This window comes from Crocodylus siamensis, chromosome 1 (assembly GCF_052110815.1).
Source record: "Crocodylus siamensis isolate JL-2025a chromosome 1, ASM5211081v1, whole genome shotgun sequence".
NCBI classification, from domain to species: domain Eukaryota; kingdom Metazoa; phylum Chordata; order Crocodylia; family Crocodylidae; genus Crocodylus; species Crocodylus siamensis.
Genome location: NC_143395.1, coordinates 91,941,431 through 92,013,519, shown reverse-complemented (window position 1 = coordinate 92,013,519; position 72,089 = coordinate 91,941,431). Strand labels below are relative to the sequence as shown.

The 72,089-nt window shown below is 44.1% G+C and overlaps 1 long non-coding RNA gene across 1 annotated transcript; it reads right to left on the bottom strand.

Annotated features, from left to right (window-relative positions):
* Positions 1-35,974: 35,974 nt before the first annotated feature.
* LOC149873043 (uncharacterized) lies at positions 35,975-50,673 on the bottom strand. The gene is made up of 3 exons (XR_016439832.1): positions 50,567-50,673; positions 45,344-45,476; positions 35,975-37,628 (listed from the first exon to the last, which is right to left on the bottom strand). It is a non-coding gene; the product is annotated as an uncharacterized LOC149873043 (long non-coding RNA).
* Positions 50,674-72,089: the final 21,416 nt, after the last annotated feature.

The window sequence follows — 72,089 nt, the reverse complement described above, 5'->3', positions numbered from 1 at the left end:
CTTCTCTTGGAAGTTGGTTCCAGATCCTAGCTGCCCTAACCTTGAAGTAGCGCCTCCCGATGTCTAATCTGAATTTACCCTCTGCCAGCTTCTGACTTATTTCTAGTCACTCCTGGTAGTGCCTGGGGAAACAGGGACTCCCCCAATGCCTGCTGGTCCCCTCTGACTAGTTTGTAACAGGCCACTGGATCCCCCCCTCAGCCTTCTCTTGTGGAGGCTGAACAGGTTCAGGTCCCATAGCCTCTATTCGTAGGGCCTGCCCTGCTGCCCCCTGATCATGAGAGTAGCCCTTCTCTGGACTACTTATCCTTGGCAGCTTCCCCCTGCTTCCACCGCCTATAACTTCTTTTTTGCCTGTAGGCTCCCCTGGATTTCCCTGTTTAGCCCAGGAAGGTTTTTGGCGCCTTTCCCCCTTTTCTCTCATACTGGGATAGTCTCCGTCTGTGCCCAAAGGATCACTTCCTTTAGGAACGACAACCCTTCCTGGACTCCCATCTCACCAATACATCACACTGCCGGCTCATAGTCATACTATGGTTTATTATTACCCTCAGGTCCCTTTTATTTGTGGTGCTAGTCAGTTTGGTGTCACCAAGCCTGTAGTGCAGTCATTCTTCTGCAGTGTGTCATTGACTAGACTCCTAAGCACACTGAAGTTAGCCTTCCTAAAGTCAAGCACTTCCACCCTACTAGTTATCTTACTCACCCTATGGTGTATGGTGAATTTGATTGATTGGTGGTCACTGTCCCCAGGGTGACCATGAATCTGCAGCTCCCCTACCCGGTCTTCCCCCATAGCCAACACCAAGTCCAGTAAGGCATTCCCCCTAGTGGGACCATATACCTCCTGCATTAGGTGAAGGTCCTGCAAACAGGTTAAGAACCTACATGAATGGTTGCATTTGGCTGACTACTCCTCCCAGCAGATGTCAGGGTAGTTTAGGTCCCCCATGACAACCACGTCCCTAGACTGTACAGCCTCTGAGGGCTGCCTCAAGAATTCTAAATCTAGATTTTCCTCTGGTTCCTAAGGTTATGTTTATTCTGGGCATGTGAGTCTCTAGCTGTGAACTGAGGCCCAAGAGTTTTGCATTGTTTGAACGGAATCAAACTAAAAAGATTGATAGCCTCTGCTATCATCCACTCTGCTTTTGGAATGCCAGAATTTTGCAGCCAAAAAAAACTCATGCTTTTATTGTTCCTATAGATCTTACAGATTTTAGATCTCGCAAGACTAGAGCCAGAATTATTTGTAATAAGACATTTCTGATCACCATGAATTATCTATTTTCTTGGAAGGAGTTTGTCACTAAATTTGGTTACCTTAAATATCTTTGTGAAGCCACTTGCTTTTTAGCAAACATCTATCAGAGTGTTTCTATTTCTAAAATAGGATATATATTTGCAAATAAATAACTGTGGTTTAAATTCTGCAATACATTAGTCATTTATCTATTCAGCCTGATCTGTTAAATGAACTTATTCAAAAGTTGTTGTGATGAGATAAAAACAAAACAAAAGAATATAAATATCCCCACACCAATCTCCTACCCGAGAAGTCACACTACCATAACCAGTTAATTAAAAAGTGTATACCACTCTATGAAGATATACCCTTTTAAGTCTCCTCTTTGGCCAAGCATGATGAAAGAGAAGCAGGATTACCAAATCCAAGCACTCAAAAATAATGAATCCAGGGTTCCAAATCCTGAGAGTATCTTGAAAATCATGAGATTTATAAATTCACCCTGTATTTTTGAGCCTATGTGTTTCATATTTTCAGACTGTGAGGGCTAGAAAATTATGCCTAAAAATGAAAGTTAATATTCTTACAAAATCCCAAGACTTTATGAAATGTGGGTTTAAGAAAAATACTGAATTTCATGAGACCAAAATAAAATAAAAATGTTAATATCATAAACTAGAGCATGAGATGTGCTCTGGTAGAATTAAGAAGACTCTGGTTCTTTCACTCTAAAGAAGAAGTGAACTCCAGAACCAAGAGCCAAAGGCTAAGAACACCTTGTCAGAAGCTCCTTCACAGTTCAACCAGGGGACTGTCAATTTGAGCACAGCCACTGGTCTTCATCACTGCAGTGAGCAGAGGTGTAGGAAAACCAATTCCTGAGCTTTTAAAATTAAGATATTTTCCCTACCATAAAAGCACAGTTCTTCCCCATATCATTTCAGAAACAGAATTTTTTGGATCTCTCAGAATAGATGTTTTATAATATTAGTATTAATTTCAGTTCATTTGTATTCATTTTTTCCAGTTCTATCATAGTACCACTGAGAAGCTTCAGAATCAAGGCCCCAAACACTGGCCCTCAGGCCATACCTGGCCAGCAGAACCATGTCTCCATCAACAGGACGGAAAGACGAGGGCCTCAGTAGGAGGACTTAGGTGCCTATATACTAACACCAGGAGCATGGGGAACAAGTAGGAGGAGCAAGCCCTCCTACTCTCCAGTGTGCATTATGTTCTAGTAGGGATTATGGAGACCTGGTAGGACTCCTCACATGACTGGAGTGTAGCTATAGAGGGATACACCCTGCATAGAAGGAACCAGGTGGGGAAGAAAGGTAGAGGTACTGCTCTGTATGGGAAAGAGCAGTACACCTCCTTGGGGTCTGACATCAGGTCCAAAAATGGACAGCTTGAAACCCTCTGGATCAAGTTGGGGGGGGGGGGGGGGGGGCGGGGGGGCATGGAGAGAGAGACCTAACTGTAGGTGTATACTACAGACCACCAAACCAGGGGGAGGAACTCAGTCTGGAGTTCACCTGAGAGTTGACTGAGGCTGCATGTTCATGTGATGTGGTCATCATGGGCAATTTTAATTATCCACACATCTCCTGGGAGGAACACTCAGTCAAGCTGCAACAGTTGTGATCCTTCCTGACCTGTGTCGAGGAGCTTTTCCTGACTCAGGAGGTGCATGGGCCAACCAGAGGTGACACTTTGCTAGACTTTGTCCTGGCCAAAGGAGACAACCTGGTGACCAACTTAAATATAGAAGGAAGTCTGGGCAACAGCAACCATGAAATCATCATGTTCACTGTCCGACATAAGGCAGAGTAATCGGATTGAAGGATTGAAGTCTTGGATTTCAAAAATGCAATTTCAACAAGCTTAGATCACTAATAGGGCAAGTCCTGCAGGACCAGGGACTGAAGGCAAAAGGTGTCCATGAAGAGTGGTTGTTCCTTAAGGACACGATCCTTGAAGCACAAAGGAAGTCCATTCCCATGCAGAGAAAAGGTAACAGAAGGGCTGGGAAGCCCTCTTGGCTAAACAGCAAAATCATGGTCCTCTTAAGAGAGAAGAAAGAGGCTTATAAACAATGGAAGCTTGTGGCAGACCCCAAGGAAGACTATTTCACAATGGCCCACATTTGCAAGGAACATATAAGACAGGATAAAGCAGTGACCTAACTTACATTAGCAATGGGAATCAAGGACAACAAGAAGTGCTTCTTTAGGTACATAAGGAACAGGAGGAAAACAAATGGGAATATGGGGCCATTGCTCAACAACTCAGAAGAGCTATTACCAGTACCCAGGAGAAAGCTGAACTTCTGAATGGCTACTTTGCCTTGGTCTTTCACCAAACCAAGGGGAAAACCATGCCAGGTAAAGTAGAGGATGAACACGGTAGGAATAAGCACCTTCCTACTGTTGATGTAGAATTGGTGTACGACCAATTAATAAAATTAGACATATACTAGTCAGCAGAGCTGGATAATCTTCATCTGAGAGTACTGAAGGAGCTGGCCGAAGTCATTGCAGAACCCCTAGCAAAACTCTTCCACAACTTGTGGTGCTCTAGAGAAGTCCCTGAGGAATAGAAGAGGAGGGCCAATGTTGTGCCCATCCCCAAAAAGGGCAGGACGGAGGACCCAGGTAACTATAGGCCAGTCAGCCTAACTTCCATCCTAGAGAAAATCATAGAAAAGTTAATCAAGTAATCTATCTGCAATAAACTTGCAGGAGCTAAGATTCTGAACAATAGCCAGCATGGCTTCATTGCAGGCAGCTCCTGTCTTACCAACCTCATCTCCTTCTATGACCAGGTAACTCACCACCTGGACATGAGAGAGCAGGTTAACATTTTATACCTAGACTTCCAAAAGGCCTTTGATCTAGTATCCCATGATGTCCTCACAAGAAGTTGGAGGATTGTGGGCTTAACTCTGAAACAGTCATGTGGGTGAGAAACTGGCTGCAGGATAGGACCCAGAGAGTCGTAGTAAATGAAACTGTGTCATCCTGGCGAGAAGTGGGCAGCACAGGGGTTGGTGCTCAGTCCAGTACTTTTCAACACCTTTATTAAAGATTGGGATGTGTGGGTGAAGAGCTCACTGGCCAAGTTCACGGATGAGACCAAGTTATGGGGAAGCATGGTCACACTTGAAGATAGGCTACAGTTACAGGCAGACCTAGACTGGCTAGCATATTGGACGGATCGGAACCTGATGAAGTTCAACGTTGAGAAATGTAAAGTGCTCCACCTCGGGATGAGCAACCCCCAACACACCTACAGGCTTGGCAACACCAAACTGACTAGCACCACAGATAAAAGTGATCTGAGGGTAATAATAGACCACAATATGAATATGAGTTGGCAGTGTGATGCTATAGTCAGTAGGACAGATAATACTCTGGCATGCATCAATCGATGCATCTCCAGCAAAGCCAAGGAGGTGATTCTTCCGCTCTACTCAGTACTGGTGAGACTGCAGCTGGAGTACTGTTAACCAGGGCACCCACGGCGAAAACCAGGAATAATGGCCACAAACTCCTGGAAGATCAATTCAGGCTCATCATTAGGAAAAACTTCTTCAGTCAGGGTGTCCAAACTGTGGAATAAGCTCCCTCCAGAGGTGGTGCAATCACCTACCCTGGAAATCTTCAAGAGGAGACTAAACAATCACCTTGCTGAAGTCACCAGACTCCCAGCTAACTTTCCTGCTTGGTGCAGGGTGTAGACCCGATGGTCTTCCAAGGTCCCTTCCAGCCTTACAATCTATGAATCTATGAATGTCATCTGGCCTGTCAGACTCCCCCTGCTTGGTGAGGAGGAATGGGGACATTGTTAATTGCTGCTCCCCTGGTGCCATATTTTTGGATCCATGGGGAGCTCAAAAGGCTGGAGAGCATGGCCCTGCATGCGGGGTTAGGGCAGCTCATGGCCAAATCCTGACATGCAGGGCCAGGACAAGACAGCAAAGCCTGATCTGGGTGCATATGGTTAGGCTAAGGCAGCACAGGGCCTGATCCAGGCATGCTGGGGCAGGGTGCCACAGAGCCTGATCTAGTTATACCAGGCCTGATTGGGGCAGCATGGGGACTGATCTGTGCATGTGCACAGCCTGATCCAGACACACAGGTCCCAACCCCACTCACTGAATACCTGTAAGGAATTTGTCAGACCTGGATCTCAGGACTCAATTGAGCATTACTGAATAATATTAGGAGACAGTTTGGACCACAGTTTACAATCCTATATCATATGTATGTGCCTAAGTTGTCTCCTTTTTTTTTGTTTTATTGTAAGATCTTTCATGGGCTTCTGACATGTCACGTACCATGGTGGATGTTTCCTTATCAAAATATATTTTGGGTCATGAATGGAAGAAAACTTCCCAACCTATGCTCATGCCTTAGCAAACAAACAACTAAAAATCTACTTATATTTTATTTTGAACATACAGTGCAATTAACAGTGCATCCCAGTAGTCCTCTCTCCCTTTCTCCAGCTCAGATTTATAAAGATAATCATATATGAGACATTTTAGTGGCTTCTTCCCTCATAAAAACCCATAAACTTCAGATGAATCTAAAGTCTCAAGGAGCCAGAAATTATGCAGGAAACATCACTTAGCCGGTTTATGCACCAGAATGTAAATGAGGCCTCTTTTTTTAGTCCCTATTACTAGTAAAGCTTAGGCATTCAGCTCTTTCATTTTACTTCACTCCCTTTTTCTGTTGCCATAGTAACCTGAGTGGCATTCAGTCTGCAGAAGAAGCTGCCATTGCAGGTGGTTTGCAGATATTTTATTTTAAAAAATCATAGGACCTGCATTTTCATCAAAGAAATGGCAATAAAATCACATGGTTTTACATTTATGGCATTGATTTTTGTACTTTGATTACTCAGATTTTACAAAAAATTCTTTAGTGCTTTAGAAAACAAGCATGCCTATATTTTCATTCCTGGCAAGCCCTTTGTATATATTTACAGCCTTCTCTATAGCAGTCAACTAAAATATTGAATCAACATGAGTCAACTCAGTTGAAACAAATGCATCCTGTGGAGTGTGTGTGTGTGTGTGTGTGCGCGCGCGCGCGCGCACGTGCACGCACGTGTGCATGCATATGTGCACCTATCAATTGTCCATTTTTACGCTGATATAACAAAATGTGATTAATACCCAGTTTGGATCATATTTATGCAAGGATGTCATTCTGAAGGTATTTTGGCTAAAAGAATTTTGGAATTAAATTAGGAATTAAATTAGTAATGAATCATGTATTGTTTCTGGTATATCCATCCAAGAAAATAAAACTCAAACATGCACGCACATATATATGTAAATGTTTACAGACACACACATACACACACACACACTGCAATTCCCTTCCCAAGGAATTACATTCTTACTGGTTACAATAAGTGTGAGGGAAGGGACTCCTTGGCTTACAGCTTAACTCACCCTTAAAAGTGGTTCTTAGCAGAAAAAGAATTTTACACAATTAAAGAACCCTAAAACATAGAGAAAATCTTAATTAAAGTGTTTGCTCTTTTTGGATAGAGACCATAGATAGACAGTCCCCCTACATAAAGGAAGGAGTAGACATGTATGGGAAGGAATCCCTTCCAATAGAAATATCAGGAGCATGATATGCTTCCTGGTATCCCTCTGGTGTCCAAGAATTTCTCCGAAGCAGAGTTTACAAGAATAGGTTGTTCATTCTATATAGCTGCTTATTAATATTGAACTAATTTGCATAGTATCCACAAACATTATGAGGTAGAGAACAGAAGCATAAATTGGATTAAAAGATGATGATTTAGCCAGAAATTGAACTCAGATTTAATGAGTTCCATTAGGGTACCCTTCTAACTCATAACATAAAAGAAAACCCCTGCTCTAGAGAATTTACAGCCTAAAAACACAACACAAGGGAAGAGAGAACAAGCTAAGGTACACAACCATATGAAACAAAAAGATCACCAGCAAAACCAAGAATACAATCCAAATTTCCTGACTGTCAATCTAATACTTTTGCTGTTAGGCAATGCGGGGGTCTGGGACCAGAAGAGGGGTGTTAACAACCACCCCTTCCCCCTGCTCAAATTTACTGCTGGCTGCAACTCTGGACTACAAATCCCAGAGGCACCTGGAAGCAGGAAGAGGAAGTGATGACCCTACAGAGGCCTGTTGCTGTAATTCTGGACTGCGAATTCCAGAGACCTTGGGGGCAATTGGAAGAGGAAGTGAACACACAGCCAGAGAGCTGTGCTCTAGTGGACTCAGCTTCTGGCCTGAGCCACTGCAGGCATGTGGCTGCATTTCCTGAATCAAAGGTAAATGTTTCTTCACTTCTGTTTCAATTTAATCTGTGCATCTTAAAGTAGCCTGCAAAGACTGACTCGATTCAGTGTCAGGCTTTTTGACTGTCTGTACCTAGCCTAAGGGCTAAGTTCTACTTTGCTGCTAGGATATGTATTTTTAGACATCTCAGTTTCATAACAACATTCTTCACCCCATGCAAAGACCCAAATCATGTTCAAATATCTAACTTTCTTAGAAGGATACACTGACACTACACACAAGTAAGTGTGGCCTACTGGTCATTCTCAGAAGCAATTTGATACTACCTCAGTGATGTCTAACTCCATGTACACTCCGTTCCCATTCAGCTTTGCCAGGGAAGCACAGAAGTGGTGAGAAAAACACACACATACCCTGCAAACTATAAATGGCCAAAAAACCTAAATTAGCAACTGTTTGTTACTAAACTGAGAGCACAGTAGCAAGGGCCCCCACTTTTCCTTCCAGTAATTAAGGCAACTACCAAGGACCCAAGAGACTCTGCTTCGAGACCCACCTCTCTCTGAAAGTATGTAACCCTACCTTTCCCCACAACAGCACCCAGATTACCACCAGGCCACAGGCAAAGGAAGACTGAGAGCATCCTTCTATTGAGCATTATAAGGAGAGAAGGAGAGAGAGAGAACCATGGAGACACACAGAAAGCAATCAAGAGGTAGCCTCCCACTGTGACTCAGTGAGGTAGACCCTGCCTGGACATGGGGGAATGAGTGCTCCTTTCACTATTGTCTATGCATTTTACAATGCACAGACACTAGAAAAAATACAGAAATAGTAGTGAGAGCAGTGAGCAAGTTTCTTCACATGTTATTACACCTACTTGAAATTCCTTCTAAGGTCATGGTGTTTGGATGGCCTTCAAGTGGCAGTCACTACTGCAGTCCTTCATGCAGGAAAGGTTTCTTTGAAAATGGGCCTCAGAATCTCTCCTAGGCAGGAGTGCATGCCTGTGTTAGAATGGAGGAAAACCCTGATGGATTAATGAGACCATACTTCAAAGGCTCTGACTTTCCTTACAGAAAAATAAAGTTTACGTATGTATCATAATCAGCATTCTCCACTCCTATGTCACCAACCAGCTCTACCCTATGGAAGATCCATGGACTCTCTCCACTGTTACATCTCTTGTAAAATTACACTTCTCTTGTAACACCTTGCATCACACGCTCAGCTAGCTCAGAAGGATGGAGTAGGCATACTAAAAATGAGTGATCAGTTTTTGTTTTCAAATCACTCTTTACACTTGGCCAGGCACCTTCCATTTGCACTGATGCAATTTCCATTGCCCTCTGCTACTGAAATGCAGTCATAAATAGTACTGTGTTGTATAGTGCCAGGACTCCTGGCCTGTATATCAGTCAATGTGATATATTTGGCATTAAGGAATCACTGGGTAAAACGTGTAAACAGTCTTGGGAGCAGCGTCCAGAACGCAAGCCCCCCCGCCCTATCAGGGCAGTGGTCACCTTCCTGGCCTACTAAGTAAGATTCTTCCTCACTCGTGTGCCTTCTTAACTATCCTGCCGGGGAGCGGGGGAAGGGCTCACAGCCCTGTAAATTGGTGTTTAGACCACTCGGCCGGGATATAGGAGATGAGTTTAAAAAAAACAAAAACCATTAAGGGTAAGAGGGAACCTAAAACCAAGTCTCCCCTCACTGGAACAAGTGTGGTAACCAGTCCTCTCGTTATAATAGACAACGTGATATTGTTGTTTTATGTGATTTGGTACAGTTGTGATGTGGCATGATGCTACATAGCTGCTTAGGTAGGAGCCCTGCTTATATAATCAGGGGGAAGTGGAATTGCAACCAGCTTCATTTTAGCAGTTGTTAAAAATCCTTACTGAAATGAATGTAGGGCCATGTGCATCCTAGGTAACCAAAGATTTGTCTCTGAAAGCGTGTAAGTACTTTTCATTGAAATTAATGGAGAACTAAGGGGGCTCTACAGAGCAAAATAGAATTCACTTCAGAGGGCACACATGATGCCCATTGAAAATGCATGAAAACTTGGGCAGATTTCTATTTCACTTTACATGCCTAAATGACAATTTTCCATGGTGCATTTTTGACACTTACACAGTTTTCAATCCTAGCACCCTTGCACTGTGGACATACAATCACTCAGGTACCAAGTACTTCATTATCTATTCTCTGGCCTGGCAGGTACAAGGATTTGCATGCACAAACCTGAGTGTAAGTCCTGAAAAGACGATGAAGACCCTTTTGTGCTTTCCTCCCAATAGGTGAAAGGTTAGGGAATGTACTCAAGTGTTAGAGTTTCCTAACCCTGTATCCCTACAACATATTAGCACAGTGCTCAGACCACAGAACCTGAGTCCTAGCCTGGACACCAACAGCTTCAAAAGGAAGCTGTTTTGTAATCCTCCTTTTGAAGCTGCAAGTGTCCAGGCTAGGACCCAGGCTCTGGTATTTTCTAAGGGCAGCATCCATCTTGATGAGTCCCATACCCTCTGGCTAGTGTTTGTCTTCCTGGTCCCACATATCTCCTCTCATGCCTGCCCAGGAAGCCAGCTTCAAAGGGTGGGCAGGAAAAGGAAAGGAAATTGTATCAGTTATATGTATGACTTCAATCAAAACTATGTCCTTCAGCAAGTCTTAGGAAGAGTATAAAATGAGCATACCATTATTTTTTACTTTTGAAAATGTTTTTAAAAAGGCACAAGAGATCCATCATATAAATCACAGTTGGAAGAACTGTGATGGCCTCAGCTGTTTGATTATTTTTTATTATTATTATCAACAGTGTGGCATCAATGAGAGGCTTCAGTCACACTGTGTTTGGCCAGGCACAAACTTGTAGCAAAGCCACACCACAGCTCCTGCCCTGAAGAGCTTTTGACCAAAGGGCCAAATCCTACAAAGATTTGTGCATGTGTTGTCCACCTGAGGAATAGTCAGGTTAACCACACACAGAAAGTTTTGAAGGTGATAGCTAAAGTATAGGGTGAGAGACAAAAGGCAGAGCACAAGGTGACAGTGAGATAATGTGCTAAAAAGTAAATAGAATTAGCAGTGTGCAGTGCCTGTAAAGATCTAGCCAATTAAACATGTGAAGCACTTATCTAAAACAAATCACTTACCATTGTCATCATTATCATTTGATACCTTTTTCTCATCTATTTTCCTGCAGTGTATCATAGAAGAATTTATGAAATTGTGGCATACAACTTTCATGACTGAGAAATGAACAAAATCTCCATCATCTGCTCAGTCATGTCTTACAAACATTTTGTGCTGACTATTGTTATAGAAGTGCCCTTGAATTCAATCCCACCAATCTGAAGGGGAAAAAAAGCTTCTTTCCTGCTGAGTTATACACATGACAATTGTTTGAAAAACCCACATACCAACCAGTGTAAACAATCTAAATCATGATAGGCAGTAACATTATCGGCTGTTTCTAATGTTCGCTGTCATTTTCATTAGAGGTGGCTGGAATTTTTAAAACATTACATTTAAAAAATGGAAGGGGCTCCCCCCTGCACACTTCATTTTCCAATTGCTCTATCCCTTACACTGAGCTTTCCTAATGGACTTTTTAAGCTGGACATAAAGTAAAGACAAACCTGATGGGAGATACAATGAAAAAGCAACACTGTTTTGTTTCTTAGGGAAAGCATTTCAGCAACAGAAAATTGATCTGCTGAATTTTAATCTCATCCACTAAACAAAGAAACAAACAAGCAACAAGAAAAACCCCTAAAACTATGGACATCACACACACTAGCGAGTTTTACAAAACAGCACACCCATTTTCACTGGTTGCTAGAAACCCAGTGTTGATCCAAAGCCTTCCTGTGGTCAAAGGAAGTCTTTCAGGTGACTTTAACAAGCCTTGCTATGGGCCATTCAAGACCACCATAGATGGTCTACAATAGATGAGTCTACAGTACAGATACTCACATGCCTAGCAAACAAATCAAAAAACTATTCCAATTCATATAGCATTAACTCTCCTCACTAAAAGAAGAAATTCTGGTTTCCACATCTTAAAATAGGATGTAGTAGAAATAGAAAAGGTTCAGAGAGGGATATCCAACATAATCGGGGTTATAGAGCACCTGCTATACCAGGGCAAACTAAAGAGGCTAGGACACTTCTGTTCAGAAGAGAAAAGTCTGAATGGGACATGATAATCAGCATCCTGGAAGATGGGATAGAGTGCACCCTCACCAAGTTTGCAGATGACGCAAAGCTGGAGGGAGTACTAGATACACTGAAAGGGAAGGCTAGAATTCAGAAAGAGCACAACAAATTGGAGGATTGGACCAAAAGAAATCTCATGGGCCACATACCCACAAGTAGGGGCATCTGATTGCTTGGGGGTAAAAAACAGCGGCACAAATTCATCTTGCAGCTTTTTGCCCCAGCACAAGCCCCTGCATTTGGGAGCCTAGCATGGAGCTGGAGCATAACTTTGGTTATGCCAGCCAGGCTCGTTTTGGGCAGCACATACTGCCACCATATGTGTTGCCCCACTTTCTTCTGGCATTGGGGGTTTTTTGACAGTGTGAGATCTGGCAAATGCCTGCATGTGGGGCATATATAGTTTGCAGCACTGCAGCTGAGTCTGTGGTGCCACAAACCACACATGTGGTGCCACAAACCACTCATTTGGATGCACCCACATCAGTGGACAATAAACAGAATATAAGCCAGCAATGTGCCTTTGTTGTGAAGAAGTCTGATAGTATACTTGGCAGCATTAGTAGGAGTGTTGCCAGCCAACAAGAGAAGTGCTTCTTCCCTCTATTCAGCACTGGTGAAAAAGAACTTTCAGGGATGTATCCTCTGAACCAATGATGGTGGATGCCAGTAAGAGTATTAGAGTTATTTTCAACCACCCTGACATGCTTTATGAGCCTTTCAAGGGTGCTGTGGGGTGCCATGTAATGTTAGCATCATTGGGTGTGTGTACCCGCCGGGCTTTGCTCGCTACTGAGGGCAAAACGGATGTTCTTTCACTGCGTCACCGCCCCGCTCTCTCCTGCCACGTCTTGATGTAATGTCAATGGGTGGGGAGTCGTCTGATGGGTTCTCTTTGCCCGGATCCACCCAACGGACGTACACGGGGCTCCAACCACCCCTGCACCCCAGCCTTACGCCACCTTCTGGAGCTGGCCCTGAGGAAGTGGCACGTGACTCCTCTTGCCCCGCTGCTGCCTTCCTTTACCCCTATTCCCTATACTCAGAGGGTTGAGCCTCTATAGTTATGGATCTGGCTCCAGACCCTCAGTCCTTAGGATCTATGTTTCCAAATGGGCTCGGGCATCCGCAGTACCAGCGGCGGCCCCGCCCCAATCTGGCTTCTCCTTATGGACTCTTGCTGCCCTACCATGCCCTAAGTGCACCTGGCTCCGACGGGTCTTCTGCGGTGGCTTCCTTTTGCCGCACTCCAGTCCTGCCGCCTCCTGCCTGCTGCCGACTCCCGGACACTGCCGCCGGCTCCTTCCCTCCGGTTCCTCCAGCTCTGGCTCCTCCAGCTCTGGCTCCTCATCCTTCCTCAGATGCCATGGGGCCTCCCCTTCTTCTTCCTCCGTTGGCGGATTTCCCTCTTCAGGGCCATCCACCCGTTCCTTTGCAGCTGCCGCCATTTTTATCTTCACCGGCTGGTGTTCTATGCTGACGTCACCGGCCGGCCACAGCTGTATAAAGAGCCGGCTCACAAGCCGCACGGCTCTCCCCGGAGCGTCAACTCCTGCTGCTGGTGAGTTTTCAGGGTCACCCAGGCCCCCAAGACAGTGTGCAAACAATTTACATGCAAAACTCAGAGATTTCAGATAGAAATCCATAGTGTTGACAACATTGTGCCCTATTGTGGTCTTTCTGAGCACTTTGCAACCAAAGAACTGCTCTATTATTTTTCTGTAGTCAGAAACCAAGTGAAAACTAAGAGCTGGCATTTTCTGAAGAGGACCTTCAGCCTATCCTGGGGTGCTCTGAGTCTATCCAGGTGTGTCTCAAGTCTATAAAATGTTGAGAACCATTGTTCTAGATATACCGTGTTTATATGCTCTCCCTCGAAAGCATTTATCTTTGCCACTATCAGAGACAGGACACTGGGCTAGATTGTACACCCAGTATTGTAGATTGAGCACCCAGTATCACATCACTTATCTTCTTACTTTTATTCTTATGTTTAAACTTTCAGAACACAACAATCCCACTCTCCAGTCCATGACTGTCCACCTAAAACATGCAGAAGTTGGATAATCTTTCAACAACTCTTTACTGCTATAGGTAAATTATAGATGTAGCAGCAAAAATAATATTTTGGATCACTCTACCAACACATGCCTACCAGAGCCATTTTCAGCTGCAAAATACAACAGCTTATTTATTTTACAAAATTTGAGAGGTTTATTTCAGACTTTTCTCTTCTGAACTGAAGTGTTCTAGCCTCCTTAGTCTGCCCTGGTATAGCAGATGCTCCATAACCCTGATTATCTTGGATATTCCTCTCTGTACCTTTTCTATTTCTACTACATCCTATTTTAAGATGTGGAAACCAGGCTGCACACCAGAAAACACTAAAATATATTTTTCTCTGTTCATTTTATCAAATCTTTAAATGTAAAACACATGTTATTGAAAGACAGATACAATATAATTATATAAAACAACTGAATAGAAGCAAAGCAGGCAACAAAAATGAAAAATGTTGACCTTGCATCTTTTGCTCACATAAAACTTGTCCATTGTAAAGTTCTAGCTTTGTATTTCTAGTGAAGGATGCTTGTATTGCTCCCATCTGTAAAAGTTAGACAATAAAACTCTATTTCAAACTGCTGTTTTCTTTTCATTCTTGTGCGTGCCTGTTATATATTGTTTAAGCACTGAGATTATACAAAACAGATTCTGAAATAAACCTCTCAAATTTTGTAAAATCAATAAACTGTTGTATTCTGCAGCTGAAAATGGCTCTGGTAGGAAAGCAGTAGACTGTAGTGACAGAAGAAGACAGCATGTGTTGGTAGAGTGATCCAAAATGTTATTTTTGCTGATACATCTATAATTTACCTATAGCAGTAAAGAGTTGTTGAAAGATTATCCAACTTCTGCATGTTTCAGAGTTTTACAATGTGTTGTTTCTCTTCATAGAATCTCTGCACAGAAGTATAAGCTAACTTGACTATCTTTGATAATACCTCCCAGTTGAGGATGATTGTCTTCCATGATTGTCTTATCTGTGGGTCAGAAGATGGCTGACAAGTCTCATACAGGATCAACAGATTCTGCTGCAACTTGGGCCTGTGTTTCTGTGCAGGGTGGGTGGCTCCAGATTCTTGATTCAGTCTACAACACACTGTTTCTGCCAGTCCCATTTTTTCATCTTCTGTTGTCATTGTAAGGTTTCAAAGTACTGAGATCTTTGCAGTAGACTCTTTCTCCATTGGGGTGGTCCTGGGTGATAGTCTCCCATGAGTTGATGTTAGTGTTGCCTTTTTTCAAGATGACCTTGAAGACATCTTTGAAGTGCTTTCACTGCCCTCCTCTTAAGCGTACACCTTGACTGAGTTTCATAGTTTCATAATTGGTAGGGTTGAAAGGGACCTGAGCAGATCAAGAAGTCCGACCCCCTGCCATGGCAAGAAAAAATACTGGGGTCAAATGACCCCGGCAAGGTGTTTATCTAGCTTCCTCTTAAAGACCCCCGGGGTAGGAGCCAGCACCACTTCGCTTGGAAGTTGGTTCCAGATCCTAGCTGCCCTGACAGTGAAGTAGCGCCTCCTGATGTCTAGTCTGAATTTACCATCTGCCAGCTTGTGACCGTTATGTCTAGTCACTCCTGGTAGTCCTCGGGGGAACAAGGACTCCATCAATGCCTGCTGGTCCCCTCTGACTAGTTTGTAAATGGCCACTAGATCTCCCCTCAGCTTTCTCTTGTGGAGGCTGAACAGTTTCAGGTTCTGTAGCCTCTCCTTGTAGGGGCTGTCCTGTTGCCCCCTGATCATGCGTGTGGCCCTTCCCTGGACCTTCTCCATGTTGTCCACATCCCTCCTGAAGTGCAGCACCCAGAACTGGATGCAGTACTCCAACTGTGGCCTGACCAGTGTGGTGTAGAGGGGGAGGATCACCTCCTTGGACCTGCCTGAGATGCATCTGCGGATGCATGACAAAGTATGGTTGGCCTTCCTGACCACATCCCCACACTGTTGACCCATGTTCATTTTGGCATCAATGATGACTCCAAGTTCCTTTTCTGCCTCTGCACTGGCAAGAAGGAAGTTCCCCAGCCTGTGGGTATGGTGCTGGTTCTTCCTCCCCAGGAGCAGTACCTTGCACTTGTCAGTGTTATAACCAATCCTGTTCTCATCCACCCACCCCTGTAACCTGTCTAGGTCCGATTGCAGCCTATTCCTCCCTTCTAGCATGCACACTTCCCATCACATCTTAGTGTCATCTGAGAATTTGAACAGGGTGCTTTTAACCCCCTCGTCCAAGTCATTGATGAAGATGTTGAACAGTACAGGCCTGAGGACTGAGCAGAACCCCACTGCCCACATCCCTCCAGGTCGAATAGAACCCGTCCACCACCACTTTCTGGGTGCAGCCCTCCAGCCAACTAGTGACCCAATTGACTGTGTACGTGTCGACACCACAGTCCCCTAGTTTTTTAATGAGAATGGGGTGAGAGTCAGTGTCAAAGGCCTTTCTAAAGTCCAGAAATACTACATCCACTGCTACACATGCATCTATGGATTGGGAGAACAAAACTTGCTTTGGGAGTCTGGAGTTAACTATCCGGATGACATGGCTGGCCCAGTGAAGTTGATGTTGGATGGTCATCACTTCGATGCTTAGGCTGTTTGCTTGCAAGAGTGTGCTAATGTTGGTGCATCTATCTTCCCACTGGATTCAAAGGACCTTCCACAGGTAGTGTTGATGATACTTCTTCAATGACTTGAATTGTCTCCTGTACATTGTCCATGTCTCAGCTCCATACAGTAGGGTAGGGATTATAACTGCTTGATAAACCATGATCTTGGTTTCAGATATGATGTCATGATCTTTTAACACCTATTGCGTCAGGTTTCATAGTTTCATAGTAGCTAGAGTCGGAAGGGACCTAGGTAGATCATCTAGTCCGACCCCCTGCCTTGGCAGGAAAGAGCACCAGGGTCAGATGACCCCGGCAAGGTGCTCATCTAACTTCCTTTTAAAAATCCCCAGGCTAGGAGCCTGCACCACTTCCCCTGGAAGCTGGTTCCAGGCCCTAGCCGCCCTGACTGTGAAGTAGCGCCTCCTAATATCTACAAATCTAGATATAGATTGTAGATTTCTTCACTGATGTCAACCTTCTCCAAGAGGTGACTTCCAAGGTACAGAAAATACTTAATGTTCTCCAGAATCTCATCATGAATCTGAATTACGAGCTGGGGAGTCCTCATTAAGAGTTTGTTGATGGAGGACCTTAGTCTTCTGAATGTTAAGTGTCAGTTCCATTTTCTTGTATGCCTCAGTAAAGGTATCAACAATTGCCTGAAGGGCTGCTTCCAAGTGAGCACAGACAACAGCATCATCAGTGTACTGGATCTTGAATACTGAGGTCAGGGTGCTCTTAGTTTTGGCTCAGAGTCAGCTGAGATTAAACAGCTTATCATCCATTTTGGTAGTTTAGCTCCACTCCAGCTGGAAACTTGTTGGTAGTCATATGTAGCGTGACAGTAAGCAACATCAAGAAAAGTGTTGAAGCAATGACACAGCTTTGCTTAACTTCCATCTTAACCTCAAAGGGATCTGTAATAGTTCTGTCACTGAGAACCACCATGCACATACTATCATGGAGGATGGTAACAAATTTTGGTGGACAACCATACTTCAGGAGGAACCTCCACAGTGCTTCTCAGTTTACAGAGTTGAAGACTTTTATGAGGTCAAAGAAGGCCATATAGAGAGGATTATGTTGTTCCTGGCATTTTTTCTGCAGCTAATATACTGTGAAGATCACATTAGTTGTGCCTCTTGAAGGCCTAAACCCACAGTGAGATTTTGGAGGAGCTCCTCCACAAATGGAAAGAGGCGTTCAGGAGGGTTCTCACAATGATCTTTCCTGTGGTGGATAGCAAGGAGATCCCTCTGTAATTTCCACAGTCAGACTTTCTACTTTCTTGAATATTTTCACAGTCATAGTAACCTGTGGTCATCTGGGATTTCTTCACCATTCCAAATCCCTTAAGATGAGGGTACAGAGCTGTGATGTGAGCTCCTCTTCTCCCCCGATTAAAGATTTCAGCAGGGGTTCCATCAGCTCCAGGTTCCTTGCCATTCTTCATCTGCTTGATGGCTTTCCACACCTCATCAAGGGTTGGAGGGATTCTGAGACTGTCTTTGACTGGGTGTTGCAGTACCAGTCTAACTGCTGACTGGATTTCTGTCTTAAATTGGGAGGGAGCCAATCCCTGGAAAAGAGCAACTGTCTTCAGCATGTATGACCCAATTCTTGATGCCACCAATGAAACCAAGGAGAAATTCTATGTCAGCCTTGACCAAATCCTTTCTGATATTCCAGAGGGAGACCAATTTATTTTGCTGAGTGATTTCAATGCCAGAGTTGGAAGAAACTCGAACTTCTGGAATGGAACCATTGGCAAAGAAGAAGTAGAAAAGATCAACTCCAACAGCCTCCTTCTCTTGACCAAATGCACAGAATATGGACTCCCTACCACCAACACCTTGTTCCACCAAAAAAATAGGCAGAAGGCATCATGACAACACCCGTGATCTAAGCACTGGCACCTGATTGACTATTTTTCATGCCTGGGATCGCAGAAATGTCCACAACACCTGAGCTGTGCTAGGAGCTGATGATAGCTGGATGAATCATTGACTCATCCACTCATTTATGTCACTTAAACTGTCTCCCAAACAACGGCTACAGCAGAAGTAATGCCAATGGAAGATCAGCATCGAAGGACTCAAAAACCTAATCAAAGAATGACCTCTTCCATCAGTACCTCAAATGAAAAGTTGGAAAATTCCAATCAACAACAATGAGAGAATGTCATCAGTGCTTAGAATGCCTTCAAGTCTACCATCATCAACACCTGCAATGAGACACTTGGATTCTTTCCCAGAAAACATCAAGACTGGTTTGATGAGAAAGACCAGGAGATCCAAGAGTTGATGGAGGCCTTTTGTACTTGGCAGAATGACATCAACTCCAAGCAAAAGAAATTGCATTTCCAGCAAGCCAAGGCTCTCAGCCAAGAAACTGAATCTCCAACCAAGGACCTCTGAGAGGTCCAAAGGAGGACCTGCAACATGAAGAAAAGATGATGGGAAGAGAAGGTGAACGAAGTTCCCTAATATCCATGATATGCACAGTTTTTTCAATGCCACCAAAGCCATCTACAGCCTGAACACTCAGGGACCAATCTCACTGAGACTTAAGGATGAAGGAGATATGATCGAGGATAGGGAGGGAAGTCATCAGTGCCTGTTGGAAGGAGCACTTGAAGACCGTCTCATTCAAGACTCTATTGTTAATGAGAGTACTCTCAACTCCATCCTGTTTCTAACCCACACTGCTGTTAACTTTGCTTTGTCAAAGCTACTTTCTTGTGTTTTCTCATCTAAAAAAAGTGAAGAAATACATGGGCTTACATTTTTTAAAATACAGACCTAACTTAAAAGAATATGAACTAGACTTTCAAAAGTACTTAGCAGCCACAACTTGAACTGAAGTTGTCTTGTGTACTGAGCATCTCTGAAATATACCCTCCCTCCACAGCATAATTTTCTTCACTCCAAGGATTAGCCTGAGCAAAGCCTTGTTTGCAAATAATTTAAATTTGGTTCAGTTTGGATTTAAATTCAAATTGTATGGCTCAGGCCTATCTCTGCTTCCCAAATTGCTAAACACACCACATATAAATAACAGCAACAAAAATATGGGTCTGATCCAGCAATCTTCATTTGGGCAAAACTCTTGGTGAAATTAGTATGTGTTTTGCCTGAGTGAAGTCTTCAAGCCTGGAGCATGATGCAATAGAATTAGGATTCCTTAAATATTAGGTACATCATGTGTGACATACAGGACCCCAGGAAAAAATTCACAATACGTAGAGTATGTCTAAGTATAAATAAAGACTATTCTGATTTGCATTTATACTGTATTACCAAAATGATACATCATTGCAAATTATGGAAGAATACAGATGTAGGTAGATTAATACAAGACTGGCTCATGTTACATACTGCTTAGATAAAGCAAGAAGATTCCAGGGCACATAGTGGTGAAAAATAATGCCATCATGTTTTCCATGGCTGTCTTTTTAAATTCATGAAAACCTGAAGAACTGGACCTACCACTTCCTGTAAGGATTACCTCATTTTACAATTGCTTTCTACCCTGTGAACCTATGCCCTTGAAATTCCTTAAGGTTCAAAGCAATCCTTGGGAAGCTTAGGGAAAGCAGGGACAGAACAAGCAATCGAGGGAAGTTAATATGAGATAGAGAGGACACTACTTAAAACTGAGATAACCTAGTGATGCCTGTTTTACAACTGAACTGTTTTTCTGCTGACTTTTGCTTTCCCACAGATATTTCAAGAAAGTCTAACACCATGTCTGAAACCTAACAAGATAAACAGTAGTTTCCTCGAATACACTTGAGTCACCTCTTGAACCAGGATCATGCTGAAGGGTGCTGCAAGTAGGCAAATTAATTTGGGAGTGGGTTAACTGACATTGTCGCTAGCTAGTAATAATTAGCCAGCCTGCAGTGTCATGCCCACTTGGCTATACTGCATGGTCATGACTGAGGTTCCCTCCCTTCTGTTTGAGGGAATTAGGGCCAGGCACGATGAGTCTGTGGTCTAGACATTTTAAGATGCCTTTGATACAGCATGCTGGGAAAAGTAGAATGAATCAGGAACAGCCACAATGAACACTGCTCTTCCCATTTAGTTCCAGGTGTTGCATTTCACTCAGCATGCATGCAGTCTATTTCAGTTGATCTTCAATGCTTATGTGTTAAAATTTCTGCTTTTGTGGTTTGATTATTCTTTCATTAGTTCATTGTGTACAGATCATATGTTTCTATTCCCCTCCCCTGTTTTTGCAAAGTATACAAACACCATGGGCTAAATTCATCTCGAATCAAAAATCTGTTGATGTTGAGAGTTTTAGCAATGAATATGACCCCATCACCCTTTCATATTCTACCTCTGGATTATTTTGATTATTGCAGTACTATTTTATTATACATATTCCACTACATTTCACAAGGGACTAAGTGCTTTCCAAAAAAACACAGAAGGATACAGGGTGTGGCTTTTCAAAAGCACCCATGTGACTTAGGAGTATAAATCCCGTTGAAAATCAATTAATGGCTTTTGAAACTGAAAATTATGATCCCTTGTCCCTTAGCTGAATGCTGAAATCAAGCACTGAAATTCTCACCATTTAACTGGCAGCACAGACTGATATTGGTCATCATATCAATCAAGCTACCCATTGACAAATAGCATGTTCATCAGCCACAGGTCATATTCAGTTATTAGATTCAAACATTTTCTGTGAACAGGCACAAGAAGGTAGTAACATAGCAAAACTGAATGCAATACTCCTCTTTTCTGTGCCTGGCAACCTGCTTTTATAACCAATCATATAATGTTTCTGGCAACCTAGCTAGACCATTTCACAAATGTTTGTTGCTTTTTCATTTAAAAAAGTGTTTACTGACTCCTGTAATTCCTGGACATAATATGATGTTCCTCACTGAGCTATATTGCTAGTCCATGATCCAAATTCTATTAACATCAGTGGGAGGATTTTCTTCTTGTTTTGGATCAGGCATATAAAGAAAGTGTTTATGGGAAAACCTTTATACAACAGAACAATATGACATACCCAGTTTGTTGTCTGTATCATGTGCACCCTCTGTGTAAGATGCGGCAAACTAGAAATGAGAATTTGTTGTTTTCTTTTATCTTTTAACTCACAAGGAGTAGATGCCCTATATTTAAAATAATGGGGACCATGGGATCCCATTTGCTTTTTCATGGCTTCAGGAAATCTCTTCCTGCCTTTTCAATAAGAAGTCAGGTGAGGAGGAACAGCATTTAAAGCTGGAATATTGGTTATCTGGAGTAAAGAGAATAAGGAGTGTGGTTACTGTTGTTATATTTTATGATGAAGCAACACATGAGGCAGCATGCTCCCCCCAGGATCTCAAAGACATTGTCAAATTTTACAACTTACTACATATAGATAGACAGGCAGGAGAGAACACTAAGATCCATCAAGTATGTCAAGAAATAATTCATTTGGGCAAATGTAGCAGCTGCAGTTAGACAAACCCCTCAGACTGGTTCCCAGCAAGGTTCCTTTCTTACTGTAGGAACTGTGTAGCCAAATCCTTACTAAATCTGACTTATATCCATGCAGTCACATACTGTCCTGAGCACCGGGAACAAGCAGATGCCAGTAGGGCAGCAGCTGGAATACTCCAGACAACCATGCATTTGTGGTGACAATTTTCTTTCACTCATTTGTGAATACAAAATTGCAATAATAATCTTTTTCTCTTTAACAAATAAGTGTGTGTGTGTGTGTGTGTGTGTAATTTAGGGTGAGTTTATTCATGCCATTTCACTGTAGCAAAGCTCGTTTATGGTGTTTTTATATGCAATGCTGGGACCATGTGTGTGTACACATACACACACATGACCCCAGCATTGCATATAAGAACGCACCATAAATCAGATTTGCTATAGTGAAATGGCATTAATAAACTCATCCTGAATCAGCATCACAGAAACAAAAGGGAGTAGAAATATCGTAACAGTTGTATATGAAAGACTTCATATCCAACAGGATTGTGGTTCAATTGTATCAATTATTTGTGTCTCTTCAGGCTTGACAAGGCTTCTCAGGTCCTGGATGATCTTCTAAGGCTGAGTTTCGGAAATTCTCCCACACATAGCTCAGTAAGCAGCATAGATATATTCCCTTCTATCTCAATTGTCTCCCAAGGTATAGTGTTGACAAACCTTATGTGGGTAGGCAATGGAAAGTTGCAGGGCACAGGCCCAGGTTTGTTTATTGTTGTATGACCATCTCAGAAAAGCATGCACTGTGCAGCCATTCCTACATAAGATATGAAATATGACAGCTGCTTACTCTCCCTCCCACTGCAATTCCAGTGATACTCATGAGTTAAGTTCAGCTACCTGAGCAACCATAAGAAAGAGCATGCATCTTATGTGACCAATGACACCTGAACCAATATCTGAAATATGAACATCAGTGGTTTCCATAAAATGTGCTCTGCAATTAGTTCATGCAATATGAATTGGTAGACAGGTTCAGAACCACATGGAAGACAATGAAAATTTGGAACTGTAATTGCCATTTATAATGTATTATTTGACTGAGTGAATCTCAAATGGTTCCAATATTTGGTTCTCTGATAATTAACTTCAAAAAGTTTCAATGGTCATTTAAGCCCTTAAATTTAGGCCTTAAATTTAGGTAATGCTTTCTTGTGACATTTCTGGTATAGCATTTTCAGGTTACGTGGTGTCCCAAAGATATTTTGCCCTGGCCCTTAATGGCTTTTCTGCACTTGGCATTTAATATTCATTGGTAAAAATTGATAATTAGCACTGGGAGAATTTCTGCCTCAGAGGTAAAAGATTCTAGAGCTAGAGCCCAAGACCTCTTTCTTGCCAAGGAAACTTCCAGCTTAGTGGGCTACCCTCCTGGCATGCCCATGCCCTTTTGGACCCACATATCTTTACATCTGGCCAGCTTCAAAATGGAGATAGGGGTGGGGATGGAAAACTTTCAGGGCAATGCTCAGACCATACCCTGGTGGTAAGTGCACTTGGTCATAGGTGAGGGATACAGGTTAGAAGAAGGAATAGCATTATCTATTTAATATTTATATAGATGTCCTCTTACATGAAATGTAAGTATGTACTTAAAGTTATCAAGCAATTCTCCTGCACTAATTTCCAAGATAATATGTTTTAAAGTTCTAATGCATCCTTTAAAGTGTGCTACCTGAGCCAGTTACACAAGTGCATTGAGAGACATGACTAGCATTTGTCAAATATAGTTGTGTCTTTTTTCCTTTCTCTCCCTGGGGGAAATCAAAGGTATTGTCATGTGTTATAGCGAACATAGAAACACCTCCCCACCCCCACCCCCACACACACCTATACCTGCTGGACTGTAGAAAGTGGATATACCTGATTTTCTAACATAGGAGTTGCAGCATACAGCTGGTATGTGAGAGATTCAGGATTTGGGACTTCAGCCTGATGATTTTGGAATTATTCACAAAAGTGGAACTACTCAAATAAGAAAGAATTAGAGAAAACCCATGCTAGTAAACAATTGCTGGGTGGTTAGGGCATGCAGCTATAGTATAGAGTCTATGCTATGGTAGTATCAGTGCTCTACTTTAAGCTTCTTCCACCCTGAGTGCCCAAATTACCAGAAAATTGATGATTGGGAAACCTCACTCTCTCTCTCTTTCTCCATGAAAGTTCTCGGGTTCATCCTGATGCAAAGCAGGAAAATTCTTGAAACCTTATATACTTATAAGACATGAAAACCACTTTCCACCAACATTACAAAGACTACTAACACACATTTTGTTTTTAATTGAACTCTCCTTTCAATCCAAACTCTTTCTGGATCTGAGTAAGCGTTAACATCGTTCCTTGGCCTTTTGGCTTAGATCATGTGTTGATGAACTTTTCAGATGCTGCTTTTGGAACAGGTACACAAAAACCTTAGCCCAGGAGCGATACTGCTTTTCATTTGGGGAAAAAATGTACCATTACATTTACTGTAAGTCCAGGGTCAGAGGGATGCAGAAGTTCAACTAAAGTACAATATTTAAGCAATTGAAGGTCAGACCTTTCATTAGAGGAGCCTTGTTTTTTTTTTTTTTCTTTAGAACAATAGATATTTCAAAAACAATAATTTGATGATCACCTCTGGGGTCATTGTAAGCCATAGGCCAACTCTAACAGTTAGTCCTTCTCACCAACAGCATTTCCACACAGATTTACTGGAGACACTCAGTCTATGGTGAGTATAGTCTAGGGAAACACAGACCTAGAACTGTCTGCTACTTCATTACTGATGCAGCTGAATGGCCATTGAATTTTCCCCCTCCCCACAGCTGCTTTTTTACTGGCTTTATGTTTGTTTGTCAGCTCTGCATGATTCCTCCTGTACTTTGTTCACATATAACCACAGTTACAATACTTTACCTCAAAGGCTTCTTTTGTGATCTGTGTCCTGGTGACTCTTGCCCACAGTGATAGCACCCTGTGACAAGGCAGCATGTGTAAATGAAAACAGCTTGTGTGTGCTCAGCATATAAATGCTCCCCAATAATGGAAAGGTTACTGTTTTATCATGCAGAGCATAGCATATACATCTTAATAAGAAACAAAAATGCAGGAAGGAAATATCACAGTGCAGATGCAGCTAAAAAAAGATCACTGTGCTTTGGGGTATTTTTTCCTCTCTTTCCCCTACTCTGCATTTATACAGACCAAGCAAAAAACTAGCCGATTTAAGTACTATATATAAATGCAAGGCAAAACCAAGGAATAATGCATATGAAGAAAAAAAAACACCTCCAGAAACAGATTCCGGTTTTGTGTGCAATGCCTAGAAGAATATCTCTGCTCAGTAAAGATAGCCATTCAGATTAGATCAGTCTACAGCACTGTGAGAGGAGGAAAATTAGGAGTCATTTCGTAGCCACCAGATGCTTAGGATTCCATATATTTGGGGGATAAATCTTTCAATAGCTCCATTGAAATTGGGGTATGTCAATAATTCAGCGTATTAGTGGGATGCAAATACTGGACAATGAGGTATGGAAAGAAAACTGTAATTGGGAATGCCAGAGCGAATGGGGTTCTATCTTTTGACTGAGTCCATTGTTGAACTCCAGGCTGAACCTCCAACCCCTTACTTTGGAGGGACACAATAGGCTTTGATATGAGATGGTGGGAAACAGACTTAGAGACTCATTTCACATTCAGCTGCAATTCATCAGCTTGGCTGGGACTTCTAGCAGCTTTAATGACCACTGCAATTGATGGTTAAATCAATTTGTGACGGTGACAGCATGGCTGGCCTCTAGACTGTAACAATCCGGGATTACAACAGGCAGAAAGGGCCCTGTTATTCAGATGTGCGTGGTTTCTGCTCAGCTCTGAGTGGGAACAACAGTGGGACAAAATCTCACAAAACGAAGGCTGGAGAATGTACACAGTTGACTACACAATGCTACTACTTTTTTTGTAAAAGGGTGAAGTGAGTTTAAGGAAAAAAAAGTATTGTTACAAATAAAAATATACAGTAGAGCACAAAAGGCAGTGATATTTAACTATATCCTTAGGGAAAGTGGCAACCCAGAAAGAATTTCACCTTTGTTTCTCCAGGACCAAGTGGGTGGTCCTCTGCAACCCCCTCTCTCATCCTCTCCCCACCCCTAAAAAACAGCAGTGTCTGGATTATGATAAAGCAGGTTTGAATTTGTAGCGAGTAGCCTGGAAAGGAGGGAAAATGAAAAAACAAATATTTCACTCTGACAGCTACCACGAGAAGGAAGAACTGCTCCCTCTTCTGTTTCTCAAGAAAAAGTACATTTGAAATACATACATTAGTAGTAGTAGTAGTAGTAGTATTAGTATTATTTCCTGAGTGGCTTTTGCAGTGAAAACAGTACCATCAGAGCAAAAGGGTCTTCATGTTCCTAGAACAGTACAAGTCATTTTTTTTCTTTGCATGAAGTTGCAAGGCCAGGGCTGACCCTTCAAGTGTACTTTTGAATCATGTTAATTCTCTTTACCCACATATTCTTCTTCCTTTTCTACCTGATATTTCCAGCCAAAGAATATTAGCAGTAGAAGGATCTGGAAAAGACATTAATATTATTCTACCTCCAGGTAATTGTATGTTTATGAATTCAAGTGGTGACCAAAAATAATGAAATATATTACATTGTACACATAACCTAAGGTATTTGTGTATTTTGTTTGGGACCCAAGATATTTAAATAAAAGATTTAGCAACAACAAAAAAAACCCAACAACAACCAAAAAGCTGTATTCTCTGCATCATCGTAATTAGGAAAATAGATTATTTACCCAATGTATACATAATAGCATTCAGTTATGTGTGTGGATCCCTTTAGAAAATCAATATTGTGTCATCAGAGAGCCAAAATATTTAAACATTTATATGAAGTTGTTAATATGAGCACTAGAAATGATTTGGATCAATAGCTTGTTAAATTATACAACAATTAATTATACGTTCCCTTTGTCATTATCTGTGATCAAAGCCGTTTCTAGGAACATGAAGAAAATGTTTCAAGAAGAAAATGCCTGTTGACCTGGGAAGCCTAACACCTTCCTTCACATTATGTCTGGAAGCCTCTGATTAATAATAAATTCTGGCATATCCCCTGTTAAATGTCACAGTCTAAATGTTGCATAAGAAACAACTGTCTGGCTCCACTAAGCGTGTGAATCAATTGCGTGATGTTAATACCTGAAAAATAGTATTCACAAATAAAATCCTACATCTTGAATATGTAAACAACAGATCTTTTCTAAAAGATCTGTCTAAATATTGAAGTAATATTATTACTTACAGAAAAGAGGTCTGGCACTAGGTCCAAACCTTGCCACTGGCTGGGGGGGGTGGAAATCACTTGGTTTCTATGGTAACCATGCTGGTAGAAATAGTTGTGTGAGCATACTGAACATGCAGAAAGCCTTCCCAAGGGAGGTTAGAGGGTTTGAAGGGGGAAAACATGGCAGCTTCTAGCAAAAACACAGAGATATTTTATGCTGAAGCAATGCCTTCACATTGGCTTGTGATGTGATCAATAATCAAAACACGCTAGTTAAGAATATTCCCTTGATTTAAGTAATTTGAGTGTGTGTGTGTGTGTGTGTGTGTGTGTTTGTGTGTGTGTGTGTGTGTGTGTGTGGAGGTGGGATGTAACACACACACAAACACATATGTATGCATACACATAAGTTTTATATAGATACTGTCACAAATTGCAAATACTGTGTGTCCTTTTCCTTCAAAAGCCTTAGCTGCTGTAAATACTGGTGTGCACATATGGGCCGTAAAAGACAACATAAACTGGATGTTTCACACAAAAGCATGCTTTTAATGTGACCATCAAAATAGAGTGACAAGAAGACAATATCTGCAGCCCATGTTATTTGGTTTTCAGGAGTGCCAGGGATAGTATTTTGTTAATGATGGTAAAGGAGAGAGGAGCTCATCATTACTTGTGGTACAGCAAGCAAGCTGTATGTATAAACCAAAGTGTGCCTGCGGGATTCAGTCTAGTTAGAAACCAGGCGATCAAGGTCAGTTCTCTGGAGGTAATAATTGTTCAGCAGCCTTTTATTTACAACTGTTTCAATCCCCTTAGTTCATTGTTGGTTGCTGTAAACTTACTTAGTAGGCAATAGATTGGCACAGTGTTAGAACCTGATTGAGGTTTCCATGAATCAGGTGAGAGTCTTTATTACACACCAGACTTCCAACTGTGCAAAAAACCCAAACCTCTAGCAATGCTACAAAGTTGGATTTTTACAAAAGTGCAAGCAAACCAGTTTTGATGGTGCTTGATGTGCATTTGTAAACTATGCTTCATTTAAAAGATTTTAGCAATGAGCTGAAATGTCAAAAACCTGCAGAAGTATGGTGACAGAAAGGATTCATATTCAGAGAGGATGGCTGCTGTCAGTGTAGATGATTTACACTCAGCCTTACATTAACTACTGGACCATCTGTTGTTCCTATCAGTTCCAAAGATTTGGGGATGACCTAGACAAGGCCAATCAATTTAACCATCTCCTTATGCTCAAGGATGTCAATCGAAAGATTCCTAGCAGAGGGGTGAGTGCACATATGACTCGCTATGCCAGTTTGCAATAAAGAGCTTTGATTACATTCCCTGCACTGCCACCTGCAATCCTGTAGTAGATGGACTCAAGGTCTGTGTCTTAAACTGCTATGGACTTTCAATATGAGTGCACTCTTCTTCCAACTTGGCACCGTGCCTCTGTTTGTGGCAGGGTGAATACTTCCTTTGATCCTCATGTGATAGTGCTGTCAAGCAGCATACTCAGCATCAGTAGCAGCAGCAGAACAGAAGGGCAGCAGCCAAGGTCTCCACCTTTGTGAGGAGGAACGCAGTCCATATTGCAAAAGTGCAGTCCATATTGAGGCAGCACCTGTCAAGTGCCAGAAGTATGGTTTTTCCAGCTAGCATGGCATGACAGCTGTCCCAGCATGCCTCTTGGCCTACCAGCTACATTCATCTTGGTGGTTCCAAATACAGTTGCATGGTAGTAGCAAACCCTTATGGATATTTGACCCCAGGCTTCTCACTGGGGTTTTCTGCCATTTCAAGGATGGAAGCCTCTGGAAGACTAATAATTTATGAAACATATTTTCCATGCCATGGCATGACAGCTAGCAGGCAAGCTGGAAGATGGTAAGCACAGACAGGGGCCGCGTCTACATGAGACGCTGGCTACGCAGTAACTTGTTACTGATGCACAGTAGCATTGCATGAACCATGACATGACACTACTGTGCAGTAGTAATGAGATACTGCACAGTAGTAGTGAGCTACTGCATAGTCAGCGTCTTGTGTAGACATGGCCAGGTAGGCCAAGACTCTCCACCATGAGGAAAGCAAAGCAAGACTTTGCAGCACTGTCCTCAGAGGGCCGGGAGGGTCAGGAGATGGTGTGGGTACATTCTGTGCTTCTACTGTGATGGCAACACATGCGTAAATGGCAGCTCCTCCTGAGGTGTAATCAACCAGCCCTGCAAAGAATAGAAGGAATCTCCAATGCAAAGCCTTGAGTCAAAGATCCATAAGGCTTTGCTGCTGAGAAACCAAACAACGTGCTGGGATACATGCTCGCCAGCCCCCTTGCAGTGGAGCATTGCAACAGAATGGGCTAAGACACATTATGAAGCATTTAAGAAGGCTCTGTACATTTGTATAATATCAAAACACTTCAAATTAGAGAATGACTTGAAATGGTTTGCATCTTCATCTGTCCATATCCCAACAACCCGAGTAGATGACTCTACTAAGACCACTCAGTGGTGAAATAGTTGTCTAAATCATCATCATTAGAGCTCAGTGTTAGAATTCAACTGAAGAAAATGATGACAATCCATGCTTACCAGAACTATTATTTCTATATCTTTCTCTGACGACTCATTCAGGCTGCATTATTCTGGCTTCCTCAGTGTCTCTGAGGCTAAAAAACATGTTTGGAAACAAAGTATGATCCTGCCAAAACTGACAGTGGATCTCTAAACTATAAAAGCTATTGAAGTGCAGCCCTGAAAACTGTGATGTTCCTCTTAAAACCTCCCAAATCTCCCAGTCTCAGTGGGATTGAACTGAGATCATATGCTTGTTGCTTTTCTCCCTAAAAAAGACCTGAAATTGAACAAGTCACTGGTATATTCTGCAGTCTATCCACAGTTCAGATTCTTATCTAATATGTTCTTCAGTCCAATACCCTCAATGTTTCTGAATTAATTTTGTAAGTTCTTCAAGACTCCTGGATTTAGTTAGCTAAATGTATGTTTCAAACTTAGCTGGAATGGGAAAAATCACTGATGCAGACTTTTTTTCCCCCTGAAATTTACAACAGCTTCATCCACAGCTGCTATATTTTAACCCACATTCTTGAATATTTATCTTTTGGGGAAAACCTGGATTTCTTAGATCCATCATTTTAGCATTTTGATTCGCCTCATCAGAAAAAAACTGTTTTTCATACACGACATCACTATATACATGTAGTGATCACTGGGTTTGATAACTGAATGTGGTGACCACTACATATGGTAATGATGATGAAGTGAGTTTCACCACACTCAAATGTTGGAACCAGGAGGGCCAGAAAGCCAGAAACAGGTAGAATGATCAATGTCAATAAGACTACAATATGGTAACAGTAGTAGTGATGTGTTGACAAAAGTTGTTACTTCATGCCAACTTGGCAGTCATTTGAAATAACAGAGAGGTTTATCTGAGTTCCATTAAGAAAATGTGGCTCAATTAAAAGTGGAAGAACCTCTAAACAAAAATATGTAAGACTTCTTGTCAGACTAATGACTTATTAGAGGCCTCATGATCTCCCACTAAATAATGTTTGTTGATGTGAAATCTGAAGTTTGTAAAGAGAGTTAAGAAAAAAAAGCTGATTTTGTTACTTGCAATTTTCTTTGATTGTTCATTATCAAAGAGGTTTCCTTTCTACGTGAACTTAAATCATAAAAAGGAATATTATAAACAACATTTTGCACTGGCCAAAGAGTACACAAACTAACATGTAATTAACCCATAAACCATAGCAGAGCTGGAAACAGCACATAGGAGCCATGATGGGTTTCCTCTGCACATACTCCTGGATCACACTGGATAGAACGACATGACCAAGATTTAGCAGTATGTAAGCAGCTACATGCTGACATATGCCAGTGCTAAATCATCATTCAAATTCTGCTGACATTTGTTGTCTTGGCTCACACCTGAAGTTGAAAGACAATAGACCATATTTTAAAATGGTGAATTCCATTCCTTTTTTATGTTTACAAAACTGTTGAATATATTCAAAATAGTAATTGAATCGCTAAGCAAACATGAAATGTTTGTATATTTGTTACACTCTTTGTATATTTCTTGCAAAATCAGCAAAGATAACGTTATGTCATGTTGTGTGACTAAAAGACTAACATGATGATGAAAATGGGTTTCATTCTTAACTGCATCTTTCCTTCAGTTTTCTCCCCTTTGTTCCATGCTCCAGGTTTCTAACTATTTCTCCCTATTCTGTATATAAATGATAAAGTTAAAAAAATGGATTTTCTGGAGAAACTATTGTGTTGAAACTACTAAAAACTGAGTTCTGCCATTATAAAGCAGTAATTTGTATTGTTCCAAAAATATCCTGGCAGTAGAAGTTCCAGTAATCTCTTGGCATAAGCATTCTTGTAAAGTGCCTGACTGGCATATCGACCACATCCAGCTCTTGAAGAGGTGCCAAGTAGTGTAAGCAATCAAGGAGAAGATACTGTCTGGAGAGATAAAAGAATTCTGAATTTCTTTCTTGTTTGGAGAAAAGGTCAAAGAAGAAGCCCATGGAGAAAGCTACCTGGTAAAGAGCTCATTATTAGTACTGCTTCAGTCTCATTCTCATCTGTGTTTACTATGTGTCTCAGTTACTGTAGAAGCATACTAAAACAACTGCAGGGTTGGCATATAGACTGTTCTTGTGCTGCCTTTCTTCCCTGATCATTTTCCACCAAATCCTGCTGACATGGAGTGGACTATTACACATAAAGAGCCATCTACATTCTATGTGAAGACACGAACGAGAGAAAATGAACCCTGAAAACCAGTAATGAACCAGATTCTCTGGAGTAAATCTCTATGGTACTAAGTCAATTGAACTGCAAAAATTTACACCAGTAGAGGATCTGCTCCGATATTTCTAACTCTTTTACAGTGCTTTTCATTTCCTTTTGCCTATATTTTCTTTCAAAAGCAGTTTAAAATATTGTCATCACTCAGACTATGCATTATTTCCATTTTTCCATCATTTTGCAAAAGTATAGGCTGTAAATAAGAATGGATAAGCTGTTCCTTCTATAGCAACAAAAGGGTTTTTGTCATCAAGAAGATAGCAAATCGCAGATATAAACATTATTCCATACATACCAGCCTCCCCCAACATGCATACACACAGTAATAAATTATTTCTATCAAATTTTGACTTCATTTAAATAAGTATTAGCATTTGTTACAAAGGTAAATATAATCTAAACTACAGGCATCTTATAACAAGTATGTTGTCTTTATTAAGATACTTTGGAATTCATATAAGACAATTTTAAAACCAAAAACAGAAAAGGTATGCTGAGAAAGAGAATTCAGGAAAAATAAAAACCTGTGTTCAATGTGTTGGATAGGATATTAGGGCACCAGAACCTTAAGGCAGAGATGGATTGAATCTGGCTAAGGAAATATAATTTGTATCTTTTTATAATGAAATGATAGACACTGACAACAGCCATGTTTAACAACCCTGTATTTTAATGAATCCCATGTAGCAAGATGGTCTGCTAATAAAGCAATAAATAGAAGTAATTAAATAGAAACAGTTTATATACTGACTGAAAAAAACTTGCATTTAAACATCTAAATAATTATGTCCAAGAGAGTGTTTTTAGCAATCTCCCATCAGTCAGTATGTTAGTCTTTTATTATTTCAATGAGTAGGAGAATCTAGCTCAATGGCAGGCAAAATACGGCCTGCAGGCTGGATCTGGCCCTCCAGGCCATTCAGTCTGGCTGGTAGTGCCCTAAAAACTTTTGAAAATTAATTTTTATCTTCTCCAGGCTGCCTGTCAAAGATGACAGGAGCCAGAGGCACTAAGACCCAGGGGAAGCCAGCAGGAGGACCCAGCAGCCCAGCGGCAAGGCCTACCAGGCCCTGTCCCACCCCCAGCTCCTCCACTCCCACCCCTCCGCCCCCCATCTGGAAGCCTTTGCCTAGCAGAGGCTTCTGGCCTGGGCCCCTGGGGCTGTTCTTGCCTTCCTCCATTAGAGAGAGAAATTCAGATAAGGGGCGGGGGGGTGGGGTCCTGCTGAGTCCTTTGGTCATGCCCTTCATCCAGGAACCACATGTTGTCAGAGCGCTGCAGCAGCAGCCAGGAAAGCAGGGAAAGCCTGTCGGGGGCGAGTGGGAGCAAGTGGGTACATGGCAGTGCAGTGACAGCTGGGCAGGAGCGCGGGGCCCATGCTGGTGTCCCAGGGCCATGGTAAGCAGGGCTCAGAAGAGGGTGGCAGGAGCATGGGGTCCGGACCAGCAAGGACTACATGGAGCCAGGCCAGGCTATGTCAGGAGTGGGGGGGGAGCCAGCCTGGCTGCATAGAGCCCCTAACAGCTTGAGCCCCATGCTCCTGCTGCCCTGCTCTGTGTTCCCACCATCTCTGGCCCTGAGGCCCACACTCCCATGTGCCCACTCACTGCCACTCCCCCCAACCTGTAGCTGCCATTTCCCTGCTTTCCTGCTGCCCACATGCCACTCCAGTGCCACATAGCTCCCTGCTGCATTGCCAGACCGTGGGAGCATGAGGCCCACACTGGTATTTTAGGGCCAGGAGCAGGGGGGAAGGGAGTGTGTGTGTCCATGCAATGAGAGCGGGAGGGAGGGGAAGAGACAGTCAGAGAAAGCAATGAGAAACCGATGGAGTATGTGTCTATGTGTGTGTGTGTGTATGCACATGTGCATATGTGTGCAATGATGGAGGGACAAAGTGTATGCAGTGAGAGAGGGACAAGGGGTGTGTGTGTGTTTTCATAGGGCGAATCCCACATGCACACCACACCATATGCATGCACCCACATCCCTTTAAACTGCCATACACTCAGACCCCACACCAACACCCCCACACACCCCAGCCACCCTTCTCCACACCCCCCACAAACTCCATACCCACCCACACCCCACATCCACACACACACCCACATGCTCCCTCAGCCCACACTACCCACACCTTTCCTTCCCCCACAAACCCTCACATACCCCACACACCCACAGCCCCCCACAAACCTATACCCACACCCCCATGTCCCCCAACCCTCATAATATACAAGAACAAGTCTTCATTTTAAGGTATTGTGCAATCACCTCTATGTACACTACACAAACACATGTAAATTAGGACAAAAATATTTTTTGAAAGCAAATTAATGAAAGTTGTAGTAGATATTTTATTTTTAGAATATAGTTTGGTATTTTTCTGGTTCTGAGATGGCAAAACCCCTTCCTGAAAGGAATACCTCTGGGGACAAGGGGAGGGACTTCTGGTGGCAAAGTTCAGCACTTAGAGGGTGGGACTTCCAGTCACAAGATGGTGGCCAGGTGGTGGAGCACAGGTCAAGGGGTGGGGCTATCAATGCAGCCCTCAACAGCTCACCCTAACTCATTAAGTGGCCCTCCACCGGAAATAATTGCCCGCCCCGATCTAGCTTAAACAATAAAGATTAATTGTCCAGGTTCCTAATAGTTTTATTTAAGATGGTCTGTTTTGAGCTACCTGTTAAACAGGAAAAGTTTTGGATTTTGGGAAAACTTGTTGGTCACAAGCAGATGCAGAGCTGCATGACACAAACTAGTCATTTGGGGCTGTGCAGCAGCAAATGTTTTACTTTGAGTTACCCACAAGACTCGCTTCGTCTCTTCCATCTTTAATGTTCCTGAGATTTGGGAGATGAAACCAATCAGACTTCATCAATTTTTCAAACCTGTCTTCTGATAAAGATTAAATGTACATAAAACATATCAAATTCAGTTACAGAAATGAAAATACTAAGTGATAGGATTTTCTGGATAGATACAACTGGAATCATTCTAAGCCTTGTGCACATGGAAAACAAATTACATTGCATTCCCAAGTAAGAAATGTCATGAAGGGGAGAGAGATACAGAATTGTATTCCTTGTTCTAGAGTCTTTTCATGACTTACCAAGCTTCATTCCTACAAACAGTTAGACACTTGTAGAAATGGCCCCAGTTAGCTGAGTGGTCCCACTTACATTCATAGTTACATATGTAGATAAGGACTTGCAGGCCTGGGGTCCAAGTGGACCTCTAAATTACATTATAGGCAAAGCTTATAACATCACCTATTACTAAGGTTCCTTGATGTTTTAAGCCCCTGTTATCAGTTGCTTAGAACATTTCCAGACCTTAAGGGCCAAATCCTATTATATTTTACCATAACTAAAGGGAGGCGGGGCAACTAGAACACCAGTGCCAGGCACCAACTTGCAGGGCAAGGCCAGAAAGAGTAGGCTTCTTTCAATTGGCCCAGCCATCATGGCTGCTCTGAGCAGTCCAGCTGAGGCTGTCACTCCTGTGCACTCTGTTGTCCAAGGTGCAGAACAGACATGCTATGCCTGCATTGGCGAGGCATGGGGTGCATGTGGGTACACATGCACCCTCTGAGATTGGCTGACACTGCTGCCAATCACCGCTGGCCACTGCTGACGCTGACAGCAGCATCTGCTGGTGGTTGCTGATCACTGGTCAGCACTCACCACCTCCCTGCTCACTGCTGACACCACTGTGGCCGCCTGCGGGAGCTCCCTGCTCTCCAACGCCATGACCCCACCACTGCCGCTGCCACCTGTGGGCAGTCGCCATGCCCCTCCCAGCCTCAGGAGGCACACAACATTCATGTATGCCTGTGTCATTTTACACACTTTATAAGAACATAAGGACTACCATTTACTAGGTCAGACCACAGGTCTAGCTTCCACAGTATCCTGTGTGACACAGTGCCAGACAGCATATGCTGAAAGGCAGAGTGAGCAGGGTATGACCAGAGTATTTCCCTTCTTCCTTTCCCACTTGCACACTTCAGCATTTAAGGTCCAGGAAGCTGATTGAGAGGCAATTCCCCTACCTCCCACACTCAATAGCTTCTGATGTACCTTTCCTCTAACAATCTGTCCAATCCCTTTCTGAATCTGGCTAAGCTGTCACTTTTGATAACATCTGGTGACAATGAATTCTCACTTTAATTGTATGTTGCGTGAAAAAAAACCTTTCTTTTGTTAATTTCAAACTTTCTATTAACTGGGTGCATCTGCATGTGAAATTAATGCAACGTAATAAACTCCAAAGCAATTCAAGCTGGAGTCAGCTGTTCCCTGGCACTGCATCGACATGTGCACCCAGGATAGCAGCAGTTTGAGTCAAGGTGGAGCAGCCCCAGGCTGGCAGTGAGTTTGGGGAGTCAGCTGACGGTTCTGGGTGACAGCATTGGGCAGTGGAGGGACTGGCTGAGACACAAGAGTACTAAAGTATAGAGCCATGTAGCAGGCAGCCCCTGCATTTTAGAACCCTTGTGCCCCAGCCAGCGCCTGTCACCATCTGCGTATGTGTGTTGCACAAACAGCGGTTCGTTCCCTGGAGGCGCGCAGAGATCACAGACACACAGACATCAGTCGGCACTTAAGGGTCTATTTGCTTGCAAGCAAGGCCAGAGAAGGGAGCTCAGCTCAAATCAGCCTCCAGCCCTTGATTGTATTTGCAAGCGGCATTTATCTTCTCAAATCTCCTGGGCGCGTGCGCAGACACAGAAGTTCTTGCAGCTTACTTCCGTTTCATACAAACATACATGTAACTACATCATCATATACATTGTATGTATAGTATAATTAGTCATTTGAGTAGGGAGGGCAGAGAGGTAAATATGCAACAGCCACTTTGGGGCCAAAGGAAAAGCCCTCCAAGGGCACCTTCCTCCGACCTCTTGGAGTCCCCCACAGGCCCAGCAGTTGGTAAGATTGAAAGTACCTGTAATTCTTTCCATCATGTCAACATACGAATTTGCTTCTGGGGAAGCAACTGGGGGGAACGGTGATATAGGGTGGCGGCTACGGCTGCTCAATCCTGCCTCCTTTACTACATAGATAACAACAAGGCATATTAAGACTCCCGCCATATCCTCCCTCTCTTGAGATTGAATACAGCCTAAACTTTTCCTTTGTTACTTCCTTATCTGATTTTCTGGACTCTGACTAAGCTGCCTCAGGCGCACTTGGAGATCACTAGTAGGTTTACAGCTCCACCTGCTGGCTTCTTGTTCCGAGGACGGCTCAGCCTCCGGAGTGAGCTCGTCCTGGCAGCTGGTATCCTCTGACGCTCGTGGATGTCGTTTTACACGGGTATGGTATATCCAACGGTCATGGCTAGTAATCTTTACAGTGGTGTGGGTTGTTAAAAGTACCTGGAACGGGCCACTCCACCGCTTAGTCAAAGGTTCCTTTTTCCACCGCTGCACCAAGACCCAGTCTCCTGGGCAGAATTCATGTACCGGAACGTCTAAAGGCAGACATTGAAAGGAGGCTGCATACCTGTGAAGAGAAGACAAGACAGACTGTAAAGCAATAACATACATGTGAAGCTTGCTATTACTTAATTCAAAAGTTACGTTTTCTCGCATCCCAGGAGGTAAGACCCGAGGAGGCATGCCAAACATAATTTCATATGGGGTTAATTTGATGCCTTGTCGGGGAGTGTTTCAAATGCAAGTAAGAGCTAGCGGCAATGCTTGAGGCCACTTAAGGTGTGCTTCAATACAGATCTTGGTGAGTAGAGTTTTTAAGGTCCTATTCATGCGTTCCACTTGTCCTGAACTCTGTGGTCTCCATGATGTGTGTAGTTTCCAAGTGATCTTGAGGGCTTGTGCGAGTTCTTGAACTACCTTTCCCACAAAGTGTTGTCCTTGATCCGACTCGATGGATTCGGGCAGAGAATACCGGGGAATGATCTCCTGCAACAAATACTTCACTACTGTAGCTGCAGTGGCAGTCCTGGTGGGCCATGCTTCGACCCAACTGGAGACCTGGTCTACCATGACAAGTAAAAACCTATGATGTCCGGATCATGGGAGCTCGGCAAAATCAATCTGCCATGCTTGTCCAGGGTACGCTGCCCAGGGTCTACCTCCCATTCGCACAGGAGGTTTCGTTCGAGGGTTTACTTCCTGACATGTGATGCACCTGGTAGCAATACGCTGAGCTTCTACATATAGCCCTGGGGCTACTGCTTGGCGGATCACTAGATCACCCATAGCCAAGCCTCCCATATGGGTACTTGCATGGACCTGGTGCAGCACCTCCCGAAGCAATGGCCTAGGTATCATGACTTTCCCTCCTGGTACTATCCACCACCCATGGGAGTTCTTTTCTGCGCAAGCCTCCTGTGCAAATTTATCTTCTTCAGGGGAATACTGCGGGACTAGATCCTGGACATATGGCCATACGGCATGGGACAAGGCCTGCCTGGATACTTCCTCCGCCTCTCCACCAATAAATGCGGCTTCCTTTGCTGCCACATCAGCCCTTGCGTTTCCAAGCTTATGTTTTTCCTCAACAGCCTTCCCATGGGCTCGCACATGAATGACTGCTACCTCTTCAGGCTGGTGGACTGCATCTAGTAGCTTCATAATCTGGGGGCCGTTAGCAATTCTATTCCCAGAAGCCGTAATGAAACCCCTTTCTTTCCACAATAGCCCGTGCGCATGAACTGTTAGAAAAAGCATAGTGAGAATCAGTATATACATTAACCCGCCGGCCTGTCCCCAACTGCAATGCTCAGGTGAGCGCAGTGAGTTCCGCGGCCTGTGCCGACCATGAGCTCGGCAATGACTCCCTCCATACTACCTCATCCAAGGTTACCACTGCACATCCTGTTCGTCTTTTTCCATCGATGACAGAGCTGGAGCCGTCTACGAAGTATTCAGCATCTGGGTCTTCAATTGGGTCCTCAGCAAGATCAGGCCGCACCTGTGTGGTTTGATTCAGGACCTCAAGGGAGTCATGCGTTGGTCTCCCTGGTTCTGGCAGCAAGGTTGCAGGGTTCAAGGATAGTTTGTTTCAAGGTAGTATGTTTGAAAGTAAGTCCTGGATTAGAGAGCAAAAATATCTCATACCATGATTGTCTGGAGGGGTTGAGAAACTTTCCTCCCTCAGTCCCTAGAATCTGGGGAACTCCATGTGGGGTGTGTATTTCCATGTCCGCACCCATGACTATCTTCTGGGCTTCTTCGACAACCACTGCTGTGGCTGCCACAGCCCGAAGACAGGCTGGCCACCTGAGCGCAACTGGATCTAGAACCTTTGAGTAATATCCCACGGGTCTCCAAGTTGGGCCTGATGGTTGGGTCAGCACCCCTGATGCAACCCCTCGATTCTCATGAACATACAGTCGATATGGCTTTTTATCATTTGGGATGGCCAGGGCAGGGGGCTGGGTTAATGCTGCCTTAAGCAGATCAAAGGCGTGCTGCATTTCTTTAGTCCACTTCCATTCAGTGAGACTCTCCTTAGTCAGGGAGTCAAACAGTGGTCTAGCCTTTCCACCATAATCTGGTATCCATAGTTGACAGAACCCAGTTAGCCCTAGGAATGCCCGCAGCTCCTTGGGTGACTTAGGTGAGGTTAGACCTTGGATTGCCTGTATGCGATCTGCACTCAGGGCTCTGACTCCCTTTGAGAGCTTATATCCCAGAAATGTAACTTGAGGCTGACATATTTGGGCTTTCTCTCTAGAGACCTTATATCCTTTTTCCCCTAGAGTGTTTAACAGTGATCTGGTGGCTTCCTCGCAGAGTTGCAAATTTGGGCTTGCAACCAGCAGGTCATCCACATACTGGAGGAGAGTCACTGCGGGGTGTGATCCCTTCCACTCCTCCAAGTCCTTCTGAAGGGCAAGTCCGAAAATATGGGGGGCTGCTATGAATCCTTGTGGGAGAACTGTCCACATGAGCTGGCCTTTATGGAAAGTATCTGGATCCTCCCATTCAAAAGCAAACAATTTTTGACTCTCTCGGTGAAGGGGAATGGAGAAGAAAGCATCTTTCAAATCTAGCACTGAAAATATTTCGGCTTCCCCCGGTACTTGTGTCAAAATCGTGTGTGGGTTCGGGACTACAGGGTGGTCTGAAAGAACCTTCTTATTTACTACTCACAGGTCTTGGACCAGTCTGTATGAGACCCCATCTGCCTTCGGCACTCCAAGAATGGGGGTATTATATGGTGAGGACCCTTCCACTAGCCATCTGTACTTCTTGTATTTCTCTATTAACGGCTTGAGTCCAACCCTGGCCGCTCGGCTGAGTGGATACTGCTTTACCCGAATGGGCCCCTCCCCATCCTTGAGTATGATCCTTACCGGGGAGACCGACTTAGTTCGCGCAGGGGTTCCATCAGCCCATACCGAAGGGTCTACTCCAGTCATGTGATCTTCAGAACTTACTACAGGGCATCGGTCCTCCAGGAGAGCCATCTGATAGTTCGAGCTCTGCTTGACAGGTAACTGGACCACCATCTGGTTGTCTCTGAAAAATATCTCAGCTTGCAGTTTTGTGAGTAGGTCTCGCCCAAGTAGCGCAGCCAGGCAACTTGGAGAATATACAAAGGAGTGCTCAAGCAAATGGTCCCCCACTTTGGTGAGGAGCGGCTTACAAACGGGGAGTCGGGATTGCGTTCCCTCAATCCCTTCCACAAGAACATGCTGTTCGCTAGTTCCTGCATGGGGGGATTTTTCTGGAATCATTAAAAATGTAGCCCCAGTATCAACCAAGGCTTCAAAGTCTCTGCCACCAACCCTAATAGTTACCATGGGATCTTCTCGGGCTCCAACCCGAAGGGTAGTTGTCTTAGATCCCTGTCCCCTTCATTCTGTGTCCTCACCCTTTTCCTCTGCCCGCATGAGGTGACCCCTTGGTTCACCCTCTCTCTTCTCCTTCAACTTTGGGCATTCCCTCTTCCAGTGTCCTTTCTCCCTACAGTAAGCACATACGTCCGCTCCCACTCTTCCTCCTTTCCCTTTCTGTATCCCAGTCTTTCCAGGGTTACCTCCAGTTATAGCAGCCGCCAGCGCTGCTATCTGTTGCTGAGCCTTTTTATCCTCCTTGCACTCTTGCGCTTGCTCACGATTCCCGTATACCTTATATGCAATTTCCACCAGCTCTGAAATCGGTCTCCCGGGACCTCCCTCAGTTTTCTGTAGCTTCCTACGAATATCAGCAGCAGATTGACCAATAAACATAAGATTTACCATGCGTTGATTATCTGGGGCTTCTGGATCTAGGTCCAAAAACTTGTGGAACGCCTCGTACAGCCTCCCGAGGAAGGCTGAGGGATCTTCTTCTTTTCCCTGTCTCACTTCATACAATTTAGACAGATTAGTAACCCGGGGCACTGCCTTCCCCATTGCTTCCACTATAATCCCCAGATACTGTGCACTCAGCTCTCTTCCTGCTGCGGTATGATTATCCCATCCGGGTTCCGCAACAGGGCAGGTATCACACAAGGTACGACCGGCGGTTCCCTCCGCTTCTACCCTGGCTGCTGCAATGCGCTCTGCCGTCCCCAGTACTAATCTCCTCTCCTCTGGGGTCAGGAGGGTTTGGAGCATCATCTGGACATCAGCCCAAGTGGGTCGATGGGTTTGCCCAATGGATCAAAACAAGTCCTTCATCTTTTCAGGGTCTTCACGAAAAGAGGGGCTCTGATTCTTCCAATTGAATAGATCTGAAGTACTAAATGGGGTGTAGACAGAAGTTGCATCGCCCCCCTCTCCGATAACCTCCCGCATCGGGCAGTTCAGTACCGGCCGTGATTTTACAATATTGCGCAAATTATAGCCCTTATTCCCTGATTCAGATGGGGCACTTGGCTGAGACACTCGCTCTGAATCATTAGGTATATTTTGATACGCCGGTGGTTTCCCTGAGGGAGGGAGTGGTGGTGCAGAAGGACTGGGTCCTGAGGAGGTGTCTGATTCATCCTCGCTACCTGTCAGGGTGACCGGAGAATGAGCCCGATACTCAGCTAATTCAGGTTCCCCCCCTCCCTCATTAGACTTGGAGAGTACAGGCGGTCCCCCTCAGGTCTTTCCTTTAACAACCATTATGTGAGATTTTATTAAGCATTTCTTAATCCAAGGTGGCTGATCTTGGGCCACTCCTAACCAACAGTCTATGTAAGGGAATTGATCCCAGTGTCCATCCTGCATAACTACTTCATGGACGGCCGTCACTTCTTTTACTACAAAGGATTCTTTCGGGGTCCAGTGGACCCCGAATGTTGGCCACTCGAGTTGACAAAACTTAATTAAATCATCCTTTTTCATCTTTACCCCATAATCTGCCTGCTTTGTAAATTTGCTAAAGTTCCGTAAAACACAACCCAGAGGAGTACTTGAGTTTTCTACACGGGAGCTACCCGCACCCATTTTAATGCCCACAAGAGTGCATCCAACGCACACCAAATACCAGAAAGCGTGCACCAAAAGATCCGAGCCAAAGACTGTCCGCAAAAGTGCATCCAACGCACACCAAACTCCGGGCCAAAAGAATCCCCGGAACAAAACTAAATCGAACAAGTCTCTTTGTCCCCAGATCCAAAAACCAAATTGGGCAAGGGAATTCGTATACTCACTCAAGTATCCTAGAGATCTCGATCAGAATGCCGGAATGTGTGTCTGGCGTCCTCAGAAACCGAGAATTTTACACAGGTAGCCTTTAACCTCCTGGGTACCCTGACTCATGTCTCAAACCCCCTGGGCGAGCCCAAAAAGGTGGCTCGGTGTGCACTCCCCGTGGCGGCAGGGATGATCTTGTCACTGGGTCCCGGGGTGATCCAGGAGGCTCCTGCCTGGCTCGCCAAATTGTTGTACAAACAGCGGTTCGTTCCCTGGAGGCGCGCAGAGATCACAGACACACAGACATCAGTCGGCACTTAAGGGTCTATTTGCTTGCAAGCAAGGCCAGAGAAGGGAGCTCAGCTCAAATCAGCCTCCGGCCCTTGATTGTGTTTGCAAGCGGCGTTTATCTTCTCAAATCTCCTGGGCGCGTGTGCAGACACAGAAGTTCTTGCAGCTTACTTCCGTTTCATACAAACATACATGTAGCTACATCATCACATACATCGTATGTATAGTATAATTAGTCATTTGAGTAGGGAGGGCGGAGAGGTAAATATGCAACAGCTAATTAAGCATGCTCAATACCACAAGAGTTCATCAACAGTTCATTCCCCAAGGCTATGCAGTTAAATTCCAGTTTCTGTAATCACCATGTGAGAGAGTAAGGAGGGAGAGGGAGAAACCTTGGGCAGCATTCTTTTCTTATCAAGAGCAAGATGCAAGCTGTGCAATTCTAACATGTGTTTCAGCCCACTTAATTACTCCATCATAAGTACTGTCCCCAAGCTAATTAATTTGCTAAAACCTAATACTGGCATACGTGCAGACTGTGATGCTTTACTGCAGAGTTAATTATTCAACTCTGCAGCAAAATTTGCTACCAGGAAATCCCAGTAGCAAAAAAAAGTCACAGAAAAAAGTGGTACAGCACATGCTACAGGAGCATGAGCTGGCAGACAGAACGTCAGTCCTCCTGGGAACTCTGGCTTCTGGCCACAGTGTCTTCCTTCCTCTAGTTCCACCGCGGCTCCTCCAGTACATGGGGAGCCACGGGCCACATCCAGACAAGTGAGCACATACCTGTTGTGGTACCTCAAAACAGTTGGAGAAGACAAAAGCGGCATTCTGAAAACAAAAAAAAATTTTCCCCGAGATTTTTGCAGCATGGGGTCTAAATTTGATACCAGGAATTCCTGGTATCAAAAAACAAACTGCTGGGGAAAAGTGGCTAGAGGCTGGGTCCTCCTAAAAGATGTTCAGGAAGCTGGCCAGAGCATTTCTATGGCTGCCCCATGCCCCTGCTGCCTTAGCATTCTGGGACAAATAGGAGCAGGGCAAGGCTGTCCCAGGTAAGTAGAGACGCGGGGGTGGGAAGACTGTGTGGGTGGGTGTAGTGGGGCTGGGGGGACTGTGGGTAGAAGGACTGTGTGGGGGTGGTGGGGACTGCTCAGGAAGTGTGGGTCCCCTGCCTGCTCTCCCACATGGTGTACAGCCCCTCCACAGCAGCAGCCATCAGGGCACTCATGCCCACTCCTGGAAGGGCACAAGCCCAGCCCACTCATGTGCACTCATGCAGACAGAACCAAGCTGCTCTTGCTTTCACCCAGGGTTCTGGCACTGCACGTAGGGCCCAAGCGCCCTTAGTCCGGGCCAGGCCAGGTCCTGCCTACATGGAGCCGGCCCCAAAAAAACCCATGGAAAAACAAAGAAGGGCAGTGTACACATGGACACAGTGCTCCCATCCAGCACAGAGAACATCTAAATGTGCACTATGTGGTACCGCAGACATGTTTGCGGTACCATGCTCATCTGGACGTGGCCTTAAAGGACTAGGAAAGAGCAGAAAGTCACCTTAAGTGACTACACTTTCTGTTTACTGAATGAGGCATGGCCCTGTGAAAAAAATAGTGGAATAAAGTAATTAAAAACTGTATCATACCATACATGCACTAGCAACTTGTGCAGACCTCTGGCATTTCCTTAGTTACAAGTCTATGACTTTGCAATCTTAATATTTTTCTTTCAACACAGGTTTTTTTGTGTGCGTAATACATTATGCACCTTCTCACTTTCAGTGCTCCTCTCACCATCAGTGCTGTATGACTCCTTTCCTTCATTATGAAAACAAATATTGGAAATTATTTCCATTGTTATCAAAACCAGATGTACCACTCTCTGTGGCATGTACTTGAGTAGTGTTAAATTCTGGTACTTGTTTCAGTGGGGTACAGCTATTTAATAAAAATGAGCAGGAAAGCCAATTTACTGGTAAGTGCTGGGAAAAAAAACAATAGAAGCCATCTTTTTCCAAAAGGTGTTCTCATTTTCATTGTTATGTTGTTCTTGTGCACAGGCTCACTTCACAATCAAAAATATGAGGAAAACAGTCTGAAACACTTTTTGCTTTATTGCAGGGTAACAAAAAAAGCAATGGAAGTGTTAGGCCAAAATGAAATAATCATGTCAATGACTATGGGGGGAGTGGGGAAACTAAATCGTCTTTCACACATAACACTAAATTACTTCACTGAAGAAAGAAAAGAAGGATTTGGCCCTTGATAATTCCTTCCCCCCTGAGAAAAATATGAAGAGAAATGGTATGCTGTTGAAATTCAAACCTTTTTATCAACCATACCTCTGATTATTGCTTCAGACAACCCAGCTGGTCATGCTTATTCCTTCCAGGGACCGTGCAAGATGGCTTTGAAGTGTGACTCCATGCAGAGTACATCTAGATGTAATGCAGCCACTTAACATGGTACTGGGTACTTGCAAAGAAACACAACCGACACAAAAATTATTGTACACTCATCACCATGCTAGTCAGCGATATTAAATCATAAAATCATAGAATCATAGAAAATTAGAATTGAAAGGGACCTCAGGAGGTCATCCAACCCACTGCTCAAAGCAGGACCATCCCCAGCTATATCATCCCAGCCAGGGCTTTGTCTATCTAGGTCTTAAAAACCTCCAAGGATGGAGATTCCACAACATCTCTTGGTAAACTGTTCCAGTGCTTTATTACTCTCCTCATGAGAAAGTTTTTCCCTAATCTAACCTAAACTTCCCTGGCTGCAACTTGAGGCCTTTGCTCCTTGTTCTGTCATCTGCCACCACTGAGAACAGTCAAGCTCCCTCCTCTTTGGCACCACCCCCAGGTAGTTGCAGGCTGCTATTTAATCCCCACTCAGTCTTCTCTTCTCTAAACTAAATATGACCAGTTCCCTCAGACTCTCCTCAGAAGTCATATGCCTCTGCCTCCTAACCATTTTGTTGCCTTCCACTGGACTCTCTCCAATTTGTCCATATCCATTCTGTAGTGGGGGTCCAAAACTGGACACAGTACTCCAGATGTGGCCTCATCAGTGCCTAATAAAAGGGAAGAATCATTTCCCTTGATCTGCTATCAGTGCTCATACTAATGCAGCCCTGTATGCCATTAGCCTTCTTCACAACAAAGGCACACTGTTGGCTTGTATTCAGTCTATTGTCCATTGTAACACCTAGGTCTTTTTCTGCAGAGCTGCTGCTTAGCCAGTCTGGCCCCAGCCTGTCTTGGTGCATTGGATTGTTGCATCCTAAGCACAGGACTTTGCACTTCTTATTAAACCTCATGGGTGTGTCCAGACATATGTGGACGTTTGATTCCCAGGGGACAAGTAGCAGCAGTGCACCTTGTGCTGCCGCTTCTTGTCCCTGGGGAATGCCTGTGTCATGTGCACTTTGGTGCAAGGTAAATTGCCCTGGGTAGGGGAGGGGAGGCTGAAGCCAGTATTGGGCTGGTCCCAGCAGCCTTAACTGGGGGCCTCCTGGGGCTGCAGCCGTGGTGATTCTGTCATGCAGAGCCTGGCTGGCAGTGGAGCGTGGCTCCGGGCAGCCTGGCTCTGCTTTTCAGCAGCACACGCTGCCTGAGTGTGCATTGCTCCAGGTTTTTTTTCCTGAGGGTTTTATTAATCCCTGGATATCCAGGGGTAAAAAAAAAAAAATGCAGAAAAAAAGCCTGCAGCCGCGCATGCTCAGGCAGCATGCGCATGCCCTATGGAGAACACCAGAGAACACCCATTCAGTAAGGGCCCCACTCTTTCCCTGGTCTTCCTCTTGTTGTTACAGTGTTTTGTGGTGAAGAGTGTGGGCCTGTCTGCTTCACTGCAGAGCTCCCTTATGCTGTTCTTTAATAGCGTCAACACACAGTGGTTACATTTTCCCAAAACTTACCGTTGTCATTGCCTGTATAGGAAGACAGAGTAGAGATGGATCTATCTTATCTTCCATGTGCTCCCTGCTTGACCGCCTGCTCTTCTTTCTGCTACCTGCTTTGTGCTTCCTGCTCAATCTGATGTTCTGCTTTCTGCTCCCTGACCTATCTGCCACTGTGCTGCCTACACCCCCCTCCCTCAATTTTTTATATGCCACTTGTGGCGTATATTCTGCAAGTTAGTTACACCGGGTGCATTGAATGATACTGCATATAAATTCCATGGCCAATTTATTGCAGAATTTGGAAGTGTGCAGTGAACAGGAAGGGGACTGGAAGAAGGTAACTGAAGGCACAAGGTAGTTGCATGCCACCCTGGAAAATTAGATCCTGTCTGCTTCTGGGATTGAGTTTCTACATGAAGGTGGGCAAATCATGTAAAACAAAATTGTCACAGGTGATAAAAAAATCACGCTTCTCATTTTCTAGGCATGTAATTCAAGATATCTGGGTGGGAAGAGGGGTTCTTTGTGGAAGTGTTGGGCATTTAAAACTGTAGCTGAAATAGATGGGAACTGTGCTCCCAAAACAAAAAATATTATAAAATGCTAACTACTATCCAAATTCAAGTCCCGTCCCTCTTTGTTTGTACACCCAAAATGAGCTGACATGATTTCAGCTTTAGCCTTTGAACTCTGGATGTAAAATGGGGATAATAATATCCCTAGGTCCTATTGGCTTATGAAGACTAATTCATTAATATGTACAAAGCATTTGTCTATGTGATGAAAGTGCTGTAGAAAAGCCCTCAAAGACATTTAAACTCTTTTGTTTAATGTAGGTTTTGGATGATATACAGTAAACAAAGCAGGCCGCACACTGAATGTTATGGACTGAAAGATGCACTGAACTGCTACTCATTCCTTCTAAAATGTTTGTGTGTGCGTGCATGTGTGCACACATACCCCACACCATACATATATATGCATACAATACATGCAATTATTTTGTTCATTTTCTCCATCCATCTATATGAAAAATCAATTAATTTTATTATTTTAATATTATTCTGTATTGATTTTTTTCTTCTGCTACCTTGTATCCATATACACATATTTAGGAAATGTGCTTGTGTGCATATTTCTTGACATGCCTTGAGTTCCTGAGAGTTAAGGTTAGACCTCCATATGTGTACAACCAAAACACAGGGAATATTTTCTGTTTAAATGAAAATTAAACCAAAACTTTCATATTCATAATTTGCCAAAGAAAACAGTAATTTTGAACCAGACCATGGATGTGTGTATACACACACTCACACCATTTCATTTTATATGCATTAACCATCACAGTATTTGCTTTATTATTTTAGTATTATTGAAGCCATGCATATTGATAATTCCTGAAGATCCCAGTTATTTTCATTTTTTTCTCCAAGCCTCGGCCAGCCATTTTAACCCTTTAAATGTCACCTACTGCTGTATTCCAATACTGCCTACTTGCTAAAGGATAGATCCTATATATTGAACTTGTGCCATCCTTATCATTCTTATAGCAATAAGAGAACCTCCTTCTCTCAGCTCTTCTTGTAAAGCAATAAAAGCCTATTGATAGATAGATTTTGTTTCTTTTTCTTTTGACATACATTGAGTTTCTTAAGGTTAGATACTCCATTCAGAAACCAATGTTGAATTTTTAGGAGAATTTCAAGCAGTGATTAAATCAGAATTACATGGATGTCAATAAGCAAGATAATCTAAGGATATTTTTTACAACAATAAATGGAAAGAACATCTACGACTGAAAAGTGCAGTATCCATACCCATTTTTAAATACATTTTAATGTAACTTGAAATGTCCAGCTGTGGGGAGATTTGGACAGGAAAAAAATCCTCTTTGTACACAGCTCTAAAGAAAATCTGCCCTGTTAGTTTATAAAGCCTTAGCGCATAGTGTGATTAATCAGATTTATGCTGCATATACACTATATAGTCTAAGGTCACAGCATGAGGGAATCTTTGTAATAAAATGCGGTGATTACTTTTTTTAATATCACAAAAGGATACTATTTTTGCTGCAATATGCAACTGTGGCAATGGAAAAAAGTGGGGGGAAATATTGTCTGGTATTGGTTGCCATGGCAGCAAGCTGAAGTTCAAGGAGAAGTAGAGAATCTGAATTCTGTGGCAAGGTAATGAATTTAGCATCTACAGGAACAGAAATGGATTTTCTGTCATGGCCTGTAAATCAACTACAGGAAACGAACATACTGCAGATATTTTGGAATGCTTTAAATCCACTTCCAATATACAAAAAGTGCATAAAAATTCTCTTGGGGCCATGTCATCCCCCATCCTTTCTCTCTGTTCACACTACCACATTTAAAATATAATTGGAGCTGATGTTGGTCACTGAAAGAAAGGGGAAGATGGACAAATGAAAAAATCAAGAGCCACCGCATTATACTTTGTAAAATACAAAGATTATGTATTCACAATGTACCAACACTTTTCAGGTTGGTATACGCCACTGAATGCAAATATTTGTACATACCTACTTTGTTTATGACAATAAATGATATATGTAAATATACCAGCTAGTTGTCAATGTAAGTGAGCAAGGAGATACCTAACTGAACATAAATGTATGAAAAAAACAAATTTACAAAATGTGCCAGGTATTTGAACACAGTTAACCTTGAAGATCTGGGCCAGTCAAGTCTATAATAAATTAAAGGGCATGTTAGGGTAACATGCATCTAAACTGTTGTTCAGGGGAAACACTTTTTTTTTCTTTTTCAAAATTTTGATTCACTGACCCCGATCATCAGATCCATCATAGATTTGATGTTACAGATAGGGTTGTATGTTTCAGCTCCTCTGGGAGGATTAGGGGTTCATCATCTGCAGATTATGGGCTGTTCTGGAAGGCTATCTAGAAAATCCTTGTAAAACTACATTGATCAAATCAATGCACAGCACTGTGTTTGCATTTTCTTTCTATAAATTTCAATCCCAGTACTGTAAGACTTTCAAAACATTGCTATAATGGCATACAGACACATAACAAGCAGTTTGGGCAGCAGTGTTACTGGAGCAGCAGTGACAGCAGCTAGGCTAGCAGTGGTAGTAGTTGTGGCGGGCCAGTAGGGGGCGCTCCTGTGTTGAGCCGCCCACCTCCCTGCGCCCGACCACCTTCCAGACTCCGAATGCCTCCCTAGGGGCGCCTTATGCTTGGCCGACCCCTCTCCCGGAGCACACTCGCTAGTCTGGGGGTAACGTCACCGCCACCACCCCGAGAAGGGACTGTCTCGGCCCTGTGTCCTCGGGGAAACACAGGCCTAATAGTCCGACGGGTATTTGACCCGGTACAGGCACTTGGGGCACTTCCCCAAGTCAGGGGGCAAAAAGCAAAGTCTCCCTTAGTCCGCAGACCTAAGGGGTCTCTTAGGCATAATTTAGACCCACCCCTCAATAAGTCTCCCACACCAGTCAAAAAGGAGAACTTTATTGATTACGAGGGGTAGGAGAAACTACAGTACAGGACTGAGCAATATCTTAGAAATCCTAAAGAGCAAACAGTGTGGCTGAGGTAGCCTTTTGATTACACATCTGTGTTACTGCCAGCTAAATATCTAATCTGATTGAGTAGCTTACTCACAAGCATCTTCCAGAGTTCTCCAGTTTCCCCTCTGGAGTCTTGGGGTGAGAGAGAGAGCTAGGTTCAGATGGTAAGGCTTCTCTGTCTCCCCTGCTTTGCTGCTGTTTCACCTCATGGCTGAAGAGAGAGAGCCTCCTCCCCCCCACAACCTATATAACCCCTGTGACCTCATTCACCTGGTCCAGTGGAAGTCAGCCCCAGTTGGCTGTCAGCCAACCCATTTGAAATACATCACCTGTTACCAGGCAGATTCCAGCTCCCCAGGTAGAAACCCCTCACCCAGGTGGCTGATGCCAGTCACGTAGGCAGAGGGAGCAGGTTTCCCCCCTCCCTCAGGAATGCAGCCAGCTCAAGTTACCTAAATAGACAGGCCGAGGGTACGGTCCCCTGTGTGCTGGGCCCATCCTAATCAAACGGTTGCAGCTCAGAGATTTTAGTCACAGTGTCACAGGGCAGAGATTTTGGGGAGAAACAAGGTGGCTTTCTGCCACAGTAGTCATCAAGAGAGTATCCTCCCAAGTCAGAACCTGGGGCTGCCGCCCTTCTTGCTCATCGTTACTGAGTAACTACAGAGCTGTGAACAATACTAAGAAGAAGGGACAAAAGCAACTCATGGAAACTCATGGACTAATGGAAAATGTGTGAAAAAACCTCACATCTCTGAAGAGTCTAATCCTGACGCCCTAAAACCTACTTCCTTGTTATTTCTATGGCTGGGCAGGGGAAGAATATTCTGGTGTTAGAATCAAGAAAAAATATTAAAACAACTCCCCACCTAAATAAAAAGAGCACCAGTAGCACACTAATTCACCTGGTAGGTGGACTGTATATGCTACTGAATTGCGCTAATGTAATTCAGTAGTAGATCCACTGAGGTTGATGGAGTACTAGAAGTGCAAAATGTGTGTGAATGAACCATGAAGCCCAATGAGTGCTGTGCTTCAGTAAAATAAGATTCATAGATTCATAGACATTAGGGCTGGAAGGATTGGAAGATCGTTGAGTCCAGCCCCCTGCCCCAGGGGCAGGAAGTCAGCTGGGGTCATAGGATCCCAGGAAGATAAACATCCAAATGTCTCTTGAAGGCATTCAAAGTAGGTGCTTCAGCCAGCCACACATTCAGATTCAGACCAGATCAAAGAAGAACACAGCACACTATGTATATGTATATATATTAATAATCAATAATCAATCAGATTACAATCAACAAATCACACAGCACTCATGAACAAAAGAACTAGTCTCTGACAGCCTGCCACACATTTAGATTCAGAACAAGACCAGATCATACAAGAACACAGCACACACACCTTTTCCAGCACAGGAAACATTAATATGAAGTGTGCTGGAAAGGTAGGTGCCAGATCCTCTGGCAGGAGAGGGAGAGGGACTAGAGGGGGTAGGGAGAGAGCTAGAGCTGCAAGTTCCTCCCCCCAGACAAACCATAAACACATCCTCTTTCCAAGCAGCCATAAGGCTTCTGCTGCTAATGGAAGCAAGGAGGTAGGAGCAGTACCTGAGGTCCCTACATCTGCACCACCTCCCCTAACTCCAGACGTAGGCACCAGCAGCAGAATCATCTCCCTGCATGAGCCTCCCACTGCCAGAGGAGAAGCTGGAGCTGGAACCAGGAGACCTGAGTGCCCTGGCTTAAGCAATTCTGGGGATTGAGGGGGACGCAGAGTTTGTGCTCCACACCCCACAAACTTCCCCTAGACCCAGGTCTCCTTCTCCAGAAAGCAGCACCTTGGAGGAGGTTGAGGTTGTGGAGGCGCAGGCAAGTGGCTCAGCTGAGGCAGCTCCTCCTGCTGTTGCACCTCAGCCTGCTGAGGAGGGGGATAAGCCAGCATCCCCACCCTCAACCCACAAGCAGGCGAGTAGCATAGCATGGGAGCATTTTGAGCTGGCAGATGATCTCAGGTTTGCTATCTGCCAGCACTGCCAAAGGCAGATTAGCCAGGGCAAGGAGGTGAAACACTTCACCACCTTGGCAATACTGCTGCTGCTCAGGAGGCAGAACGCCCTTGCCCTTCTTTCTGCTCAACCTGGCACCAGTGCGAGCATGCCCAAAGGGAAATTCCCCATTTTCACCCCACATCCCCCAAAAGCAGAGCCAGTGGGAGAAATCTGCAGACAGAGGGGGGCACATTCCCAAGGTGAGCAAGATCACCCAGACCACTGGGGAGATGCTTGCTCTGGATAGCCAGCCCATCTCCCAAGTTGAGCAGCCAGGGTTCAGGTGGCTCCTGGCACTCGTGGTCCCATCTTACCAAGTGCCCACAGCACCACCTTTATCAAAATGGTGGTGCCCACACCTACCTCTCCCTCACAGGGCACTGTCAGGCCATTGGTGGGATTTCTTCCAACCCGAGGTGCTAGATGAGTTCCATAGAGCAAGGGAGATCATGGTGGCCATAAACCACATGGTATGGGCAGGCCGAGCTCACCCACGAGTTCATGGTCACCAATAACAGAGCGAGTATGGTCAAGGCTGTCCGTGATGCCAACTTTGTTGGCATCCACTGTGTGGTACACAAGTTCCACCTCATAGTCAGAAACACCTTGGAGGGGGACAGGGCTGCCAGTGATGGTGCCACCACGACTACCACTATGAGCCAGTTGATTTCAAAATGCAGGAAAGTGGCGGGCTACTTCCACAGCAGCATCAAGGGGGACAAGATGCTGCAGGAGAAACAGGCAGAGCTGAGCATCCTGCAGCACAAAATCATGCAGGATGTGGCGACTCGGTGGAGCTCCACATACCTGATGCTCGAGAGGCTGGTGGAGCAACAGAAGGCCATCCATGCTTGGAGAGATCGGTATCAGTGACCCCCTGAGTAGAGCTGAGTGGGGTACCATCTCCCAGATCTTGCTGGTCCTCAAGCCCTTTCTTGAGGCCACCAAGACCCTCAGCACTGGTGATGCCCTCCTCAGCCAAGTGATTCCCCTAGTGAGGGAACTGGAGAACCAAATGGAGAAGTTCCAGGGGATTGATGTTCCTGGCTGGGGCAGGCCGCTGTCCCCAGACATGCAGGCACTGGTGAGGCAGCTGAACGAGGACATCAGGAGATGGCTGGCTCCCTTGTGGTCCTTGTGAGCAGGCATATGTAACCCGAGGGTGAAGGGGAGCAGATATGGCAGGTTCTGGTTGCCCAGCAACACCTGTCGTTTCCACCAACCAGTGTTCCAAGCGAGAGGGTGTTCAGAATTGCTGGGGATGTTGTGATACCCCACCACACCTGCTTGGATCCCGCTTTGGTGGAGCAGCTGGTGTTCCTGAAAGTGAACTGCCTGCTGCTGGGGTTCCCCAAGCTCTACCTGCAGATGGACTGAGTGCTACCCTCCTCACTGCGTCTGCACCAATTTCCTTTTTTAATTTTTTTAAAAACCAGTTATTTCTCCGCCCTCAGCTGGAGGGGACACTCACTGCATCACCAGCCAGCAGGGGAAGAAAATGTCTCTGCTGAGCTCTCTCCACTGCCAGAATGAACTTGGAGGTATGGGCTGGGGCTGTGGGGAAGGAGAAGACCCCAGATCCTGGGCCTGACCATTAAAACTGCACCTTGCGGCCCCATAAATGCCAGGACCAACAATCCCCTGGTGAAAGGCTGGTAAGAGGTACTATAGCCTCCAGATAACGCATGCATGCACAGAGTCCTGGCTGGGGAAAGCCAGACCTGTCAAGTCTTTGGACAGGCCTGAGACTTGATGGATGCAGTGGAGTTGTAAAGCTCTCAGTGAGCTCAGCTTAGCTGCCTGGGATGCCAGCTTTTGTGTTGAAAAACCCTTTGTCAGACTGAGGAAGTACCTGCAGTTGGTGTGTCTCCTGGTCCTGGATGGAAGGAATAGTAAAGAAGCCAGAGGCTGGCCTGGCACACAATGCAGGCAAGAAAGCCAATCAGTGAAAATGGAAATGGGGCATCATGGGGTAAGGGACAGGCTTGAAGGGGTTGTGGGGAGGAGGGGGATATAGCAGCACATGTAAAAGTGCAGAGTACCTGGGGAGTCAGATGTCTGGCAGGTCACAGTATGCCAGAACTCCCCTGTCTAATCTATATTGAGTCCATGAGTTTCTGTACCTAGAAGGCTGATGAAGTAAAGTTCATAAGCCTAGCTGTGAAAAGTGGTTTGTAAAAAAATTGTTCCCTCTCAAGATCAGGCCTGAGAGACTGGAGGCAGAGTGTTTTTTCTGGGGAGAAATGTGCTCCCACAGGTAGTTGTGTATTGTTCTCTTTGATAGATTCTGGTGTCCAGGCAGTTTGTGGGGGTACTGGAGATAGTTGGCAGGTTTCGTGTTTTGAGCTGTAGGACGTTGGCTTCAGTTCTGGTGATGAGGTTAGGTGCTTGTTTGAATTTACAAACCACTCTTCAGAGCTGGGCCTATGAACTGCACTTCATCAGCCTCCTAGGTAGTAGGTACAGAAACTCATAGACTCAATATACACAGTGGAGTTCTGACACATTGCAACCTGTGCAGAGGCACCCAGGAAGAGTGCACCTGAACACACACACAGTGTCACCCACCCATGTCACGAGTTTTGCCTGCCTGCTACCAAAGATGCAGGGCCCCAGAACTCCCCTGCACCTATCTCCTTGACAGCTGGCAGGCTTTGTGATTGCAGCAGGGCCTAGCAGGCCTGGAGTTGTCACCTCCCTGTGCCACTGTGACACACACACAGTGTCACCTTAGTCATGAGTTTTCACCCCACTGTGGCTTAACACACACATGTGACATGAGTTTTGCTATTAGGACTTTGAGGTCCTGAAAGCAAGCTGGAAAGTTGGGCAGAGCAGAACCAGATGCAACTCAATACGGATAAATGCAGAGTGCTTTATCTGGGTAGAAGTAACCAGTGACGTGAAAATAGGTTAGGCGGAGACGTCCTGGCCAGCATGATGACTGAAAGGGACCTCAGGGTTATGGCTGATCACAGAAAGAACAGGAGCTGCCAGTGCGATGCTGTAGTCAACAGAGCTAATAGCATACTGGAATGTATTGCATGCAAGGCTAAGGAAGTGATATTTCTTTTCTATTCAGCATTGGTGAGACCCCAACTAGAGTACTGTATCCAGCTCTGGGAGCTGCACTTCAAAAAAGTTGTGGAGAATCTTGAAAGGATCCAGAGAAGGGCCACAAGAATAATTAAGGACCTGGCGGACAAACCTTATAAGGAAAGACTAAGGGATCTAGGACTGTTCAGCCTGGGGAAGAGAAGACTGAGGGGAGACTTGGTGGCCATCTATAAGTATGTAAAGGGTGAATATTGGAGAAAAACTGTTGACTAGGGTGCCTCAAGGGAGGATAAGGGGGAATGGCCATAAACAATTAGAGGATGGTTTTGGGTTGTAAGTAAGGAAGAACACCTTTTAAGTAAGGGTGACCAAAACCTAGAATAGACATCCCAAGGAGGTGATGCAGTCCCAAACCTTGGAAGTCTTCAAGAGGAAACTGGACAGACACTTTGCTGGGATCGGAGCAGGGTGGTTGGACTCTATCTTTTGAGACCCCTTCCAGCCCTTAATTTCTATGATTCTATCAATAATTTTTTATAGGGAACTCTTCTAAGTTAAATGAGGTTATATCTAGCCTTTAAGTATATTAGTGCAGATATAACAGGTCAAAATTATACATGGTGTATGACTGCTAGCTTTATAGTCTGATGTTAATTAGCTGTGGATTGACTCTTCACAATTCCTCAGTGTACTTCAAAGAAGCCTGAGCAACTTGCTGATCTGAGATAATTCTTGCTTATTTGGGACTAAGTCTTCTTTTACTCATAATGAAAGAAGTGACAGGCTCAGGAAATGGGCAGATGAGAACCTGATGGTGTTTAACAGTGAAAAATGCAAGGTTCTCCATCTTGGGAAGAAAAACCAGCAGCATTCCTATAGGCTCAGCAGCGCTATGCTGGCTAGCACCATGGGCGAAAGGGACTTTCATAGATTCATAGATGCTAGGGTCGGAAGGGACCTCAACAGATCATCGAGTCCGACCCCCTGCATAAGCAGGAAAGAGTGCTGGGCCTACATTACCCCAGCTAGATACTCATCCAGCCTTCGCTTGAAGACCCCCAGGATAGGGGAGAGCACCACCTCCCTTGGGAGCCCGTTCCAGACCTTGGCCACTCGAACTGTGAAGAAGTTCCTCCTAATATCCAATCTAAATCTGCTCTCTTCTAGCTTGTGGCCATTATTTCTTGTAACCCCCAGGGGGACCTTGGTGAATAAATACTCACCAATTCCCTTCTGTGCCCCCCTGATGAACTTATAGGCAGCCACCAGGTCGCCTCTCAACCTTCTCTTGAGGAGGCTGAAAAGGTCCAGTTTCTCTAGTCTCTCCTCGTAGGGCTTGGCTTGCAGGCCCTTAACCATACGAGTGGCCCTTCTCTGGACCCTCTCCAGATTATCCGCATCCTTCGTGAAGTGCGGCGCCCAGAATTGCACGCAGTACTCCAGCTGCGGTCTGACCAGCGCCCGATAGAGGGGAAGTATCACCTCCTTGGACCTATTTGTCATGCATCTGCTGAAGCACGATAAAGTGCCATTGGCTTTTCTGATGGTTTCGTCACACTGCCGACTCATGTTCATCTTGGAGTCCACTAGGACTCCAAGATCCCTTTCCACTTCCGTGCCACCCAGCAGGTCATTTCCTAGGCTGTAGGTGTGCTGGACATTTTTCCTCCCTAGATGCAGCACTTTGCATTTCTCCTTGTTGAACTGCATTCTGTTGTTTTCTGCCCACTTGTCTAACCTGTCCAGGTCTGCTTGCAGCTGCTCCCTGCCCTCCGGTGTGTCCACTTCGCCCCATAGCTTAGTGTCATCTGCAAACTTGGACAGAGTACATTTCACTCCCTCATCCAAGTCGCTGATGAAGATATTAAAGAGTATCAGTCCAAGGACCGAGCCCTGCGGGACCCCACTGCCCACACCCTTCCAGGTCGAAACCGACCCATCCACCACGACTCTCTGGGTGCGACCCTCCAGCCAATTCTCCACCCACCAGACTGTGCAGTCATCCAAGTCACAGCCCCTTAACTTGTTCACCAGTATGGGGTGGGATACCGTATCAAAGGCCTTCCTGAAGTCCAAGTATACGACATCCACCCCTCCTCCTGCGTCGAGGCGTTTTGTGACCTGGTCATAAAAAGAGACTAGATTGGTCAGGCACGATCTGCCTGCCACGAACCCATGCTTGTTTCCCCTCAGCATAACTTGCCCTTCCGGGCTCTCACAAATGTGAGCCTTGATAATTTTTTCAAAGACTTTGCCAAGGATGGAGGTGAGACTAACTGGCCTATAGTTGCCCGGGTCCTCCTTCCTCCCCTTCTTGAAAATGGGAACCACATTGGCCCTTTTCCAGTCCTCCGGGACTTGACCCGTGCGCCACGAGCGTTCAAATATTCCCGCCAGTGGCTCTGCAGTGATGTCGGCCAGTGCCTTCAGTACCCTCGGATGGAGCTCATCCGGGCCTGCCGACTTAAAGGCATCCAGTTCTTCTTAGGGGGTCACAATTGAACAAAAGATGAAGATGAGCCTTCAGTGTGATGCTGTGGCTAGTAAAGCGAACAAAACGCTGGCTTGCATCCATAGATGCTTCTCAGGCAAATCCCAGGATGTCATTCTCCCCTTGTACTCGGCCTTGGTGAGGCCACAGCTGGAGTACTGCATTCAGTTTTGGGCTCCACAATTCAAAAAGGATGTGAAGAAGCTTGAGAGAGTCCAGAGAAGAGCTACGCACATGATTAGAGTCAGGAAAATAGACCTTACAATGAAAGGCTGAGAGAATGGGGCTCTTTAGCCTGGAAAAACGCAGGCTTAGTGGTGATCCCATGGCCACCTATAAGTTTATCACAGGTGTCCACCAGGATCTGGGGGAACGTTTGTTCACCCTAGCACCCAAAAGGATGACATGGTCAAATGGTTATAAACTCCTGCAGGACTGTTTCAGGCTGGGTATAAGGAAGAATTTCTTTACTGTCCAAGTCCCCAAGGGCTGGAATAGCCCGCCATCGTAGGTGGTTCGAGTACCTACTCTGAACACCTTCAAGAGACATTTGGATGTTTATCTTGCTGGGATCCTATGACCCCAACTGACTTCCTGCCCCTGGGGCAGGGGACTGGACTCAATGTTCTTCTGAGGTCCCTTCCAGCCCTAATATCTATGAAATTTATGAAATAATGTAACCTTGGGCAAGCAACAGTGTGTATCAGTTTCTATATCTACACAATGGAGGCAATTGACAGCACTATGTAAAGTTTTTTGTATTCTATGGCTAAAAACACTGTATTATTGCCAAGTATTAGTATAAAACTAGCAAATTCTATCTTCATGATTTAAATGAAAATTGTGTATGGAACCAGATTTTCACTTGTGATGTCCATACACTTCTATTCCACTTCTTTCATTTATTCCATTCCCAGAAAATATGGTATTTGAGTACCTATTGAATTCAATAGCTATTGTGCTTCTCCATCTCAAAGAAATATATGACTTGAAAAATACTTGTTGAATCAATCTGGGGACACACTTGAATGTGCACAGTTAATATTTATGTGATTAAAGTTAAACACGTACTTTAATGCTGTGGTATATCAGTCTGATATGGAAAAGAAAAAATGGGGGAGTGTGGTGAAGTGGGGCTCCCTGCCTAGCCACATGCTAGGTTCCCCAGTTGCATTTGGGCATGCCTCCCACCTGACTCTCCTGCCACGCCTTGTTCTTATTAATGAGGATGTTAATTAAGCGGGTAGCTGCCCATTTTATGCCCTGATGCCAGGACGCACTATCTGTGGCTTCAAAACTTCCCTACACCGCAACCTATGCCTCTCAGATGGCATCCAGCTGTTAATCACACCATCCCCACACTGGGCTCCAGAATTCTCCTGTCAGGACCCCGCTTTTGATCTCTCCACTCAGGTGGCCTACTCGCCATCATTCGGGTTGCTGAGCTCCCTGTACCCATCTCCTCTCTCAGGCATGGTCCCCCCAGGACCTTCGGCCACACAGGCCCTGGCCTCACCTCCAAGGCCAGGTGGGACCCCAGGCCCTCAGCTCTGAGCATCCCTCATGGTGGGCCCCTATATTGTGTTCCATCAATACCAGGACCAATGGATATAAACTCCTGGAAGACTGCATCACGCCAGTTGATGTTGTTTTTTCTTTTACCAAATAGTAAATTGTGAATCTCGGCCAGCTGCGATCATATTGTAACTATTTGTGAATAGAGGTAAATTTTGCTAAAGGCTCCAGTATGACCTGATCCAGTCTAGCCCTGGAGCCAGTATTCAGGGCTGGTTCAGCTCAGCAGGATACTGTATGCAGTGCAAGACTTGTGCCAGTCCCAGTAGGCCACATACAACACCCAAGCAGCCAGTTCCAGCCCACACACCAGACCGGCTCTGCGTGCCACATGCAAAACACAGGGTCATCCCACGTCTCATGGGCTGGATCATACAGCTCCACAGGGCAGATCTGGCCCACAGGCCATATGTTTGACACTCTGGCATAGCCAATGAAGTATGAGATTTTTTTTTTTAAGTTCAGCTCTCAAACAAAAGGTAATAGCCCAGCTCACAGCTCCGTAATGAACCTGGTTGCCATCTTCTTCCGTGGATATACTTCTGAATAACCCCATGGCTGTTTCCAGAACTCATTAATTGTCCCTTTTCAGTTTATTTTATTTATAAGCATTTACTATCCTCATTCCTAACTGTCCAATGGAGAAAATAGAGGTGGCAGGGCCTCCCAGTTGGGTGCTTCTCTGCATGGAGTACTTACCAGGCCTAATTTACAGTAATTACATACTGAATTGGCTTGCCCAGGTGATTTTTTCACAGATAAGCACTTTATAAATCATTTACATAAATAATTAAACAACTGTTAAGCCAACCTAGAGCCAGCCATCAAAGAAAGCAGACAAAAAATAAGTGTCCAAGTACATACCCATGATTTACCTGAGAATTAGAACTCATGCCAGTAATGTGGCTGAGATTGATACTAACCACAGAGCCAGCATACATCCAGACCACCCAGTATAGACATGAGAAGGAGGTAGTAGGGATCTTCACCATTGTGTTTGAGTAGGACTATAACCTATGACCAGGAATCCTAGTTTGCCACGTTAAAAAAAAATTCTCTGATAAAAAAACCCATAAAAATCAGTACTTTTCCATGGCAAGCCCCCACCACAACACTGATTGTCCAAGAGGTCCCAGCGGCAGACCCATCCCTCCTCTCCCCTCCCCTCCTCTCACTGCTGATTGGTCAAGAGGGCTGCCGTTCATGTGGCCCTGCCCCTCACCACTGATTGGCAGTGAGGCTTGAGGCCACACAACGGGCAACCCTCTCAGCCAATCATCAGCAGAAGGAAGAGGGGGTGGCTGCCATGTGGCTGTTTCCCTGTGTGAGCTTCTCCCCCCTAGTGGGCTGTCACACCAACTATGAGAACTGCTGGCTCCTACTGGAGAGGCAGCATTTTATTTTCAATAAGTTCTTTTTTTTTACTGGCAATTCTGAAGATTCTCTGTAAAAACACAAATTCTGTGTTTTCTACATCTTTCCATGGCAAATGGATTTTTAGGATCCCTGCCTATGACACGTGTCTATATTTGGCCCACATGGACTTCCTTCTTTCTATCCCCCAGGGCTCTTCAGGTTTTAGGAATTCTCACCCAGAAATGGAAAACTGCTTTTCCAATCCAGGAGTTCTGCATAAGGCAGCTTTCTTACCTGTATGAGGGGTTCTGACAGGCCACTGCTTGCAACCAGTTTCCAACCTGCCAGCTTGCTTGTTCACTGCAGTTCACAACCAGCTCTTTATAGCTGGAGGATGACACAGAGGTGGAAGAAGAGCTTATTTTACACAGTTGGTCAGCCACAAGTCTCCTGAGCTTTAATAGGGCAGGCCTGCTTTAAGGAGTGCAGAATTCACTTTCTACCTAGCAGCATGACTGCACTGTCTGGTACTCTTCATCCTTTATGACCACAGAGTCATAGAAAGGATCTCAACAGGTTAACAAGTCCAGATCCCTGAGACAAAATCATGCCTGCAAATCCATGCATCTAGGCCAATCCCAGCAGATATTTGTGTAATGAAGGAGATTCCACAACATCTCTAGATAGCAGGGCCCAGTATTTCAATAATTTATCTGAGATGCAATTAATTTTGGTGATATCTTTTATTAGACCAACTGTATAGTTAGGAAAGATGTTAGAAACCCTTTAGTCTGGCTACATCCCAACTCTGTCTACACTGCAGATGGCAATTTCATGCAGAGATGCCCAAGCTAACTTCAGAAGAGTTAGTTTGTCTACCTGAAGCAGTCAAGCCATGGCAGTCTGGCGTACAGACAAACCCTGTGTGAGTACAGATTGAAGGGCTACAAAAATGGGCACTTATTATTTAATTTTTATTTTTGTATGGCTAGATACAAATTGGATGAGCACTTACTGATTCCACATCTTAAGTAAATCATTTGTAAAACACCCAACACTTTAGCCACAAGAATGACACAGACAAAGCACAGCCCGCAGAGAAGGCAATATCCCCCAAGCTGATCTAAACAGAACTGTGGGATAGAAAACAACACAGAACAGCTGAACTCACTTGCGCAGGAGTTTATGAAAGACTTCCTGACAGACTTCCAGGTCCAAGATTACTTTTCTTAACTTTCTAGAAACCAATATTAATGTCTAAAGCAAAATAACAAACCAGAAGAGAAACTATTAATTGATCGCAAAACCAGAGGAGCTGGGATATAGTGTACAGGATAAAATGGGTCTTAACTTTAAGCAACTAGATGGAGACTTAGAAGGTTTTGTGTGACCTTCCTCAAATTATTTAATCTCTGTCTGTGCCTCAGTTATTTATTTGTAATCTGGACCTATGATAACATCCTGTTTTTCCAGCCCATGCCGGTGTCTGTCCTCCCTTTAATGAATATAGCCTCTTTTCAGAAAGAACTGTCTTTTACTATACAGTTTTACAGTGCTTAGAACAATGGGGTGCCAGTCTTCATTGAAACCTCTAAACCTTACTGTAAAGATGGTAATTTCAAGTTATATAAAAAAGATAAGTTTGATGGCTTCATTTTTGTCTATTACACATATTTGCCCTGCTGTCTATTTCATAATAGAACTGGCAGCAATTTCTAATTTAAAACTGCCTAACTTCTGCCATTAAAGGACAGTTTTCAATTGCTTATAACATTGTCAAGCCTAAATCACTGCACTGAAATTTGTCATGACAAGTACTGACCTCTGGCTGACTGTTTTTTTGCTTTCTTTTTTTCAGTGTTTCAGCAAAAATAAATTATCTGTTTCTTAGAAGAAGCTTAAAGGGAAAAATTATTATTTTGCCAACATGTAATTCTCACTGCTCTTTCACAGAGAAACTCTATTGCCTCCAGGTTTATGAGCAAAGATTTAACTAGGGGAGTTATCCTCATAGCAGGGAGTTGGTTTTTTTGTCTTCCTTCTGTCCCTCCAAATCTGACCAAGTTATAAGCCTCTGCAAATCTCAGTTCACACATGCCCAGCAGGCATTTATTAGAGTCTTACTGTCTGAAGAATCTGCCTGTATAGAACATATACCATACAGACCTATGTCTGGCCCATAGAGCAATGTCCATTGTTCCCTCCCTGCAGCTTACTGAGAAAATTCCAATTTGTGTCTGAGCAAGACTTTTTTTCTGCAATTGCCAGGAAGATTGCTGTATGCCAAGCACCAGAATGGGGAGCAGGAAAACTCTCTCTCTCATATGCTCCCAGTGCTTCTCCAGTCAAGTGGAGGAGAAAGAAGCATGACCTAATTCCAAATGGGTGAAAACCAGTGTGGGTAGGCACAGGCCTGATGAGTGGAGAGAACTATGAAAAAGGAAATAGAGATAGATAAAGGAAATTCCATAATGAATTAAAACTATATCAAAAATGCAAGGCTGCACAGACCACAGACACTTTAATTCAGGTATTTGTTAATGTGCATGCGTGCGTGTGTGTGTGTGTGTGTGTGTGTGTGTGAAAACTGTTACAAGCAACACTAATACTTTTGTCCTACTTATTGTTCTCAGATGCCTGCTTCCGTACATCAGTATTTCTGTGCAGAGGAGTTGGCCACACTAACTAAGATTTTAGCCGCTGCTACTAAACATTCTACCAGAAATTATTGCTAATAATTATTACTAATAATTTATCTAATATGGCAAGACAAAATAATTCTAGCACACTAATAACAGCTGTGTCCTTCCTGTAACAATTTGTTCCAGAATCAGATGTTGAAAGGAGGCTTGGTTATAACAAGGGGAATTTCAGGTATAATTGTGCAGGTGCATCAATAAACAGCCTGAACACCTCTGCTCAGAATGAAGCTTGGATATATGTGTAGCTTCTGAAGCCAGCACAAATCAAATAGTTGGTAGATTATTTACATCTAATTATTAAACCATGACATTAGGTGAGACACAAGTCAGAAGACATTGGCTATTTCAACACCCTCCCCGACATGAAAAATAAAAGAACATAGATCTGAGTTGAAATTCATTGAGACACTACATGAGTTGTGCATGCCTACTGTTTTATAAACTAATGGACTGCAGATGTTACCACATTTTCACAGCATATTGTACACAGATCAGAGAATATGTATAGTCCCACCAAGACAGATTTTTTTGTGCAAAAGTAATTGAAGTTCATTACACAAAATAAATATATCCACCGAAGTTAGAACCAGCAGAAAAAAAGTGACATTTCTCTTTTAGTTGCAATGCAGGCAAAATAGTCTTGGAAGGGTTAGATTACTTGTATACAATCTGTAAATTGGGGGTAGCCACAGAAGGAGGGATTAAGAAGAAACAATTATAGGAGCTGTTTTTAATACGTACCTCTGTAAACTGAGAAAAGGCAAAACAGCGGACTGTGAAATATGAAATGGAATAGAATGGAACGGATCAGTAGTTTTCAAACTTCCTAAAGTCCTGGAAACACTTTCATATCACTTTTTCGGCTGCAGAACTTCTACCCATATCCTAAAGGCTGGCACAGAGCCAGGCAAGTCAGAACAAGAAATCAGTCCAGTAGGACACCGTCTCCAAGTCCACTCTGCCGTGGGTGGACCTATAATTTTGAAAAAGGGGGTGCAGATGGTGAGGTGTATCATCATATATAAAACAATACATATTTTTTTCTCCAGTTAAAAATAAACTATAGTCCTTACAAATATTCTAGAGGCATAAGGAAGTATTAGTAAATAAAAACAAGTATAACTTCACTGGAATGAGTTAACAATAATCTACATGGATGTGAAATAGGATCTTCGTTACCAGGAGCAGCTAACAGACAGCAGAATTGCAGAAAAAAGAATAGCTTGATTTGTGGAATATAAAGACCATTAAAAAGAAGAGAGGGTTTTTAATGTGTGTGGAATGAAGAGTTTCTAAGGGATCAGGTAGATTACAGTGCGCCATAAAGTCAGTTGACTCCTTTAGCATTGCCTTACTAGAAATTCTGCTGCTACTTCCAGGCAGTTGGTTTTAAATTTTGCGTGGAGCAGGAATTAAATAGGGTGCAAGTCCACTAGTGCGTGTGCATGTGTGTGTGTCCCCAACTCAAGGTCCTCTTTGAGGAACCCCTGGTGACCTATCATAGACCCTCGAAAGAACAAAGTGTGAAAACCAGTGGGATAAATGATTGTGTATAAGCAAATGGAGTAGACCCTGCATAGCCATTACTTTGAATTTTAGAATCTATTCTTCTCAGAGAAAGAGCACTGAACAAGACACTGAGTTATTTCCAAAGGCTTATAAAAGGAGCTGATGGAAAAATGTGATCATATTCTTGAGATTACATACAACATTTTGCAGGCTGATCAATTTGCCTCTGTGTTTTTTCAGCCAGGTTGAGGTTGTTAGGAACTTAACGCTCTCCACAGTCTGCACTTTCAGTTCCCCTTTTCCTAACCCATTCCTTCTCTCTTCTTCAATTCTAAATTATTTGCTGTCTTGGCCGAGGCTTAAAAACCAGTTTTTGCTTCTTGGTCAGCATCCGTGACTGGGCCGGTAGCTGTAGCCACAACCAGTCTTGCACTCCTTCTGAGTCAGCCCCTACAGCTGGTGCCCCACTTGCCCACTTCTGTGTCATAGAGCATTGTGTTTCTATTTATTTTTCTGAGTTAGTTGCCCTCTCAGTTATGGGAAGGGAGGCTTTAAGACTCTACCCTACCAGGCAGTACAGGTCCCCATACTAGCAGTAGCACTTTTTTTTTTTTAAGCTTAGTATACTGAGTTGCTAAGTAGGATGTGGATTCCAGTGCTGTTATGGCAGATTCTATTAAAATCAAATGTACCACTGAAAACCTTCAAAGACAGGACCACTTTTTTCCTGACTGTATTTATTAAAATATCATTTTGATTTCCCAGTATTTACACAGTTGGTGCCCAGATGGTAGCGATACATCACGGCTCACTGTAAAAACAGGATGAACTGATGCATTTTTCTCACATAGAAAACAATGTTATATTGGCTATGATGAACTTTTGTACCTTTTTTTCTCAGCCCTAAACATGGAGAGATAAGTTGTACTAAAAACCACTTACCAACAACTGGCTGGCACCATGCCTCTTTAGTACATTTTTTAGCTATAGCTGGTTATTTTAAATTTAGGTGGATAGCCTTTTCCATTAGAAACATCATTTTGGTGTAAAGTGTTTCATTGTGGAACTGGCTCCCTTTTCCATGTCCGTGTGATAAAGTACTTAGCAGAATTTGAAGATTCACTAGTGTCTGGCCGGGCTGCACCATGGGCACTTCTGTTGCACCCTTAAACTTGCAACCTCTGGACAGTCAGCCATGCACCTTAGCACCCAAGCCACACCAGACCCCTGTTTAAGAGCTGAAAGAAATTAAAAAATAACTTTGTTCAGCTGAAAATCAAAAAAGTATGTTTCCCAAAACCAGTTGCATATATAATGCTTGTGAACAATGTGACAGTTATTAAAAAAAACACTGAATCTTTAAAAAAAAACAGTCACAGTTTTTTTCAATATCATGTCATCAACTAATTGTATTTTTTAGCTAATTAACATCAGCTTTCTACAATGTGAAGGTGAAAACCATTCTGTTGAACTTGAATTCATCCAGCTATCCCCTACTTTTGATAACTGGTTCTTACACATATGAGCATCACTCTACCCTGGGTTGGAGGAAAGGACCTGTGTTTTGAAAAAAAATGTTCTCTTTATCATATATGCTGCAATGTTGGTTAGACCTTTGCACTAACTGTTGATCATCTTTTCATATTTAAATTTCCATCACAAATGCAGTGGCAAACCTGTCTCTAAAAATAAGAAGCCCTCAGCTGAAATAAATCTATTCAAAATATGTGCCAAGGCAGTCAAATAGATTTCATAGACATTAGACATTAGGGCTGGAAGGGACCTCGGGAGATCATCAAGTCCAGGCCCCTGCCCAAAGGGCAGGAAGTCAGCTGGGGTCATAGGATCCCAGCAAGATAAGCATCCAAATGAAAGGTTATTGTCAGTAGCGCACCATTTACAGAGAAATGAAATGTTATATGTATACCAACTGGAAATCCAGAATGCAACACTATAACCTTTCTTCATGCAGTTATTCCCATTAGCACTATAGGACTAGGTTCACAAAGCCAGTAGCTTTGACATTGAGCAAGGACTGCCATGTGTGAAGGAAGATTAAGGCTGACCATAAAATAACTAGGTTATGGAGACTCCATCCGTGAAGTCTTTTAAGAGAAGGTTAGACAAATATCTCTCAGGAATGATTTAGACATAGTGCATAGGACAATGGACTAGATGATCTCTACTTCTTTTTCTATGATTCCCTGATTCTTTTTTTGTGATGCAAGGTTTCTGTAATCATATGGTCCTCAGTCTTGCTTCCCTGGTATAAGTAACATCATGAACTTGCATCTTTCCTGCAGTGTTTGGAAAGAGACATTAGAGTAATGTCTGTAATACTTAAGAATATTTATAAAAAGAAATGCCATAGATTCAAATAGTTTGCTTATTCTAAAAGTAAACAATCTGTCATATTAAACTGCATACCCCATATTATGATGTCAAGCATGACATTATGATTCTGCAGAATGATATACCACATTTGCTATTTAATCTGCATTGCTGAGTCTGGAACATTGTCATAGGCACAACTATACTGTATTTTGGGGAAAAAATGTAAAATAGTTGCTTCTAACATTATGGCATGAACTGATCATATGATCTGAATCTCCTGATGCTATCAAAACAGTTTATTTTACTGATAAGGATACATGTGATAATACAGCTTTTGCAGGAAAAAACCCTTCAGTGATTAATTATCTGCAAGATAAAGAGATTAGAAGACCCATTCTGCGCCTGTTGACAATTTGCAAACATTGATGTCAGCACTGGAATAACTGCAGGAAAACTGCCCAGATTTTCTACAAGTATTATAGTCAAGATCACTGGCACTTGTGGATTAACAAGTGGATTCATACATGAGTCACTAATTTAGTAAAAGAGGGTGTTTTTATTTATGGTATTTGTTAACTCTGTAGCCTGGTGGGTTTAATTAAAGCAATTAGGAATGACTTAATCAGTTTAAAAAAATTGAACAAGCCCCAAAGTTGCTACTATAGGTTTCCCTTGCTTTATGCAATACATATGCTCCCGGAAAACTGTATATAATTTGAATTCACATAAAGGGAACCCATTTATAAGGTAACAAATAGGGATACATTCCCATGGTGGTAAGGGAAGGAGTGGGGCTGGGGGTGGGGGGAGAGGCACTACACAGTCCAGAGACTGCAGGCAGGTGGCATCAGCCACTCCCGGGGCTGCAGCAGGGAGCAAAGCAGAGGGAACTGTCAGTGGGTGTGGGGCCTGGGATGGGGGGCCTGGCTCTTTCTGCTACATGTACCCAAGGAGGGCTGTGGGCTGGGGCTGTGCCAGGCTCTTTCCAGGGGCTGTGGGCCCCTGGATCTGTGCACGGGATAAGAGCAGGCTGCCACTGCTGGCTGGGGCCAGCGGTGGCACCAGGCTATTCCTGGTGGGAGGTTGGACCATGCTGTGCTCAGGGCAGGTGGTGCTGGGAGGGGGGCTGCAGCCACTCCAAAATTTTCCGTAGCCCTCCAAATTGCCCTCCTCAGGGCTGCCTCCTGCCCTGAATGCAGCGCAGCCCAAAGTTCCCCTGGGAACAGCCTGGTGCCACCACTGGCCCCAGTCCACAACAGCAGCCTGCACTTGTCCCATGCACAGATGTGGGGAAATGAGCCTCCCCGGGAGGATCCAGAGCCCTACCAGGGTGTGCATAGCAGGAAGAGCTCTGCCCCCTTCCCCTCGTCCTGTACCCCACACCCACTGACAGCTCCCTCTGCTTTGCTCCCTGCTGCAGCCCTGGGAGCAGTTGATGCCTCCTGCCTGCAGCCACTGGGCTGCACTGCGCCCCTCCTCCCACCCCTTCCCCTGCAGACTTATCTCACATATAATTAATTTACTTCACATACAATGAATTTGGGGTGTAACAAGGGTCATCGCATAACAGCAAATCCACATACACAGAACCCACATAAAGTGAGGGAAACCTGTATCTGCTTCAGGAGACAGTAAAACTATAGCTTCATGCCATTAATTTCTAAACCACTTCTTCATCTCCCTAGATATGGGGCTGGCAAAATATGGCCCACAGGCTGCATATGGCCTTCCAGGCAATTTCATCCAGCTGCATCATGCGGGGCTTCCCTCAGTGGTGCATGAGTGCAGAAGCTGCACATGCATCGTGGGGAGCCCTGCATGATAGAGACAGGCCAGCCAGGCTGTGCTCCTCACCCCCATGTGTGCTGCTGGCTGGAGATCTTCACCAGGCACAAGCACCCCAAGAGCCCCCACCTGCTGCTGTTGCTGCTGAAACTGCATGCCACAGGAGGGGAGTGTGGGGGGGTTCCCCCACACCCTGCCCCCCACATATACACACACTCTGCAACATACCCTATTGCCCTGCCATGCACACAGCTATGCCCCCTCACAAATCCCTCCATACACACCCCACAATACACACCCCCACACCCCCAGCCACACCCCACATTCCCCACACAAAATATAGAAGAGTAAGACTTTATGTTTGAGTTATTATACAATCATCTCTATATACGCTACACAAACACAAGTCACAAAAAATATTTTTTTAATAAAATTAAAATATATAACTTTTAGTATATGATTTGTTTTTTTCTGGTTCCAAGATGGCAACCCTTCCCTCCCAAAAGAAGTATTTCTGGAGGGCTTCCAGTGACAAAGGTGAGGGGTTAGGTGTGGGACGTCCAGTCCCAAGATGGTGACCAGCAGGCAGAGCCCCTTTCAAGTGGCGGGCTACCTTTGTGGCTCTTGACAATTCATCAAAACTCATTAAGCACCCCTCTAGCCAAAATAATTGCTTGCCCCGCCCTAGATTTTGTCCTTCCTTTGTGTTCTGTCATCTGCAAGATCAGGGACATTTCCATTGTTTGGTGGGGGGGGAAGGATTTTCTTAATGAAGACAATTTAGTTAAAACATTGGATCTCTTAGCTAACTGAAGAGTCAAAGAAGTTAAAAGCATGAGACCTACATTATATTTTGTTCAGTAGATATTTGCAGTTTCTGTAAAAACACAGTCCTCTACTTCTTTACACACCTTTTGATTTTATACTGTTATTTGGTTACCAGTGGAAAGGTAGCCAATTCGTGGCCTGCTGTACACAAAGGAAAAAGGCATGAAAGGATTCAGTCTGGCCCTTCCACAGTTGTTGTGAGTGAAGAAGCACATTTAATCCTTTGTTTCTAATTGTGATAGCCACCTCTCCAAAACTGCTCAGAGCCAATTTATGTGGAGCTCTGCAGAAACAGTGGTAGAGGAATGATATGAGATTTGTTTGCCCAGCATTAACATTAGGTAGATTGACACAAAGGCAGATACTATAGGCTTGTATTGATAAGCTGCAAGGTTTTTATCTATAAACATAGGGGGCACGTCCCCACAAGCAAGAACATGTGTTTTCCTGGGGACAAACAGCTGCAGCACAATATGTGCTGCTGCTTGTCTCAGAAAACACCCATGCACACATGCTGTAGCACACGGCATGTTGCCCCAGGTGTGGTACAGGAGGCTGGGACCAGCACCTGGGCTGGTCCTGGCAGCTTTACCTTGGGTCTTGAGGGCCTCTGGGGGCTGCAGCCATAGCTGTCTGCATGTGGCTCCACTGGTTTCTATCAGCACATGCTACTACCATGTGCACTGCCCCACTTTTTTAAGGCATGGGTTTTTCTGACACCAGGATCTCCCAGTATCTGAAAAACCTCCCATGCTGCAAATTAGCAATGAGTAGAGAGCCTGCATGTGTGGCGTGTGCGGTGTACAGTGCCGCACTCCACACATCTGCGCATGCCTGGATGTGCCCTGAGTGGCCATAAAAAACAGCCCCTTTAGAAGACAGCAAAATGGTAGGCATTAGTTAAAGTCTGGTTTTTCTTTTTGTTTTCTCAGCACCTATTTTTGCACCTAAAAATCAGATGTTGCTCTTTGCTATTTTGAAAACAATTATTTTTCACTTGTGTTTCAAATGGAAGACAAAAATAACTCTCCTCAATGGATTTTATGTGATACCAGCTTCAGCTCACATGATGTCTTGTAGTGACAAAACCTTTGTGTCTGTGCATTGGCATGCTTAATAAGTCTCTGATAATGGTGTTACATAGTTAAAAACTGCACTAGAGTTATGAAAAGGCATTGAGCCATATTCAGAATAGAGGCATGAATGAAATAGCATGGCCACTCTAAGAGGAACATTTCACCAGATCTGCAGATCGTAATTCTGTGCTGTGCTTAGACCATCCGTACTGTACACTATGCTCCCTCTTCTCCAGTGGCTCCTTTAGGAGCCATACTGCCATTGGCTGACTCTTCCTGCAGCTCTAGTGAGAGTGCTAAACTCTCTTTGGACTTGCAGCTGTAGTGAGAGAGAGTACTGAACTCTCTTTGGACTTGTTTCATCATTAATTCCCTGAATAGCATAAGGATATCCATAATGATGGAAAGGGAACAACCCATAAACTGCATCTGCTCTCCATCTTCTTATCTTGCTGCAGTTTTGAAATACCCAATGAACCCAGTCACATGGAGCAGATGTAGAGAGACCTTCATGGGCCCCTAGGGAAAAAGAAGTGTGCTATAGACTCATCAGATCTTTCCTCTTTTCTGTACTCCAGAGAACACATCTGCTAAAGGTTCCTCCTGTCCCACCAATGGAAGAAACAGAGGACTTTTATTTTGTAGGTCACAGAGAAGTAATATCCAGATGTTGATTTTTTTCATTTTTCACAGGTGGCTCTGCCTCTACTAATAGCTAGAACATGAGGCATCCTGAGGAATTTCCATATCTAATTTCACAATATGGATATATGGCCCTATATTCCTCATGCATATATAGGACTGGAAGGCACCTCCAGGTCTTTGAGTCCAGTCCACTGGGTAATCAAAGTAAC